At 33.8% G+C, this 50,676-nt stretch overlaps 12 protein-coding genes and 2 non-coding genes across 24 annotated transcripts; 10 read left to right on the forward strand and 4 right to left on the reverse strand.

The window, feature by feature from the left end:
- Window positions 1–411: 411 nt before the first annotated feature.
- Window positions 412–5,338, forward strand: LOC123200963 (meiotic nuclear division protein 1 homolog). The gene is made up of 12 exons (XM_044616389.1): window positions 412–649; window positions 1,369–1,449; window positions 2,851–2,967; window positions 3,123–3,161; window positions 3,264–3,371; window positions 3,475–3,537; window positions 3,613–3,664; window positions 3,751–3,795; window positions 3,877–3,956; window positions 4,057–4,132; window positions 4,826–4,878; window positions 4,982–5,338. The coding sequence occupies exons 1-12, from the start codon at window positions 647–649 to the stop codon at window positions 4,985–4,987; spliced, it is 723 nt and encodes a 240-aa protein (XP_044472324.1). The 5' UTR covers window positions 412–646; the 3' UTR covers window positions 4,988–5,338.
- Window positions 5,339–6,784: 1,446 nt separating this feature from the next.
- On the reverse strand, window positions 6,785–10,466 carry LOC123200105 (vacuolar protein sorting-associated protein 32 homolog 2-like). Of its 2 annotated transcripts, none has more exons than XM_044615225.1 (7): window positions 10,177–10,466; window positions 8,945–9,044; window positions 8,663–8,748; window positions 8,489–8,580; window positions 7,838–7,952; window positions 7,528–7,723; window positions 6,785–7,140 (listed from the first exon to the last, which is right to left on the reverse strand). In XM_044615225.1, the coding sequence occupies exons 1-6, from the start codon at window positions 10,246–10,248 to the stop codon at window positions 7,532–7,534; spliced, it is 657 nt and encodes a 218-aa protein (XP_044471160.1). In that variant the 5' UTR covers window positions 10,249–10,466; the 3' UTR covers window positions 6,785–7,140; window positions 7,528–7,531. The 2 variants fall into 2 exon arrangements, with proteins under 2 accessions (XP_044471160.1, XP_044471159.1); XM_044615224.1 differs by lacking the exon at window positions 6,785–7,140 and adding an exon at window positions 7,238–7,404.
- A 2,985-nt stretch (window positions 10,467–13,451) lies between these two features.
- LOC123200667 (IAA-amino acid hydrolase ILR1-like 4) lies at window positions 13,452–18,102 on the forward strand. 2 transcript variants are annotated; one of them, XM_044615989.1, is made up of 6 exons: window positions 13,452–13,586; window positions 13,707–13,984; window positions 14,131–14,256; window positions 16,150–16,464; window positions 17,201–17,329; window positions 17,496–18,102. In XM_044615989.1, exons 1-6 carry the CDS (start codon window positions 13,550–13,552, stop codon window positions 17,901–17,903), a joined length of 1,293 nt encoding a protein of 430 aa, XP_044471924.1. In that variant the 5' UTR covers window positions 13,452–13,549; the 3' UTR covers window positions 17,904–18,102. The 2 variants fall into 2 exon arrangements, with proteins under 2 accessions (XP_044471924.1, XP_044471923.1); XM_044615988.1 differs by having other exon boundaries at window positions 13,487–13,984.
- A 1,238-nt stretch (window positions 18,103–19,340) lies between these two features.
- LOC123200668 (40S ribosomal protein S30) lies at window positions 19,341–20,398 on the reverse strand. Its single transcript, XM_044615990.1, has 3 exons — window positions 20,242–20,398; window positions 19,975–20,112; window positions 19,341–19,539 (listed from the first exon to the last, which is right to left on the reverse strand). The coding sequence occupies exons 1-3, from the start codon at window positions 20,243–20,245 to the stop codon at window positions 19,493–19,495; spliced, it is 189 nt and encodes a 62-aa protein (XP_044471925.1). The 5' UTR covers window positions 20,246–20,398; the 3' UTR covers window positions 19,341–19,492.
- A 1,022-nt stretch (window positions 20,399–21,420) lies between these two features.
- LOC123200464 (asparagine--tRNA ligase, cytoplasmic 1-like) lies at window positions 21,421–24,924 on the forward strand. The gene is made up of 7 exons (XM_044615655.1): window positions 21,421–21,803; window positions 21,881–22,338; window positions 22,439–23,029; window positions 23,684–23,940; window positions 24,018–24,147; window positions 24,275–24,333; window positions 24,502–24,924. Exons 1-7 carry the CDS (start codon window positions 21,800–21,802, stop codon window positions 24,683–24,685), a joined length of 1,683 nt encoding a protein of 560 aa, XP_044471590.1. The 5' UTR covers window positions 21,421–21,799; the 3' UTR covers window positions 24,686–24,924.
- A 107-nt stretch (window positions 24,925–25,031) lies between these two features.
- LOC123200466 (60S ribosomal protein L31) lies at window positions 25,032–26,918 on the reverse strand. Its single transcript, XM_044615657.1, has 3 exons — window positions 26,771–26,918; window positions 26,486–26,603; window positions 25,032–25,481 (listed from the first exon to the last, which is right to left on the reverse strand). Exons 2-3 carry the CDS (start codon window positions 26,566–26,568, stop codon window positions 25,202–25,204), a joined length of 363 nt encoding a protein of 120 aa, XP_044471592.1. The 5' UTR covers window positions 26,569–26,603; window positions 26,771–26,918; the 3' UTR covers window positions 25,032–25,201.
- A 60-nt stretch (window positions 26,919–26,978) lies between these two features.
- On the forward strand, window positions 26,979–30,677 carry LOC123200465 (F-box/LRR-repeat protein At4g29420-like). Of its 3 annotated transcripts, none has more exons than XR_006498580.1 (3): window positions 26,979–27,457; window positions 28,302–29,344; window positions 29,417–30,677. XR_006498580.1 is itself a non-coding variant. In XM_044615656.1 (2 exons), the coding sequence occupies exons 1-2, from the start codon at window positions 27,001–27,003 to the stop codon at window positions 29,192–29,194; spliced, it is 1,350 nt and encodes a 449-aa protein (XP_044471591.1). In that variant the 5' UTR covers window positions 26,979–27,000; the 3' UTR covers window positions 29,195–30,677. The 3 variants fall into 3 exon arrangements, 1 of the variants encoding a protein (XP_044471591.1); XR_006498581.1 differs by having other exon boundaries at window positions 29,426–30,677; XM_044615656.1 differs by having other exon boundaries at window positions 28,302–30,677.
- A 1,659-nt stretch (window positions 30,678–32,336) lies between these two features.
- Window positions 32,337–34,226, forward strand: LOC123200096 (60S ribosomal protein L28-1-like). Its single transcript, XM_044615208.1, has 4 exons — window positions 32,337–32,468; window positions 32,605–32,765; window positions 32,852–33,015; window positions 33,909–34,226. Exons 2-4 carry the CDS (start codon window positions 32,618–32,620, stop codon window positions 34,047–34,049), a joined length of 453 nt encoding a protein of 150 aa, XP_044471143.1. The 5' UTR covers window positions 32,337–32,468; window positions 32,605–32,617; the 3' UTR covers window positions 34,050–34,226.
- LOC123201224 lies at window positions 33,306–33,397 on the forward strand. Its single transcript, XR_006498784.1, has one exon. It is a non-coding gene; the product is annotated as a small nucleolar RNA R24 (small nucleolar RNA).
- Window positions 33,450–33,542, forward strand: LOC123201225. Its single transcript, XR_006498785.1, has one exon. It is a non-coding gene; the product is annotated as a small nucleolar RNA R24 (small nucleolar RNA).
- A 2,212-nt stretch (window positions 34,227–36,438) lies between the features above and the next one.
- On the forward strand, window positions 36,439–40,227 carry LOC123200102 (histone acetyltransferase type B catalytic subunit-like). Of its 2 annotated transcripts, XM_044615217.1 has the most exons (10): window positions 36,439–36,595; window positions 36,703–36,744; window positions 37,260–37,369; window positions 37,538–37,606; window positions 37,731–37,769; window positions 37,850–37,926; window positions 38,045–38,129; window positions 38,815–38,896; window positions 39,025–39,185; window positions 39,308–40,227. In XM_044615217.1, the coding sequence occupies exons 1-10, from the start codon at window positions 36,517–36,519 to the stop codon at window positions 39,968–39,970; spliced, it is 1,407 nt and encodes a 468-aa protein (XP_044471152.1). In that variant the 5' UTR covers window positions 36,439–36,516; the 3' UTR covers window positions 39,971–40,227. The 2 variants fall into 2 exon arrangements, with proteins under 2 accessions (XP_044471152.1, XP_044471153.1); XM_044615218.1 differs by lacking the exon at window positions 37,538–37,606.
- Window positions 40,228–41,660: 1,433 nt separating this feature from the next.
- On the forward strand, window positions 41,661–44,311 carry LOC123200197 (40S ribosomal protein S15a-5). 2 transcript variants are annotated; one of them, XR_006498521.1, is made up of 4 exons: window positions 41,661–41,833; window positions 43,555–43,715; window positions 43,903–44,109; window positions 44,143–44,311. XR_006498521.1 is itself a non-coding variant. In XM_044615345.1 (3 exons), the coding sequence occupies exons 1-3, from the start codon at window positions 41,704–41,706 to the stop codon at window positions 43,999–44,001; spliced, it is 390 nt and encodes a 129-aa protein (XP_044471280.1). In that variant the 5' UTR covers window positions 41,661–41,703; the 3' UTR covers window positions 44,002–44,311. The 2 variants fall into 2 exon arrangements, 1 of the variants encoding a protein (XP_044471280.1); XM_044615345.1 differs by having other exon boundaries at window positions 43,903–44,311.
- Window positions 44,312–45,387: 1,076 nt separating this feature from the next.
- LOC123200017 (deoxyhypusine synthase-like) lies at window positions 45,388–48,660 on the forward strand. 2 transcript variants are annotated; one of them, XM_044615091.1, is made up of 7 exons: window positions 45,388–45,689; window positions 45,776–45,943; window positions 46,215–46,433; window positions 46,812–46,898; window positions 47,704–47,809; window positions 47,905–48,140; window positions 48,311–48,660. In XM_044615091.1, exons 1-7 carry the CDS (start codon window positions 45,495–45,497, stop codon window positions 48,398–48,400), a joined length of 1,101 nt encoding a protein of 366 aa, XP_044471026.1. In that variant the 5' UTR covers window positions 45,388–45,494; the 3' UTR covers window positions 48,401–48,660. The 2 variants fall into 2 exon arrangements, with proteins under 2 accessions (XP_044471026.1, XP_044471028.1); XM_044615093.1 differs by having other exon boundaries at window positions 45,552–45,689; window positions 45,780–45,943.
- Window positions 48,661–48,761: 101 nt separating this feature from the next.
- On the reverse strand, window positions 48,762–50,095 carry LOC123200018 (probable caffeoyl-CoA O-methyltransferase At4g26220). 4 transcript variants are annotated; one of them, XM_044615095.1, is made up of 5 exons: window positions 49,997–50,095; window positions 49,837–49,916; window positions 49,608–49,752; window positions 49,407–49,538; window positions 48,762–49,320 (listed from the first exon to the last, which is right to left on the reverse strand). In XM_044615095.1, the coding sequence occupies exons 1-5, from the start codon at window positions 50,063–50,065 to the stop codon at window positions 49,030–49,032; spliced, it is 717 nt and encodes a 238-aa protein (XP_044471030.1). In that variant the 5' UTR covers window positions 50,066–50,095; the 3' UTR covers window positions 48,762–49,029. The 4 variants fall into 4 exon arrangements, with proteins under 4 accessions (XP_044471030.1, XP_044471029.1, XP_044471032.1 ...); XM_044615094.1 differs by having other exon boundaries at window positions 49,407–49,752; XM_044615097.1 differs by having other exon boundaries at window positions 48,762–49,325; window positions 49,407–49,752.
- Window positions 50,096–50,676: the final 581 nt, after the last annotated feature.

Consider the following 50,676-nt stretch of genomic DNA (forward strand, 5'->3'; position numbering starts at 1 on the left):
AAAATCGTCCTGAGCTTAACAATTAGGTTAACCTTTGGTTGGGTCATAGCGGTCGAATAAAGCAGAATTTCTTAAGGTGAAACCTTGTCAAAACTCACACTATTCATTATTTACAGCCCAACGGCTTTTGACCTCCAGGCCGTTTGGACGGCTGAGGGGCAGGGAGCCGTTCCTCAAAATACCTCGCTGCCCCAAAAGCATTTTTTATAATTTTAAAAACTATAGTGGTAGAACGTGTTGGACCAATCTATGGACATAGCTTTTTTGTCCAAACGCAACTCGTCCAGCCTGTGGACGGCCCGTAATTTTACAAACTGTGCAAAATGAGGGCCTAAAGTGGGTCGCGGACTGGCCTGGTCCTCTGCGATATCTAATTACACTACAACTGATAGACTGTTTATTGTTGGGGGCTTGCATAGATAGACCGATAATTTTGCGGGCATAGCCGCATAGAATATTTGGGCATTCCATTCGCCCGTGGAAGGGAAGTCTTAGGAAATGGCATATGAGTAATTATGTATTCGAATCCAACACTCATTTCCCGCCCAAAACCGGAATATTTATTATCTGGAGCCTTCTCACAGCTTCATTTTTATTTTTTATTCCAATTTTGAGATAGAGCTTAGCTTCAAGTGGAACCGTCCCGATGGTAAATTAATCTATCTGAACTCTTATTTTTCTTTAATTAGTCTTTAATTTTTAAAATTGTAATAATGCGTAGGCTGTTTTCTTTATTTTTTTAAAATTAAAAATGTTCAATCATTGATCATTTTTATAAAATTGTGATTTCTTATGTAATTTATTGCTTACAATTTTTACGATTATCTGATTTTCTAGCACTTAGGAACCCTGGGGCTTGTTTGGCTTCTGAGAAAATATTTGGAATGAATGATAATTAGAAATTTCAATTCACTTGATTTGGTCGGTAATTGGTATGGGGAAAATTTAGTCATTTTTTTTGATTTGGAAGCAAGAAAAGAAAAAAAAAAAAGAACATATAGCTCAAGAGTAGAACACTTATGTTCGACAACATTATCTCAGTTGCCGTACAGAGGGATGGTGGAATTTTGAATGCAGTTGTTTGGTAACGTAGACCAGATGACTGAAGAAAATCTTTGAAGTTCCTATTAACATCTGCAGTTGTTTTTTCAAAAAATAAATACAAAAAAGGTGCTATTCTGTGATTAATTACCTTTCACAAGAAAATAAATTATGTTTATATGAACTTTGAATAGCTTGAATGCAGATATATTATTGTTTTTTAAGTGGCTTCTGTCTCTCTTTGTCATATATTACTTAGAATTAATAGTCTGAATAAGATGGTGTTCTTGTGGAAGCTTATTTATTCAATTTTGAAATGTGTTGCAGTCTAAGAAACGAGGTCTTTCATTAGAAGAGAAGCGTGAGAAGATTCTAGAAATATTTTATGAGTCACAAAGCTTCTTTCTGGTTAGTACATTTTATGGTTCCAATTTGAAATGATTCCCGTATTTGCTCTTTTTTTATTTTTGGCTTTGCATTATAGTATTCTTTCCATAATGTTAGTATGCAACTTCTACTCCAGTTTGTTCAAGTGACCTTACATGGATAGCATATTAGCTCAGCATTGTAGTCTGGGGGGATATAAAATAAATAACTGACGGGCCATCTGCCAATGCTGCAAAGGGATTCACAAAGAATGTTATAATACCTTCCACTGACAGATGGCAATGTGTCAATTTTGTGAAGGAATGCACGGACAGTGCATGTTGCTCCATAAGTATTTGCAGGAATTAGATTCTTGAGACTTTCATGGTTTTGAATAAGTTTGATTCTGTTGTTTGAAGTGTTTTAGATCCTTGTATCTAGGATTCAAGGAATATGGAATGGCTTGAAGGTCATAATTTGTAGCTTGGGAGAAGGTTATGCTGAGAATAGCATGTGCCCTCTTGAGAACCTTAACATGGTTTAATGTGTTATTTTTACTAGACAGCAGAACGACCTTTGTATTTTTTTAATACTATTGACCTTTGTATTTTTTTAATACTATTTTCATTCTCAACCCCTGTTTACTTTACAAGTTGAGGTGACACAAAAAATATGGTTTGTGCTATCATACATTTCTAGATTTTATTGCCAATTTACCATTCACCTGCCAATGATAAAGTTCATGCATGAAGAGTATTTGTATGCATCCAGAGTTACTGTGCAGGAATCTGAGCCATGTAGATTTTAGTAAACTTTTGGTTGCATGCTAGAGCTTTTTCTGTGTAACTTCCATTCCTTCAAGCGTTAAAGTGGGGCATATATTGGTTAGCAGAATTTCACTTCTTCCTGTTTAGATGCAACTTTGAATTATCGACTTCTTCGATTCTTGGAATGGTAGGTTAGATGTCAGATATACTCAATGTTTTATCTTCTGCTTTTATGATTAATTTTAGTCAATATACATGACATTTTTCATCATATAGAACTACAAAAATAGGTGTGCTACAATCACATTGCTTTATTCTACATTTGTGGAACTCCCTGTGTGGTTTTTTTTTATGGTTCTTCACTTAACATTATAAACATTTCTCTACTTTCCTAGAAGATTATTTGTTTACTCTTTCCTATAGTAACATTGTGATATTGTGGCTAACATTTCTCTGTCAAAAGGCCTAGCTCTATGTGAAAGACTATGAAACCAAAGAGATACTTATTTGTATTCTTTTCTCAATATTCTATCCAATTTTTTAAGTTTTGCAAATTGAACAATACTAACAGATAGTTATTCTTTATCGTTTATTGTTATACTAATTTGGAGTTTAGCTGAAGATTTAATGGCATTAATCCAAGCATTGATATTAATGCATAAGTCTTCTATTTCAGCTGAAGGAGCTTGAGAAGTTGGGTCCCAAGAAAGGTGTGATTGCCCAGTCAGTGAAAGATGTTGTCCAAAGTTTAGTAGACGATGATCTTGTTTCAAAGGACAAGATTGGGACTTCTGTAAGTATCCAAAGTTCAAGGAACACTTGCAACGTTCCCTTTTTCACTCTCTGACTCTCCTTTGAATACAAAATTACACGTAAAAATTACAATAGTGGTAAGTTGGTAATGTATTATGAGCCACCAAATAAAGCTAATAATTTGGAAATTTCCAGGTATACTTTTGGAGCCTACCTAGCTGTGCAGGTAATCAGGTAATGTTCAAATGCCTTATATTATAGCATGACTTCCATGTTGTTGTGTTTAAAAAAAAGAAGGACATGGAATCATCTCAATTTTGTGTAATTATTCAACAGTTGAGGAATGTCTATCAAAAACTTGAATCTGATCTGCAAAGCAGTAAAAAGCGATTTGAAGAACTTGTTGATCAGTGTGATGCATTAAAAAAGGGCCGGGAAGAATCTGTAAGCATGCCAAGCTTCAATTCTTGTGGCAACTTGATCAGAATTTTACTAAGCAATGATAAATTACTTAATACTTTGCTGTCTGTTCTTTGTACTTGGTCAGGATGAAAGAGAGGAAGCTGTAGAGGAGCTGAAAGATATTGAACTGAAGTACAATGAGTTGAAGGTTGGATTATACACATTGATGAGATAAACGTAGTTGTTTTTAAGGGTGTAGTAATCTACTAATTACATTTTTCAGGATGAGATGGGACAATATGCAGACAATGATCCAGCTGCCTTTGAGGCAATGAGTTAGTATTCTGTCTGAAATTTTATCTGGAAAGTAGCAGTGCTTAATATTACAGGTTTCAAAACTTAATTAATTCGGCATTTGCAGAAAGTGCAACTGAAGTCGCCCATGCAGCTGCTAACAGATGGACAGGTTTTACTTTTTACGCAATTTCACAAAACCCATCTTTGATCTAGTTCCATTTGAGCTGATTTTGAGCTAACAACTCCACAGACAACATCTTCACTCTGCAACACTGGTGTTCAAAGAACTTTCCTCAGGCTAAAGAGCAGCTTGAACACCTCTACAGAGAGGTATATTTTCGACCCGTTTCTCTCCCCATCTCTGGTCAAGTTTCCTTATCTTACAGTTTTCTTTTATTACTGAGATACTGCTCTTTAAATCTAATTGCAGGCAGGAATAACTGATGATTTTGACTATTTGGAGACATCACCGGTTGTTCAACTCAGCTCAACTGAAAAGCTGGAAGGTACTCCTTAGTATGACTTATATTGTTGACTTGTAGTTTTTTTTTAAATAGAGATTTGCTGTCTTTGTCTTTTTGGCAGAGATGAGCATAAGTTGTTTTTCCGGGTTCTTCTTTTATACATACTTAAAAAAAAAGACTTATCTTCCCTTGGCTCCATCAGTAGGCACTAAATTACTACTATGTCTAAAACCTGTAAATTCCATACTACAAAATGTGCATCAGATTTTTTTTTTTTTTTTTGGGTTTCTTAAATGTTTCTAATAGTTTGTTTTATAATCATAATAGTCATACAAAATATTCTAAAACTATGAAATCGTGTTTTAATCTGAGAATTGGTATCATTTTAAATTGCGGAGAATATATTATGTAAGATCACACAGATATTACAAATTTTAGATTCGTATTGGAAGAATAACTGAAGATGTTACACCCAGTCAGTGACTCTTCAAAATTTGAAAACCACAAACTCTTATCCAACTCAAATCATGAACGTGCATCATTATTGGTCTTCCACGTCGCATTATCAACGGCTCAAAGGTACAGTAGAGCATTCGCGGGCCCGTTTTTTAAATTAAACCCAAAAGGCCAATAAATTGTTCAATCAGGATAGGAAGATCAAAAATTTATAGGAATGGAAACGTTTAGATTGCAGCTAGTTGTAATGGGCATCCTCACCACTCTCGTATTACCTAGGGGGTGGAGTAACGCTGGCAACCTTTCACCAGCACCAACCAGCACAAGTGACGGTATGTTTTCTATCTCTTTCGTCTTTTGCAATCGGCATTTATTTATTTCGATCTTTTTTTTTTTTTAATTTTAAAGTAGAATGAATTGAAATCTGATTTACAGGGGTAGCAATTGATCAGGGAATTGCTTATGTTCTAATGCTGCTTGCTTTGGTTCTTACTTATATCATTCACTGACGGATAGAAATGGTCTGCTATATTTCTTATTTCTTCTTCCAAATTATATATTCTACGTGTCCTCTCTGTTTGTCTTCTTCAATGTCTACAAGGAATGGTATAATTTTAGGCTTATAGCTTCATCGTACCATGTGGCTGCAAGAAACAACTCACTGTTCTTCACGTTACGTGAAGCACAACTTAATTAGGTTGTCTGTAATGTTAAATTATTAACAACTATCAAATCTGGCCCCCTAAGTAACTTGATAATGATTTCAAATAAATCTATTTCTATTTGTGCTCCCATTTTCCTTACCACGGTGAAATATTTTCATACCGTTTTATCAGTCCCCAATGTGAAACGAACTGCAAGAAAGGCTGCGTGGTTGCTGAATGCCTAACCTTGACAACGACTGCACACTACCAAAAATAAGCTGAGTGTAAAATTATTTATTCCAATTATGATATTAATTCCTCACGAATTGTCTTTTTTATTACAAAAATAAATAAATAAATTATGTCAAATTAGGCATCCAGGTAACCTTTCATAATTTCCATCTGAATAGAGACTAAAACAATTTCTTTAAGCGTTTTAGATTTTAAACGATTAATCAGCCCAACAGATAATATTTAATATTGAACTTTCAAATTCCTTTGTCATAAAAGGCAAAACCTCAAAATTTACGTTTAAGTTTGTGCAGAGATAGAAATACAACAATAACTTTTAAAGATTTTATAAATAAATAAGAATATCTCATAAAAAGTTAAAATTTCCCCTAAAGTTAAATTAAAGTGGTTAAATAAAAGGATGTCCTTGCGATATGTCTAGTTAAGCGAAATAACAAAAAGACCTTTAATGCAAAATTAGAATTTAACTAGTATGATCCTCTTTTTATATAAAAAAATTTGATATCAAATATTTAAATATGATGGATAGGATTCCATGGTCATAAAAAGAAAATTATTTTATCATTAATAATAGAAATAGTGATATTTCAGTTCTTAGCAAGCATGCATTAATTTAATAGACCAATAATCCCCTGTTACACATTTTAATGAATTAATTTCAATATTAATTGGCAATTTTTTTTTTTGAGATATTAAATTTTTTATTTTTTTTTAATGTGTGTGTATATATATATATATATATATATATATATATATATATATATATATATATATATATATATATATATACACACTCATTTCAAACTATAAATAAAAATGTTATAACAATAACTAATTTTCCTAAAATACTTATGTTGATATAATTTATACAGAAAGAGAGAATACACAACAATAATCTTTCTCTTTTTACTCAACCTTCCAACAAAGGAAGAAATTTTGTAACATGAAAAAAATTCGTTAATAGAGAAGACACCTGTAATTGAATAATAAAATTGGTAAGAGAAAGTTATTATAAAAAATTCAATTTGGACCCGTAATTTCATTTAGTAAATTGTTTAATATTGTAATTTCATATTGTTGTATTGTTTATGTTGTTATAATATTGTATTAATGACTTGAATTTTCGTATTTTTTAACCATCAATAAACATTATCACAACATTAAACAATACAACAATATAAAATCACAACATTAAACAATACAACAATATGAAATCACAACATTAAATAATCTAACAACATAAAATTACAGGTTCAAATTAAATCTTTTATAATGGTTTCTCTTATCGGTTTTATTATTCAATCACATGTATTTTCTTATTAAATTTTTTTTTTTTTTCATATTGTAGAGATTTTTTCCCTTACGAGAAGGCTGAGTAAAAAGAGAGAGATTACTGTTGTGTATTCTCTTTTTCTGTATGAATTACATCAACGAAGGCATTTTAAGAAAATAAGTTACTATTATGATATTTTTGTTTAAGATTGGAGTGATATATATGTATATGCGGTAAAAAAACAAAAAAAAGGGAAAAAAATTTCAATATCACCTTTTTTTTTTTTTTTTCCCGCAAGCACATCATCTAGAGACAAGACTCCAAACTATACCCATGTTAAATGACATCACCCCAATTCTGTATACTCTGAGATAAAAGTGGCACGGTATTTCGCGCGATATAAATTTTACCAAAGCCTCTGAGACCTGAACAAAACCCCCAAAAAAAAGGCAAAAAAGACAGGGAGAGAGAGAGTGACCGCAAGACAATTAGACTCAATTTAAAAGTTAAAAAAAAGCATAATTCATATAATGAATGAGACTTCATTTAGGTGATCCAAATCTTATATACAGTCTATTCATTGAATGCACAAGAAATCCAGATGCAGAACTGGAATAGAGCATATGTCTCCATATAGAATAAATATGGCCAATGTTTAATGAATTCTCTTCATATCTAGGCAACAACACCTGCATTAGTTCAGATGATAGGTCAATGCCGGATGCTGATGATGTGTTAAGACTACTACTAGCTTTTGCAAGAACAAATAAAGTGGAAAATTTAATTAAAGAAAGTGGGAGATGTTTAGGAACCTGCTTAAAGTGCCATCTCAGCTTGTAAGGCAGCTAGTTCATCTTCCTCAGCTGTCCGCTTCTGTGGAACAGGGTGATTTTGTTGCCTGCCAGCAGGAGCTACCACTGGAGCTGCTGGAGCTGTGGTTGCAGGCTGAAGGAGCTGTTCTTCCAACTCTGCACCTTCCAGTTCTTCAAGCTCTGCTTCCAACTCATCCTGTGTTGCCAAAATGCCAACAACGTTCAGAGTTTCAGAGAACATGGCGCAAAAGAGAAAAAAATAAAATAAAATTTCTCTAAGACTTTCAATGCACATCAAGAAAATAATAACCTCATCAAAATCTGCAGCTGCACCAATAGGAGTTGACAATGCTTCCTGGATCTGTTTCATGTTCTCAGTCTGCTCATTGATCTCATCCATGGTCTTGTCCACATCATCAATATTCCTAAAATCGACCCACATTTCCACACACATTAGACATTATTATTATTATTATCATCTATAGTTTATGGTGATGTATTTTATATGATTATCCATGTCCTTCATGAAACAACACAAAATTGAAGATATATTTTGCCTTCTCCAATAGGTCTAAGCAAAATAAGGGTGAATAGTTTGCCAGATTGAACATTGGTCAAAAAGAGAAACTTGGTCACAAATTCAGAATCAAACAAGAATTTCAGTGTACACATAAACAAAGGCTTCAACTATATATAAATATTTCTGATTTCTCCAGTGGCAGGCAAACTGCAAAAGAGACCATGTTTCAAATTCAATAACTTACCAGGCAACAAAAACATGAGCAGTTGTACAATGCAAAATAATTAAAAAGGAAAAGGGGGAAAACTGAAATAAAGAAAATGCCATTTAAGTTATGCCACTACCATCCACAATGAAGATGCTAAAAACAATAGAATGCATGATGGCACTGAAAACTCTGGTAACAACAAATAAAAAAAATGAAGGTAAACAGATATATACGTTGCTTTCTGCATTGCCTTCATTGCAGCTGCTCCTGTCCTCAATGCATCTACAGTCTCAGTTGTGGCTTTAGCACCCTCTAACAAAATCATCTGTGACATTATACATAATAGCAATTCAGTATAAGCAGGTGTAACAAAAAATTAAACATTGATTACAAAGTTCCATGCTCACCTGATCATGAATGCGCAATTGAAAATTCCCAAGCTGCTCTATCTGCTGTTCATACAGCCTCTTCCTCTTCAAACATTGTATAGCAGCTGCATGCATGTAACACAGGTAAATACTAAGCCAGTAATTATACATCGACTGGAGATCTTATTTACAAAATAACCAAGCAAACAAATAAGATAACAGAATTTTCTCTCATTGAAACTACATGATCACTTTCTCACACTAATACAATTCAAAAGAAATATTTCCAAAAGAAAAATTACTTGCAGTTCTCATCTGTACCTCTTTTGTTCTTTGCTTTGGAGTATTCCTTGGCCCTTTCAACCTCAGTAGAAGCTTTTTTCAGGAGTACTTTCTCCTTTTTCTCAAGCATTTCAAGAGTCTAAATGATTCACAGAAGAAACAGTTTCACACATACTACGGACGATGGAAACAACATAGAAACAACCATACCAACAATAGCAGCACCATACTCCAAAAAGTATGAATAAATAGATACAAGTGCAAAAGAAGTATCCCCAGTGCTAAAATTTGGATAAAAACCTAGGTTCAATTTAAACACCATGACTCAATTGCATTAAAGAAATCACAATTAAACACCACTTTATTTCTAGTTTCTACCGCCAGAAAAGCTTGTCTTGGTTAGGGATGGCAATGGGGAGGGGCGGGGAGGGGATATCAATCCCCGTCCCCGCCCCGTCCCAGTTACGGGGATAAAAAATAATTCCCGTCCCCTCCCCGCGAAAGAAAATTCCCTCCCCATCCCTTCCCCGTCCCTGCGGGAAAAAATCCCCTCCCCATCCCTGCCCCGTTCCCGCGGGGAAAAATCCCCTCCCCATCCCCGCCCCGTCCCCATGGGGAAAAATTCCCTCCCAATATCCATAAATATAAATTTTAATTCTTTTATGTATTTCAATAAATAAAATAAATCATATTCTCCCAAAATATCACTTGCTACAAGAGCTACAAAATATTCATTATTATTTTAGTTCAAATACAAAATTTTCATAAAATCTAACAATATGCAATAATCAATCTCTTCATTAGTAGCTCTTCATGTATGTGATTTAGGGAAATATGTATCCCCGTCCCCGACTACGGGGATTTTTTTCATCCCCATCCCTGCCCCTTTCCCTGTTTTTATCGGGGAATCCCCTCCCCGTTAGGGTCGGGGAGGGTCGAGGCCTCTAAAATCGGGTCCAAATTGTCATCTCTAGTCTTGGTATTGACTAATCAGAAACATCATTCTTTATATAAATTGTATTTTGTTTTATTCTTAACGCCCAAAACTTCATTCAATCATAATGCAATAAGAAATAAACAAGGTTTTGATCGTCATAAACAGTTACTCTCTACTGATCAACCAACACGCTTTAATTAATTAATCTCTCAGTCAAATTATAATGAAATCGTAAACCCAGTACTAAATAAAAAAAAAAAAAATCGGAACAAGTTAAGAAAAAAATCGAAAATCATGGGAAAAATTAAAGAAAAATAAAAAAAAAAAATAATACCTCATTTAACTTCTCAAGCGTGGTTAAAGCATTGGTTTCCTGTTTAGGTTTCCCAAAAAGCCGATTAAACATGGTTGATTCTCCCGATTATTCAAAACCCTAGATCTTCCCTGTTAGAATATTATCCAAAAACCTAATACCTCCCGACGATAAAGTTCGATTTCAAACTAACGATCGGACCATAAAATTAAAATAAATAAATAAATAATTTAGCACCTGTGAAAACTAATCAATTGATTCAGGGAGGAGACCAGTTTTTGTATTGGAGTTGGAGATGGAGAGGGGAAGCTGCGTTCCCATTATTTACCAAAAAAAAAAATTGGTGCTTTCCGTGACCACGACTTGCCACGTGGCAAGCATTAGTTGGTTCATGACTCTATATAGCGTCTGCTTATTATTAGAGAATCTTAATCATATTTAACTTAATCTAAACGCAATTAATCATTTTTTTTAATGTTAAAGGAATACAATGACCACAATGATGAAAATGCCCCTGTATAAAAGAGTCATAAATTCATTTCCATGTTTCAAAAATCGCCTTCCCACCCCGGTCACGTACATAGAAATCGAAAACTTTCATTTTCTAACGACAAAAATAACATTGATGAGTATTTGGTTTAGAGAATATTTTATTATTAGAATTAAAAAATTATATTAAATATAAATTATTTTAAAAATTATTTGATATAAACTATTATTATATTTAATAAAATTTAGTAAAAATAAGTAGATATAAATTATTATTGTATTTGATTAAAGGTAATAAAAGAATACTAGTCTATTATTTTACTTAAATATTTTTTAATATAATTATTCTAAGATATTTTTTATATTATTTATTATATTAATTAAAAATAAAATTATTTTTATCGTTAAAAAATTAATAAATGAATATATAGTTATAGTAAAATTAATATTATATTTTAATATTTTCAGGTGAAGGTGATAATCGGATTACCTCTTATATTATATACTATGTCACATAAGTAATAAATTATTATTAGAGTTTTTTATTATTTGTAAACCAAATAAAGTAATGTAAGTAATAAAAGATAAATTATTAGAGTAATTTTTAATCCCGTTTAATCAAACACCCCCAAAGGTTAGCAAATCATTATTTGTCATGTTTAATACCTTATAGTGTAGAGATTTAAACATCTTCGTGTAGATATATGTTGTTTAAGATTTCAGATTTGCCAAATTTGAACTTTTGAGAAATAGCTTGAATTTGATACATTTTGGATAAAATTTGTTAATAAATTCATGTTAGAATAAATATGAAATCGATTGGTGATAAAACTGAATTTAAAAATTCAAGATTGATGGTGATTCGATCATCATGCGAATCACATATAGTGGAAAGTGTTGAAAATGGGGTGAATTTGTGATATTTCAAACCATGCAAATCACATGAATATCGCATGGTGGGGGTTTAGGGTGAGATTTCAGTATGCGGGGCCTTTTTCAAATGATCTAAGTGGGGCGTGTCTGTCAGAGACTTATGATAATTTTCTATCTATCAAGCATGGTGGTGGGTGTTTTCAGGAAATTTTCAATTATGGGTTTCTAATATTTTATATTTTGAGGTTTTTTTATATTTATAATTTTATAGGATGTATTAAAAATTTTCATTTTAAAGTATTGTTTTTACTTATATATTTCACCTTTTTTGTTTGTTTTATCAAATAAAATATGTATTATGAAAATTAATATATTTTTAATTTCTTTTTACAAAAAATGGTTTCGAGATATAAAAGAAAGAAACAGAGTTGATTGATGAGATGAGATTTTCTTCTAAACATCACTTTAAGCACAAGTGATACATACAAGCATCGAGATGTGATGTCTAATATATCATTATTGGAGGACAAACTTTGAAGTTTTATTAATATTTGATACAAAATTTGAAAAATATCAATTTACCTCTTACAGATTTTATTTATTACATTTATTATCAAGTTTTCCTATGTTTCGTAACTAATAATATATCAAATAAAAACGATACTAAATTTGACAAATGTCAATTTATCTCACAGGATAAAATATCAATTTAACCCCTATATAGTTAAATATCAACTAACATTATATTGTATTATATCTATTCAGTCTTTACATGGTCCAATATCTAATAATTCTCAATTATAAAATAAGCCAAAGGACTTACTCCCACCCACCGTATGGTGCAAACCCAAACTTATATATGCTAACATTCGAAAATCTAAATACCCACTCATCTATCAAAGTTTGTTATTGTTGGTTGAGGTAAAATTGTTATTTAATAAAATAATTTTAAAAACTATAAATTCATCATATTTTTCTCCTTTCGGATTAAAAACTAACAATTTTTTCTATTCAAAGTTTAAAAAATGATTATTTCCCCCCTAAGGTTTGCATTTTCTCCCTTCCCGCTCCTTCAGTGACTAGAGTCGATTAAACTCAATTATCAGCCCTACTTACACTCCTAGACAACGACGAATCATTGGCCAATCGAATGTGGGTCGACAATTCATCGCTTCATTGAGCAAATCTATGCAATGCACAGATCTATTCATTCCATGCACAAATCAACTAGATAAAGACTTTATTTCTTTGTCCAACTGATCTGTGCATCAACAGATATACAAATCGATCGAATAAATCTATGCGTTACACAAACTTGTGCCGATAAATCGTCGAACAACCTCTAGTTGACTGATGATTCATTCTCATTTGAGAGATGGGAGGGAGGAGGTTGGTAGGCTTCAGTCGTCCACAAAACAGGAAGGAAGAAAATACAAACCTTAGGGGGAAAATTGTCATTTTTCAAAATTTAGATTAAAAAAATTAGTTTTTAAACCTAAAAGAGGAAAATACGATGAATTTATAGTTTTTTAAAATTGTTTTATTAAATTACAATTTTATCTTTAATAGTAACAATAAAATTAAACAAAAAAATAAATATTTAAATTTTAAAAAATTAATATGTATAAGTTTAAGATTGCGCTAACCCTTTAGTCTTTTGGCCTATAAATTATCATTTCACCCCTTGTTTGGTCACACAATTAACAGATATCAATTGTAATATTTTTTTGTTGATGTAGGCTTAAGATTTATATGGAGGATATAAAGGGTAATTTTAATATCATGCTAGATATTTTGGTCATATCCATATAATACAAAAAATTGTGAGCAATTTCTTTTTAGCTAATTAAATGTGATTAATGTAATTAATTTGATTTCTCTTTTAATGTCATAATATTAATTTAAAATAGAAAAAAAATTCTAATTTTATTAAATTTTAAGATTATACAGTGAGATATCTGAAAATTACATTCCATTTCCACGAGCTGATTTCACCTTTCTTGGATCTTCTCTGTTGTTTTTTTCATGTTGAATGTGTTCCCCAAAGTTAGAATCACCATTCTGCCTCTGTAAGTCCTCATAAACTTCTTCAATCCATCAATAATTTATGGCTTTCTCCAATTTCCTATCTTTCTTTTTCACTCTTTACTTGTTTATGCCAACACCCACTTCCTCCGCTTTTTCTTTAGCCTCAGATGACATCGCTAAATTGCCTGTCAAATTCCTAGACTTTGCCAAGAAACCTGAGATTTTTGATTGGATGGTGAGCATTAGAAGGAGACTGCATGAGAATCCTGAACTTGGATTTGAGGAATTTGAGACTAGTAAACTTATAAGAGCTGAGCTTGACGAGATAGGCATCCCATATAAATACCCAGTTGCTGTAACTGGTATTGTTGGTTATATTGGGACTGGTGAACCGCCCTTCGTTGCAATCAGAGCTGATATGGATGCTCTAGCTATGGAGGTTGGTTTAGAACTTCACTTGTTGATTGCTTTTATTACTGCTTCTGTAAACTTCTATTGCTAACATGTTGACTAACATAACTTGTGTTTGAGTTGTGTGATCATTGAAATACAGATGTTTATGTTACTGTGCTAGTGTTGAAACAGGAAGCTGTAGAGTGGGAGCACAAGAGTAAAGTTCCTGGTAAGATGCATGCTTGTGGGCATGATGCTCATGTTGCTATGCTTCTTGGTGCTGCAAAGATGCTTCAAGAGCATCGCGATGAATTGAAGGTTTCTTTCTTTTCGTTTATTGCCTTTTTGCCTTCATTGAATCGGCAAATTTTCTGCACTACTTTTAATTCCTTTTATAGATCATGGTATGATTATTCATTGTCTGATTCATTATTGACAGGACTTTTGATATCTTGATGTTATGGGATTGTTTAATTGCATGAACATTATGATCACTTGTATTTATAAGTATCAAGTAGTCCCGTTAAGATTTGTTGCATGTTTGCATGACTTGTCTGAAATACAGAACTGAATGGTTTATTTTGATTATCCTAGAAGACATTAAACCACCTTCCTTTTGAGTGCATATTCTGGTATGTAGATATTAGCTCTCTATCTAACAGGAGGGAAGAAATAGGGATGAAAGGAGAAGCATAGAGGGGAAGGAAAAAAAATTAATGTATTTGGTTGATAGGATGGAAAGGAGAGTGCCTTCCCTTTTAACTTTTTGGTGATCCTTGACCAATGTCATATCCATATTTTTTAATATCTATATGCAATAAGAGTAAAATCATAAAATGATTTTCACCTACAATAGACTCTTTTCAGTCTCTCATCCATCCAACTGTGGGGTGATTGTGTTTTGTATGATTGGAGGAATTGTAAATCTATCTCATTCACTTTTGTTTAGATACCTTTTTATAACCAAACATTCAAATGGTAACATCCCCAAGCAAATCCCAGATTGCCAAAGTACAAGAGAAATGTTGAGTTTGTATAGGTATCTCTCATCGCTTGAGAATGATAAGAGAAGATAGGTTAAATAGTTTGTAAGTTCTTAAACTATTAAGACACGTTTTAGGTTGTTGAGCCTAGAAAGCAAAACTATGATGGACTATGTGTCTAAAGCAAACAATTTCTTTATAGTGGGCCAAGCTATTAGACCAAAATGTTACACAAATAGTTTGTCCTCAACCATTATTTTTTCACCTTATTGTCATTATATACTTTTTTGTTCCCTTTTTCAGTGGAGAACTTTGAATAATTTAGTATTTGGGGATCATTATTTGTGCAAATTGCTGACAATAGGGACATTACAGTATGTATCACATCATGAACTCTGCATTCATGTGATCTGTAAGTTTTGCCTCATTAATAAGTTGTTACTAACTACACTAATAGTAAATGATTACCCGTGTGCTTATAAGTTTGTTTCACTTAATAAATTGTGGGAAAGATTGGTGATGATTTGTGGACAAATATAGTCATGAACATATGTCTGTTTGTATGTGGGTATCTGAATTGCAAATTCACCTACGGGAAGTCTTCTGCTTGCTGTGGACTAGGAACCTTCTTGAATACATAAAATCTACTAGTTTCAGTATGAATATCCAGCTCTGCATTTTGTGCTTAATTCTTCGTGTGTTTGTCTAGCACGCCTATTGTAAAAGAGTGAAATGTTAAAGGTGCAATTGGCACTGGCATATATGTTACAATTGCTGCAGTAACAATATTGCTCAAATGTAACAATTCTCATTGTTAGGTAGAAAATTACTGAAGGGTTCCCCATACTTAAGAAGTTCTTGCTGTCCCTTCTTTGCCATTGTGCTATGTCATTTATAGTGGGAAACGTCCTTTTTGCTAAAAATGAAAAACATTTATTTGATCATGTACAAACTTCAATCCTTTCTTGATGTAATTTTAAAGGAATTAATATTATATGTAACATGTGCATCTAAAATCATGTCTGATTGTTATATATATCTTTTACTGTTTTCCTTTTTATTCATACCAATTACAAGCTTATTTTTCAAATGAAAGCTCATATCAAGAGAAAATATGATTTTTGCATAAATGGATGCGTATGTCACTTTATTTGTTAGCCCATAAGAGATAATGCAAGTACCCACTGTTCAGAAGAAAATACTTTGAAAATTCTTGTTGTTTTGATAGGGAACAGTTGTGCTAATTTTCCAACCAGCCGAGGAGGGATTAGGTGGAGCAAAGCAAATGTTAGATGCTGGAGTGCTGGAGAACGTTGATGCCATCTTTGGGCTTCATGTCTCTTCGAAATTCCCAATTGGCACGGTAGCCTCCAGGCCTGGCCCTATTTTGGCTGGAAGTGGTTTCTTTGAGGCAATAATCAGTGGAAAAGGAGGGCATGCTGCCATTCCTCAGCATACAATAGATCCAATCTTGGCAGCTTCTAATGTCATTGTTAGTTTACAACATCTAATTTCACGTGAAACTGATCCCTTGGATTCACAGGTAGTTAATCTTTTACCCTATATCTTATGATTTCACAGAATGTTTTAAACCTGTTTTAGTTTTGTCATCAAGTCTTTGACCCTATATTCCCTGGTTTAATATGCTTATGCTTTAATTAAAAAAGTTTGATCCCCTCAACTTTGTTTCTTCATGATTATATGATCTAGCTATTCACCTTAGAGAACAAACCTTAGGGAAAAAGCATGATATGTAAAAAGAAATACAATAATTGCCTAAGCAGGGACAGATGGAAGGGGGTCAAGGAAGGTCACTTGACCTTTCTTAAGTTGTAATATTTTCAAAAGAGAGAGGACTATATTGTTTTTATTCTACCCTCGACCCTCCTACATTTCATTGTTATTCTTTTGACCCCTTTACATTTTTTTTGTTATTCTGAACTTACCCCCTCTACATTTCATTCCTGGCTCCATCCCCATGACCAAGGGATTTTAATACCATTTGGAAGTCGTATCACTTGTTTTGTCCTCAGGACCAGTCAAAAGGTAAACAGTTATAACTTATTAATGTCTTCAATTTCTATCTTAAGATAGATATTTCCATACAGAATGTCTATTGCTTCCAATTTGGAGAATAAATTAACACTTTTCTTCTCCATTTTCTGTCAAATCATTTACTAAGGAAAATGGAAATAGAATAATAAGATGCTTCTGAGGTGGCCAGCACATGGCAGTGCTTTTCCAATTAGCAATTTCACTATAGAAGCATAATCTCGCAGGTGGTTACAGTAGCAAAGTTCCAAGGAGGTGGTGCCTTCAATGTTATTCCTGATTCTGTTACAATCGGTGGCACATTCAGGGCATTTTCAAAAGAAAGCTTTCTTCAACTTAAGGAAAGGATTGAAGAGGTATATTCATCAACTGATCCTGATTTGCTTTCTGTCTTATTTTTCATTGATGGTAAACCTGAGAAGTTTAACATCGAAAAATATTCTGCACTCTTTTCATTGTTCTTCTTTCTTTCCCTTTAATATTCTCCCATAGATGTTAATACTCTTACAATTCAAGTGACAGGTTATCATGAAACAAGCTAGTGTGCAGAGGTGCAACGCCACTGTCAACTTTAATGCAAATAATCATATCATTTACCCAGTGACCGTAAATAATGAAGACTTGCATGAGTACTTCCTAAGTGTTGCAGGGGACATGCTGGGTCTTCAGAACCTCAAAGAAATGCAACCCTTGATGGGTTCGGAAGACTTTTCATTTTTTGCAGAGGCAGTTCCAGGATACTTCTTCTACCTTGGCATGGTCGACAAGACGAAAGGGAAGTTTGAACCAGGCCATTCACGTTACTTCAGGATCAACGAAGATGCATTCACATACGGAGCTGCCCTACATGCATCATTGGCTTCAAGGTACCTCCTGGAAAATCAACCCAAGTCTCTCTCACCGAAGGGAAGCCTGCATGATGAATTGTAAGTTGTGGGTACGTTATTGATATTGAGGCAAGGATTACACTTATGCAAAGCACTACCACTATATTAAACTGCTGTCTTCTGTAAATTTGACTTAATATAAGTAATTCCAGCTAATCAACCTTGTGTTGAATTCTCATCAAATATAATATGTATGATCTTTTGAAACAGTTGCAATGAAGTTAATACGCTAGATCCAAGTAGCTCAAAGCTGTGTTCTATTCTCAGATTTGCTCAAAAGTCAGGTCCTTTTGCAAGTATCAACAATGTAGAGTAAAAAACAAAAAGCATCAAAGTTCTCTTTTTCTTCCTTTTTCCGTTGAAGTTAGATGAAGGTGCTTACTATTAAAATCAAGAGTTCAATTCTAGCAGCATTTAAGCAATTTGCCAAAATTGGACTCTCTGAACATTGTCCCTAGCCTCATAAAGTTGCAGTTGAAATCCCTAGCAAAGAAGAGAAATTTCTTCAGCAATTGATTCTTTACGTGATTGCACCCTCTTTTTCTTCTCTTACCCAAAGCCTAATATGGTTGTTTGAGGCCTTATTTGACATTCTTTAGTCGAAGAAAATATAAGTCTAAAATTACAGAGGCATCAAGAAGGAATTGTTATAGCGCCTGCATAAATGATTTGCAAGTCTGACATGAATACATGCTATAACAGTCAACCTCGCACTGGAGTGAAGGCAGAAAATCAGATAGAGAAGCTTAAAGTCTTCAACAAGCAGAGCCACAATATTTCAACAACATGTCTTCATGATACATGCTTACAGGTATCAACAATCATCAGTAGTATTTTCGCCCTTCCAAGTACCACGAAAACATTCAAACAATGACAAAATATTTGGAAATTGTATGAGATTTTAAAGTATTTTTAAGTGAAGGGTGAGATGGAAGGCCAGCAGAATCTAAACAAGACTAGAGGTCAATTACAAAGGGAGAAAGATTTGAACCACCCCGGGGTTTTGGTCCGATAGGTCTGAGTCCTCGTCTTTCAAATGCTAAAAAAATACCCTCCTTAAACTTACAACTGTGAATTAAATTCTAACTCAAACATTTTTTATGTAAAACCTGTTTGCACAAATAATTAAGAGCTAATTACCGCGAAAAATACTCATTCTACCCAAACACTCTATTAGGATAGGATTCAAGTAAAATTGTTTAAGCAATCTTGCATTAATCCCGAACCCTAAGGGAGTAATGCTTGACCTCAATCCATGGTATGTATGGAAGGCTAATTGAGCTTTCATCGTTTTATGAAAGATCAATGACAACAATTATTTGAACAGATTATAGACTCCTCTATGGATTTTTTGCTCAAAGGTGCTTTAGGCTCTCTAGTGACAAAAAAAGGAAAAAAATATTGACTGTATTACAAGCTTCTTAATTTCCACGCACACAAAAGCCATCCCATAACATTCGGAAAGTAAAATCACACAGTATTTAGTAACACCAAAATCAACATAAATTAAACCATTATATCAGTAACTAATTCACCATAACAAGTCTTAATTAATTTAGACAACAAATAAAAAAACTCATCAAAAATACCAAGCAATGCTTGGACCTATCTAGCTACTCATTCTTTCAAGCTTTACTTCTCGGATGAGTTGGGTCCCCTCTTCTTTCCAAATCCAACAACTGCAAATTCAACAAACAATAATATCAGAATATGCAACTATAACCTGCCTAGACACCAACTATATAAATCTCAATTCGGTTCCGTGCCAATAACAGTACCAATCCAAGTTTCAATTCATGTTGCTGAAAATATAAACAAGAAAAACAATATTTGCTTAATTAAAAACAGAACTGCCATCAATCAATATGTTCAGCTTGATGGAGTACATCTCTATTAATAATAATAAAAAACTAGCGTGCACACACTTACTCGATGATGTATCATCGTATGATTCCACGTTTCATTATATGATAACATATTATCCATAATTAGGTACTCAAAAGTGTATCCAAGTAGTTCTATTGATACCCAAATGGGTAAAAGTACCCACCTAATAAAGGGTCATTCCAAAATACAGAATAAAAGTGTATAAATAAAATTATGGCAAGAATAACCTGCAGTAACGAAACGGCGGTTGTATTGCATGCGCTTGTAGGCACGGCCGCGCGGCTTCTTCTTCTTATCTTGCTTTGCAACTTTTGGAGTTTGTCCTCGCACCTTACCAGCACGAGCCAGAGAACCGTGAACCTTACCTGATAAAGCGTCGAGTAAAGTACAAACAGAACTATCAGAACTACGAATTTTTGATTCAAAAGAAAAACACCATTGAAATAGTAAACAATAGATCTGAAAGTTATAGTACTCTAGTGTTTTGAATTTACCCATTGCTGATTATTGAAAACGAACTGCTGCTACAAGTTACCGTCGTTCTCTTTTGTTTCTCTCAAGGGATTAAGAAGCTTAGCATTAGGGTTTCGGCTGAGTATTTATAGTGTTGAATGCTCAAAGGCCGGGCCGGGTTGCAGCCCAATGTGCGATTTCTCAAACAAAGTCGATCGGATTTGGACCTGGGCTCTTGGCTACTCTTCAAAGACAAATTTTTATGAATAATTATATAATTAAATATTATTTTATTTTTAAATTAAAATCATCTAATTATATAATAATATATATAAAATATGTTTTCAGTTATATATTTAAAATAAATATATAATTTTATTAATTGTTTTTTATTTTAACATAACAAAAAATTTTGATATATTAATTAAAAGAACCAAATTTAACAACTCCTTAAAAAAATAAATACACCTCTAATTTGTATATCCATGTAGCTATTAGTCTCAAGTTTGACCAAACTATCTCATTCATAAATTGAATGTTCAATTATTCCCTACTTTATTTAAAAAATTATTATCAACCTTTGTGATACATTTTTCAACCCAAAATTCGACTATATCCTATAAATCAACCTTCAAAATTCAAGTTTTACCTCATATTTTGAAGATGTGTTCGTTGTTATTTGTTGCCATTCATAATTTGTTGTCATTTTTCTTTGTTACGTATGTATTTGCATGTTTGAAGTGTTTTTCACTTTGCAAAATGAGAAAGAAAGTAAGATGTGACTGTGTTTCTTGTTATATTGCAAAAATTTTATGATCATATATTGCTTTGAAAATGATTTTTTTTAAGGTTTTAAGTTTTATTATTTTAGGGTTTGAGGTTTGAATGTTGAATTTCTAAGATTTTATAATTGTTTTGGTGATTGTGTTATAAATGTTATTATGATTGAAGAGAATATACGTGTTTTTGGTTATGTAGGTCACAAATACTTTAAATGATGTATTTTTTATGTGATCTAAGTAAAACGTAAATTGACAGTTGATTTCAATAATTTACATATTTACCCTAATTGGTGTAGCGGGAACGTGCATAATTTTTATAAGAAACTATTTAAAATTTTATTATATCTCATTTCACTGAAAAAAAAAAAAAACACTCTACAAACCATGTTATGTAGGACTGGATTCGAGACTTTGAGTTTGAGTTTGAGTTTGAAGCATCATCCAGAGGATTTGCAGCTTTGCTATCGAATCTCGGTGCTTTGTTATGAAGCTACAAGCCTTGGGGCCGTGGTACTTGAAATAGTTATGGTAACAGTTGGATTGCTTGCGTGGGAAGAAATACATTTCACTGTGGTAATGCCGTCTGACTGTCCAGCTCTAGCACGAGAAATGAATAAGATTCGATTCGGCCTAAGAACAACGCTCCCAGTCTGATAATGGAATCTGATGATATCGTATGTGTTTGTCTCTGTCAGCACAAACTAAATCAAACACCTTTGATTTTTCAGATCACTCCGTTCTTAAACGCCGCTATTAAAAACCAAAACCTCAACCACCTCCTTCCTCCAAACCGCCAAAAAGCTTTCTTTCATTTGCTATGGGTACCCTCTAACCTTAATTTCTTCATTATCTTGTTTAGCACTTTTTTAAAAAATTAATTTACATCATTTTTTTGCAGCGACAACTTTGGACGGTGCCAAAATAGTCTCCACAGTTGAAAAACACCCTTTCTCTGACCGAGTAGTGATCTCTTCCATCGTCGGCCGACCCGACGGAGGCGCTTGCCTGGCGGGGCAGCGAGTGCGGGTCGGAGGTTGGGTGAAAACTGGCCGGGAACAGGGCAAAGGCTTGTTCGCTTTCCTGGAGGTGAGTGACGGCTCCTGTTCGGCTAACTTACAAGTTATTGTGGACGCCGCTGTAGCCGATCTAGGCCAGCTAGTGCCAACTGGCACATCCGTGTCCGTTGAGGGGCTGCTTCAAATTCCACCTGAAGGGACTAAGCAGAAGATTGAGCTTCGAGTTGAGAAAGTCCTTGATGTGGGAACAGTTGACCCAGCTAAGTATCCAATTCCCAAAACTAAACTGACGCTGGAGTTTTTGAGGGATAGAATCCATTTTCGTCCCAGGACAAACGCGGTTTGTGTTGCTTCCCTATTTTTATGTTATTTTAGAATCAATGTCTTGAATTTTTGTTTTTCTTTCAGTATTTTTAGCACTGCAATTTGTATGTTTTTAGATAGCTGCAGTTGCGAGAATCCGAAATGCACTTGCTTATGCAACTCATACGTTCTTTCACGATCATGGGTTTCTTTATATACATACTCCAATTATCACCACCAGTGATTGTGAGGGAGCTGGTGAAATGTTTCAAGTTACAACTTTGATCAGCGGAGCTGAGAAAATAGAGAAGGAGCTCATCAAGAATCCTCCTCCCTCAGAAGCTGATGTTGAGGCTGCCAAGGCGGTTGTCAAGGAGAAAGGAGAGGCTCTTACAATATTAAAATTCGATAAAGCCAACGAGGAGGCAATAACCACTTCTGTTGGTGAGCTTACAAAAGCAAAGGAGAATCTTGCCAAGTTGGAGGAAAGATCAAAGCTTAAGCCGGAAATTCCTCAAAAGGATGGAAAGATTGATTATGCACAAGATTTTTTTGCCCGTCAAGCATTTTTGACCGTTTCCGGTCAACTCCAAGTCGAAACTTATGCATGTGCTGTTAGCAATGTCTATACGTTTGGACCAACTTTTCGGGCTGAACACTCCCATACCTCCAGGCATTTGGCAGAATTCTGGATGGTGGAACCTGAAATAGCATTTGCAGATATTAAGGTATGTTAGGCTTGCAAATGCTCACTTCATCTTAGGTTCTTTAGAAACTTTAAGTTTGATAGAAGTTTATATGTTACATGAGCCCTCAAATGTCTGTGTCTTTTTTGTTTTTTTTGACAATCTTAGTCCTAATCTAATTAGTAAATGTCTTAAAGCTGTTTCATAATCAAATACCTAATTTATGTATTTGTGGCTGTAATGCATAATCAGGTTTATTCACATCAACTTCAAATCAGTAGCACGTACATTTTTGGTTGAAAACAAGATTTATGAGTTGGGACAGCTAAAATGATGAGTTCTTGATTTCAGTGGCTGCTTTAGCCAGTTGGGATAATTGATGCTCAAACAAAAGTACTGAGAAAAATGTAATAACTTCTAATACAACATGGATTATTTGTTCTTGACATCTTTTTCTTGTATAAACCAGATGTAGAAAAATTCTCTGTGACTTGAATAGGATTTTAAATTAGTATTGTATTTCTTTTACATGTAAGCTAGCAAATTTGTTTCTATATTTTTTTAACTCTATGTGATCTATGCTGAGATTCGTCTCATTGATTTTCTTGAATTGCTAATGCTTAATGCTATGAACTGGTAGCAATCTATTTTTGCAGCTTAAGCTAATGATCTGAAACTGCTATCTTATATTTGTAGGATGATATGAACTGTGCAGAGGCATATGTGAAATTCATGTGTCAGTGGTTACTTGACAAATGCCTTGATGATATGGAATTTATGGCTAAAAATTATGATAAAAGTTGCATTGACCGTCTAAGAATGGCTTGTTCAACTCCCTTTCAACGCATATCATACACAGAAGCGGTGGAACTACTAGAAGAAGCTGTGAAAGAGGGGAAAAATTTTGAGAATAAGGTGGAGTGGGGAATTGATTTAGCATCTGAGCACGAAAGGTATGCAAGTCACAGTTTATTTGTTTGTTCAGCACTAAGCATGGGAATTTATGCCTTTTTTCTGCCTACTATTGCAGATTCTTAACAGAGGTCAAGTTTCAGAAGCCTGTTATAGTGTATAACTACCCAAAAGGAATCAAAGCATTTTACATGAGGGTGAATGATGACTTGAAGACTGTGGCTGCTATGGATGTTCTTGTACCAAAGGTGATCTGTTTCTTCTAAAATTTGTGTACTTTACTTGACCGCTTCTGTCTTCTTATCATTAACTGTAACTGATCCGCCGACATATTGTTTGGTTGCATATATGTTACCTGGTTCATTTATATTGTAGGTGGGAGAGTTGATTGGGGGAAGCCAAAGGGAAGAGCGTTATGATATTATTAGGAGCAGGTATGAGAAATGATGTGATTTGTTGGTCTGTATTATAATCATTCCGAATACATATGCTGCTTGCGGTTACTCTTGTGTTTTGTTTTTTAATTACCAAGCCATACAAGTTCCTGGTCTGCAATACAGTTTATTAACAAGCATCTGTTTTTGGGTGGGGATGCATTACAGAATAGAGGGGATGGGTCTGCCTCTTGAGCCATACGAGTGGTACCTTGACCTGCGACGCTTTGGCACAGTGAAACACAGTGGATTCGGTTTAGGCTTTGAACGAATGATTCTCTTTGCCACGGGAATGGACAACATTAGAGATGTCATTCCCTTCCCCAGATATCCTGGAAGAGCAGATCTCTAATCTTTAGTTTTGTCATTCAAACGTATGCTTTCTGAAGCATTCAGCCGAACAATCAACGTGTATACTTATTCTGTGCTCTGAAATTCCTGTGCTTGGTTATATTGCGGTTTGTGCTATAAATATTTGCTAGATTTGTATTTTCAGATGCTAAATGTACCAGTTTGTTCTATCAGGCTGCCATCATGGCTGCTCATGCTTCTAACCGATTGGAATGAGAAGAAATTACTGATTATGATTTATGAGGGTGGATTATTTGGCATGAAATGATAATTTCTGGGGAAGTATACCTATCTTAGACGGTAACACTTATTATTTTAAAAGTCTTATTTTAAGTGTGCATGAATGATAAGCTAAAACTCAGAAGTTACTGTATTCGGTAAAACCCAAAGTGCTCAAGTCAAAATAATCTAAACAACAATAGAACAGATAATGAAAAACACTAGTCTTTGTCATGACTTAAAAACAATTGCCAAAATCTCATGTAAAGATATCCTGTCAAAAACAAAGATTGATGATTCATTCATCATCTTCAATGACCTTGGTGCCAAGGCCCTTCAATCCTTCTGCTGGGATCTCTGCAACAGTCACAAGAGAATAAAGCTCTTCCTTGGCATCTTCATCATCATTCCTCTTGCGAGCAATGCGAACCCTAATCCTCCTTGGGACACTTCGGATGCCCCTGCTCCAGATATGCTTGTTTAGTTTCACATCAACCCTCACATCCTTGGTCCCCATGGCTTTCTCTGCAAATTTCCTGATCTCCTTAATGGCCTTTGGTGCCTTCTTCTTAAATGTGCTGTTTCCAGAATTAAAGAATAAGAATTACTCAACTATTGAATTCAAATGGAACAACAAATTATCAAGCCAACTAGAAAAATGAAACAATACACAAGTTAACATGCTCACATTAGTCTGTCAATAGCATCAAACAGAAGGCTATGAAAATAAAAAACCTTCTTATCATAAAGAATGAAAAGGTAAGAGAATAAAAGTCAGCAAAACAGCTTTTCTATGAAAACAGTACTGATGAACTTGCTGAATTATCATCCCACTACATCCTCCAGCTCCAACAACTTTGAATTGCAGTTGTTTATTCAAAGATAATGCATGATAGGGAGATTAAATCTTATTGATTTTCCCTTTCATTCTAGCAATTTTACTTTTCTCTAAAAATAAAGATTATATAGTAAATAAATAGACAGATAACGAAAAGAATAATAGAGTAAAAATATCTACTTTTTATCAAAAGAAATCTTTCACATCCAAATTTGAAAGAAAACTGAACACCATGGTCTGCCCAATTTATTAAACACTGGAATTTGATGCTCCACTCAAACCTCAGTAGTCAGAAAGACATCCTATGCTACCACATCCCTCTTTCCCTCTGAAAGTGTACCCTAAAGCTCCACATAAACCACCGCATTGACAATCTTCTAACCAAATATCAAAACCTAAATCAGCCAAGCTTAACATAATAATCCATAATTTAACAACCAATACCACAGTAGGCCTGCAAATCACAAATATACCAATAGCAAATTGACCATTATGAATCACCCAAAAATCATTACATCCAGCATGATACAAAATTTTTGAACCACACCACTATGTCCCTCCAATTTTCTCTGGTCAATCACAACCCCGACTCATCAACTTGTCGATCAAAGTAACGCATTTATAACTGTATCACAAGCCAATAATATATCTAAAGAAGGCCATAATAAAGAGAAAAACAAACATGAAGCTAACTAGCATATCAAATGTAACAGACAGACTGAATAAAAAGTAGAATTCACTGACCAGCCATGTAAGCGCTTGTGAAGATTGATGGTGTACTCTCTGGTCACCACCTCCTCTTTTCTTCCCTTGACCTTCTCCACCATTTTCACTCTCCTGCTCTCTCTTCAACTGCACGTACCTGCATTCATTCATTCAACTGTCACATCAAAATCACCACAAAACCTCACTAAATACAAAATCAGAATAACATATTTTAGTAGTTAAAAATGCTTTATGAGAGGTCTCATGCGAAGAAACAGATGATTAAGCTTTTAAGTGCTGAAAAATAAAGGCGTTGACAGAAACCTTGGAGTTGGAGTTGAAGGAACGCAGAAACTGAGAAGAGAGGCAAATGAAGGGGCGAAAGCTGAACTAAAAAAGAAAGAGACGAAACCCTAGTTTGCATATCGTAATAAAGCTCTATAATCGTCTTTCAGTTGGGCTGGGCTAACTTTGGGCCTGGACATTTTAGGTATTTCAGAAAACAAAAAGAAGATTTAAGAAGAGGTACACGTGAGATCACGTGCTAGATCAAAATGGCGGAGTATCTTCCAGATCCTTTGATTCTCGATATCCTGAGTCGACTCACCGATTCCTCCGACATAGCTCGGTGTCAAGTCGCCTCCAAAACCTTAAACTCTATCGCTCAAAATGTTCAACACATTAATCTGGTATGTACGTTGTCTCGCTACCTAAAATCTCGGTCACCGGAGGGCAGACACCGAGTCACACCGTTCAAGACGATCTTTAGCAAACTCGTCCAGAAGTCGCGGCGGCTCGAGTCCATATCCATCGGCGTGGACAAGGCGTTGGCGGGAATCGCGTTCGACGACTTTGAGGACGAGTCTGATGATCTTTTCTTGACCGATATCGAATTTGTGAAGGATTGGTTGCCTAGGGTTTGTGAAGACTTGAGGTTTTTGTCTATTTCTGACTTTTGGGTTCAATCTTGTTGGAGAAAGACGGAGGTTTTGGCTTTGATTTCTTCCTGCTGTAAGTAATTGGAATATTGCTTTCGATCTTTTGTAAATCTTTTTAATGTTGTTTTTTGCGGCCATAGCTCAACCTGCCTTTCACTTGTGAAATTAAATTTTTTTTTACTAGTCTGAACATGCTAAAACTACGAGAATGATGCGTAGCTTTGTTTCTCTTGATTGTTACAAAGTAGATTTACTAACTGGTTAAAGTTATTGTGCCTGTTGGAGCAGTTTCTATGGGTTTTTTCACTCTTTGTTGTTGAGAATAGGGCAAAATTATTTAAGATGGTGGGAGGATGATTTTTTATGAGCATTCACTGGATCATTGATGCCAAGTAGTATTATTTGATTTATAATTGATGTGAAAGTACCCTGATGTGTTCAAATTAAATGCTTTTTTATGTAATATTTGTTGAAAAGCATTTACTTTCCATGTAAATTCTGCAATTACATTAAAATCTTTTTGATGAGTTGGCTAGAGTTCCTGTGTAAACATATGTATAGTTTGAAGAATTTCTTGTTTTTAATTGTGTAGAAATCTAAAATTAGTGGTCTGTAGAAATGCAGCTGAGATTTTAGTTTATGGGCTTGTGTAATTCATTGCATAGAGAAGATGATGTGTGATAATCACTAAATCAAAATGAAAAGAAAGGAAAGAGTAAGAGGAAATAAATTGTTTGGTTTTGGGTATTCCTCATGGAAGCTTAGGGCATTGATCATTATGAACTAGGGACATACCATCAAATATCCAACTAGGCTTCTTTATGATTGTTTATTTCTTTGAACTATTTCTTTTTGATAATTTGATTGATATTTTATCTTATATTAGTAATATTGCTTTTTAATTTATGCATGTTCAGGCCATAAGCTTCTTGAACTTGAGGTGAGAAATGCTTGGCTCTCAGTGGATGGCGTAAATCCAATGCTCAGGCTAACTAGTTTAACATTGGAATTTATAAGACTTGAAGATGAGGACCTAAACAAGGTTAATGAATGTTTCCCTTGTCTACAAGATCTCAATTTGGTTGGAGTTGGAGGACTTAAAGACCCAAAGATTCATATGTTGCACCTTAAAACATGTCTATGGACGGTATCAAATGCCCCCCTTTCTCTGTCTATAGTTGCACCCAACCTAATTGAACTGAAACTTAAATGTATAAAACCAAAACTCCTTGTTCTTGAAACTCCTTTGTTGTCTGATTTCTATCTATCACTTGAAAAAGCGAGTAATGTTAGAGTTAAAGAGTTTCAGAATTTGCAGAACCTTCAGCTGGAATCTTCGAGCTTCTGTTACATCATCGATGCATTTCCTTTGGGTAATACAATTAAGAAGTTAAAGGTGGACTTGTTGAAATCGACTGAGCCTGAGACAATCAGAAAGTTTGACCTGGGGGCATTGTTCAATGTCTTTCCAAATGTGAAATCTCTTACTTTGGGCCCTAGGGCTTGGTCACAAGTGGAGACCTGCTTTTGCAAAGAAGGTTTAGAAAATCAGACTGGAATGAAGGAGCTGACAGAAATTATGGCACACTTGGTTATAGATGATATTGATGTAACATTGTCTATCATATTCTGCATTTTGGATAAATGCACCAATTTGTCTTCCGTGGCTTTGTTAATCTACCGGGAAGTAGATTCCAGCATCGCTAATAAGCTCATATCTAGATGTACAGTTGATCATCCAAAAATTAGATGGAGATGGGGCATGTGGAAGGAAGGAACAGAAGACACCTGGCTTTCTGATGACATCTGATTTTGCAACTCAATTCTCTGAGAAGAAAATGAATGGGGCTTCTTCTGTTAGAGCTGCATTATAGGAGTTTGGGAAGAATTGAATGGTGTAGTGTTCTGCAAGCCTGAATATTTGTTGTGCATTACAATTGGTTGAATTACAGTTTACCCGGTTAGTGCGTTCTGCCTCTAAAAGAGCCGTGTGAATGAATCAACTGTATGCCTCATTTTCATTTGTTTGCAGTTTTTGCAGGGGGGAGGGAAAGAAGATCGTGCTGGATTTGAGCTGAGTCGAGTTTAAGTTTGAGTTTGCTCGAATTTAGCTCGGCTCTAAAGAGTTAAAACTCAAGCTCAATACGAAGAGTCAAGCTCTTGTTCGATTCATTACTTTAGTAAAATTAAATTTAAACTAAGTTATGTTTTCTAATAACATGGAAAGGAGTTGATATTTGATAAGAAATGAATTGAGAAAGACTATTTATAATAGGTTTGTTGAGTAGTACATATTACTTTCATCTGTGTGGGACAGTAGAATTGGGTTTAGTGTATATTTATAGGGGTTGGAGTGAATAATTGAATATGTGCCTTTTCAATGTGGGCAACAGAGATTTGAAAAAGTCTCATATTGGAAAGACATATTCAAATGCATACTCTACCCATTATAAGTACAGGCTCAAAATATTCTATTGTTCCACCTGTGATATGAAGTAATGAACCCATTCATTATAGTCTTCTTCATTTCATTTTTCTTAGCAAATAAACTTTTATACATGTTTTTTATTAGAAAACATAAATTAAAAACAATTTCTTATAATTAAAAAATGGAAACTTTTCTCAAACTCATGAGAAGCTTGAATATTTTTAAAACCATAGATTGAGCTGGGGTTTGAGCTAAAGCCATAGCAACTCATTCTAGGCTTGATCTGTTGAGCTTGCCCGAATCCAGCCCTAAGGGTAAAAAGGAATCAAAGGTTGAGATATTAATTTTTTTGGTCACATTTTTAGTCGTCAATAAATATCTAGTCACCATTTTCTTCAACATATATTTTTAGTCATATTTATGTTTGATTTCTTTTTAAATATGAAAGTTATTTGGTTGGATGTTTGATCGGCTAGTCAATGACTTTTTGCCAAAAAAAAAAAGCAAAAAATGTGATTGGTTGGCTGACTAAGGATCTGGCCAACAACTTTCTTAGCAAAAAATGGTTGATTGGTTGGCTAAGTATTCAATCAAACAACTTTCATTTTTAAAGGGAAGTCAAACATAAATGTGGGTATAAATATATATTAAATAAAATAATTACTGGATATATATAAACGGTTGAAAATGTGGTTAAAATAACAAATGACCCTCTAAAAGGGTCTTGAATTTCTGAACTTGTATATTGTTATGGATTCTTAGTTGTTACCTTTCATGTATGTAGTCTCACAGCTTTTTTTTTTAACTTAAAAAAGAGAACAATAATTTTTACACATCAAGTAATTATATTGCTTACATTTGCCGAGGACTGCGTTTCTTTTTATTCAATTATGTGAATACAAATTCATAATTTTCTCTAATTCTGATTTATCAATAATTATATATTGTTGACTATTAAACCTTCATTTGATGAAGGGATTATCTGTAAAACCCGTATTTTGGTATCCACATAAAACACTTTATTTTCTAACTGAAAATACTGTTTATTTAATTGAATTTTTCATTCATTTTCCTTTTTGTCCCTAATCAACCCAGATTGGAGAAATACAGTTGAATTTTGGAACAACAAATGAAAAAAAAAAAAATAGAAAACCATAGGAGAGAAAGAAAAAGGTTGGCTTAGACCAGATCAATTGTGCGTTCTCAAACTTAACCTGAACCTAATAATAATTATATCAAAATCTTTTAATTTTAATCGGATTTGAACTATATTCAAGTCAATCAAATCAATTTAATATAATCTGATTTAGTCCATGTCTGTCAATTGTTTCTACTCTTCAGAGTGTTTTAATTTCTTTATTGTTTACCAATCAAGGAATCTGTTGCAAAAAAATTGAGGAATTCGAAATATTTTTTTTATTGAGAGTGTTGTCTCATTTTGTCGAGGAGACAAAGAAGAAGAGATGTGCGACAAGATGTATATTGGAGAAGAAGAACCAAGTGGAAGAAATGTGCAGTGAGATGTACATTGGAAAAGAAAGAAATAAAAATTGTGACGGTGACCAAATTAGGGGATAATTAATTAAAATAAATAAATTTTTAAGCGTTCATATGTTTTTAGGCGATCTTAGAAAAGTTTTATCAAAATAAACAAATCGTATTTTTTTTACCTTTTTTACCCTCATGTTGAAAAACCAAGTAAAAATATTTTTTCTGAGAATGTGCGTCGGTTTATGATGGTTATGATAGTAGCTAGGGATTTTACAGTGAAATCCTAAATATGTCGAATTATGTATTTGAATATTTTGAGCGCTTAAAATGATGTAGTTTCGATGTTAATGGATGTCTGGAAGTATAGCCGTTGAGAGACAAAAACGCAAAAAGTGAACAGTGTCACACAAACTGCGCAAATCGCATAAACACTGTTCACACCGCGCAAATACTGTTCACTACACAAACCGCTTGCAAAATCGTGCAAAAAAAAATACTGTTCACAGACTATAATATCACTTTTGCGTGATGAGAACAGTATTTTGCGGTGCAAACAGTGTTTGCGCGATTTGCGTGGCATTGTAAATTTGCGCAGTTTGCATGACACTGTAAATTTGTGCGCTTTTGTCTCTCAACGGCTATACTTTCAGACATCTATTAATATCGAAACTACATCATTTTAAATGTTCGAAACATTCAAAAACATTCATATACATAATTTGACATATTTAGGGTTTCAGTGTAGAATCCCTAGTCACCATCGTAACCACCATAAACCGACGTACATTCTCAGAAAAAATATTTTTACTTAGTTTTTTAACATAAAGGTAAAAAGGGTAAAAAAAATACGGTTTGCGTATTTTAGTAAAACTTTTATAGGGTGGCCTAAAAATGTATAAACGCTTAAAATTTTGTTTATTTTAATTAATTTCCCACAAATTAGAAAGAGGAATATTAAGATTTTTTTTTTAAAAAAATTGTAGTAAAAATTTAAAATTAGATCATTAAAATTACTTAAATACCATTACGAGGGAAAAGTGTCGGACGCTTTCATTTGGGCTTCATACCTTCACGTTTAATTAGGGTTTTGGATGAGTATATAACTACCATTTGAGCTCATTTCTCTGCCTTGGCAGCCTTAGATCCTTTCACTCTCTCAGCCGCCGTATGTCTTCATTTCCCTCTTTGTGCTGCTTCTAACACGATTATAATTCCCATTTCATGATTTTCCATTTAACGATATGATATTTTTCCAGTTTTATTCTATCATGTAACATCTCTGATCTTTCATTTGTGCTCAGGTGATACAGAGGAATGGCGACAGTTCCAGGTCAGTTGATTTGGGAGATCGTGAAGAAGAACAACTGTTTCTTGGTGAAACAGTTCGGCAATGGCACTGCTGGCGTTCGGTTCAGCAAGGAATCCAATAACCTTTATAATCTCAACTCATACAAGCACTCAGGTCCGCCCGTAACTACCTACTTAAACGCTTATTTGGTTTTTGTTAGATTTTAGTGCTGATTTGTTTGACTTACATGACGAAATTAGGGTTGGCGAACCGCAAAACCGTGTCTATTCAGCCAGGTGACAAAGATCTGTCTGTCGTTCTGGCTACCACTAAGACCAAGAAGCCGAACAAACCTGCTCTTTTACTTCAAAAGTCCGTCATGAGAAAGGAGTTCCCCAGGATGGCCAAGGCTGTTGTCAATCAGGTACTTTTCCTTTTTAATTTGGACTGTTTAATATCTCTATTTTTTCATATCTTCAAGCATTTGAGTGTTATTTTTCCATGTAAAGTATGTTGTGCATGGTTGGTTTAATTGTTTAAAAAGGTTTTTACTTTTCATTGCCAATCCTCTTTTATTAAGGAACGCCTGTGTTTTAAACTTATATGAACTAAATGCCCTGGCTTCCATGTAATGTTTCTTTGGATTTAATTCGCTTGAATTTAACTTTGGAGCTGTAATGTTTTTTTGGATTGAGATTACTCGAATTTAACTTTTGGGCTGTGATGAGAAGCTAACATGTAAGAAGACCTCTCTTGCAGTGGATCTTCTATGAAATATATTTTGTTACGCTTGGCTTCTGAGCTTTATTTGGCTTGTTTGAATTCTTTGGTCTTTGGGGTTCTAAAATTCTTAACTTGTGAGCTACAATGAGAAATTAACATGAAAGAAAACCTACTCTTGTTGTGGATCTTCAATGAAATATAATTTGTTAAGTTTTGCTTCTAAGCTTTACTTGGAATATTGCAATTCATTGGCTTTGATGACTACTGGAATTTAACTTTCAAGCTATTTTTAGAAGTTAACATGTTAGAAGACCCCTCTTGTCATGGATTGAAATATAATTTGTTATATAATGTGATTTTGTGATTTTGAATTAAAGATAAAGTAATTTGTGACACTAAAAATTTTTAACTTTCAAACTATGATGGGAAATTAACAGGTAAGAGGATACCTCTTGTTATGGATCTTCAAGGAAATATACTTAATTATACTTGGCTTCGTGAGAAGCACTTGACCATTGTGTGCTTGTAATTAGTTTGCCTAGTGTCTGTTTTATGCTGCCTTTATTAATAATTTCTTGCATGCCAATATTTCAGGTTGCTGATAACTACTACAGGCCTGATTTGAAGAAGGCAGCCCTTGCAAGGCTCAGTGCTGTTAACAGGAGCCTTAAGGTTGCCAAATCTGGTGTCAAAAAGAGGAACAGACAGGCTGTGAAGATCAGCTGCAGGAAGTGAATGTAGTTTGAATATGTCATGCCTTGTTTGCAAAATGGTTTTTATTTAGTTTTTAGAGCTAAGAATTTTCATTTTTTTTACATTTATCAATACTGGAGAGATTATCCCCTTCTAGGCTTCTACCATGCTGGTAAGGGTAAAATCTAGATTTTGAATTACATTTGTGGTTTTTAAGCATCTTCTCATTGTGCAATTTCAAGTTTGGAGAATTATTTAACTATAAATTCTGAAAAATAAACATGCAAAAGACGATAAGCAAGGCAACTTTTTCATATGCCTAATTCATAGATATATAGGTTCCATACTCATCAGATATCCATACTTTAATTACTATTATACATTCAATCATTGATTCATTGTTTATAAAACTAGAATCAACCATCAACAAGAAGAACAAGAGGTACCAAACGACTGTAAAGGTGTCCTGTTGCCATATTGCCACCACCATGCGGACAACCTGACCCAGATTAAGGCAAATCAATGGATGGTACTCATTTACGAACACAATCCTTGCAAGTGATTATGCTCTGAGGGCAGAAGAAAGGGACACCATTTGTATCATGAACCATATTCATGTTCTGAAACGAAGCTTACTTAACCCTTGCAAGGCATCGTTGCAGAAAGCACGTTCTAAATCCACCCAATAGGTAAATTGTGCGTCTATCGGTTCATTTAGTTCATAAATTTATCCATATCCTTCGTGTAACTCTTCATCAAGTCATATATGGTAGTCAACCACTTTATCAAATCAATTTCTTCACAAACTTAATGTTCAGTGTGTCAAAATTGATCGAAATGTATACCTTCAAACAATTAGACAATGTCATGTAATTTTATTTATTATACTTTCCTATAAATAAATATAAAACCACACAAGAATAAGTTATCAATATATATACCCAATTATTAGATATTTACAAGTTAACATCGATATTTCATGTATCAATTATTTAATAGATATAATCACAATTCATATTGCAATGCAATAACATTATCAATATATATCCCCAAACTATATGTAATGAATATATACATACACAATATATAATACATATATGATAAATCAAGATGGTTAAAAAAAAAAATTGACCATCATAATTGGATGACATCATTATAGAAAAACATTTATATTTGAAATATTTCTTTTAATGGTTGTTAAGGTTCAGACAAATCATCTTTGTTGCATTTAAATAGTTTTTTGTTTGAGTGTAGAGTTTGATTATATCTAAAGAACATTTCCACAAGGTTAACTAAAGTCATCATGCGGCATACCCTTGCAATTGAAGTGCAAGGGGACAAAGTCTCTTTGTGTGGGTCTCATTGCTTGATTAGTGGGTTGGGGAGAGGGGGTCGCTCCTTGTAGGGGTGTGGGATAGAGCCCTCTAATGAAAATTTAATGAGAAATTTACATGTAATTATGTTGTCCAAAATTCTTATATGAATATGTGGTTATATCTCTTTTATCCTACAATAAAGTATCAAATAATTTGATTAATTCTTATAATATTTTTATATAATCAAATATGTTCGCAACAAAAAAGATAAATTTTGAAAAAGAAAAACTTGAATATATATTCATTTTAACAAATCTTTCACACATTTCATGCACATACCATGCAAGTCATGCTCACATACTAGATGCAAATAAAGCAAGGTACAAAAATTGAGAAAAACATAGATTTATATGTTTGATTTCACTATTACTTATTTGTAACCCTAACCCAAAAAAAATCCCAATCAATTATATTTTATGAAGACTATAATTAAAAAGTTGTAATATCATATCAATGGCATCTCTATTTTCAATGAAATACTAAGTAAATCTCCCTAACTTAAGCAATACAAGATGAAGATAAACAATTTACTAATATTTTTTTCTTTTTTGCATGAAAAATGAACAAAATGCTTAAAATCGATGATAAAAAGATAGTATTTGCAACAATTACGTGCGGGTTTATGGGTTTTGAGATAGTTAAACTAAGTAAAAGACAATTTTATGAAGGGGTGATTACATCTAATCTTAGTATGTTAATCACAAATGTATAACAATTAGTAGAAGATTATTTTTGTATAAACCCTTTGAAAAATAGTTATTTTAATTAATTAAATAATACTATATGTATATAATTAGATACACACATGATATACTATTATACGATTAGATATTATTTTATCTTTAATTTAAAATTACACACATTTATTAAATTATATATTCAAAACTATACCCAAGTATATATATATTTTAATTAATTACTTTTTAAATTTACAAAGTAAAGAGAGAGCTTTACATAACTGGGTCGGGTCAAGGTCGGACCGGAAAAGCGGCCCATAATGGTGCTCCAGACAGAGTAACTTCCACAACTCCAGTCTGTATATATAGTCTGAAAGTAATCTCCGTTTGTACACTACAATTTCCCGCCTCAATTTTTCTCATTTCCCGCTCTACCAAACCCTAATTCTTCCAGAAATGGCCCAAAAGAAACAACCGTCCGCCGATCCCGTCACCGAACCCAAGAAGAGGAGGCGTGTTAGCGTCGCTGACGTTGGTCAGCATACTCGCCTCCGATTTCACATCTATTTTTTTTATTATTTGACAGAAAATACTGTTTTGGTGTTTAGCTTAGCTAAATTTCTACTGCCTTTTCTGTGTCAGATGCTGGAGTTGAGGCTAAAGACTGCATCAAAATTTATCTGGGTACGGCTTTAATTTAATTAAGCTTATATGATAAATATGTTTTTACATTTCAAGGTAAATTTATTTTCGTTTGATTCAAAACCTATCACTTTCGTTTTTTATGATTAGTCTGTTTCCATCTTGATGCTGCTAAATGCGCGGAGTTAAATTTTTTTATTTTGTTGTTTGCATTATTGCCGAAAAGTTTTGGTTTTATCTATTTATTTCTGGATTTGTTTCTTCCTTAATCTAATATGCCATATATAAGATAGGAACGGCCGAGTTTGAATTGATTTCTATTTTCATATTTACAAATTATTTAATCAGAATAATTAGTCCCAATGAGTAAGCTCATATTTCTTAACTAGCGAAGCTCTTTAGCTTGCTAAGTCGGCCTTTTTTTAAATTTGCAGCATATGATGAAGAGTTAATTTCCCTTTTTCCTTGCATTTTTGTAAATATTCTGATGTTGGTCCTTTTTTTTGGTCAAAGTTTTGATTTGGCACACATTTTTATTTTGATTGCTCAAATTCTAGTGTCTAGCAAAGAAGAAGTGGGTGTTTCAGACAGTTTCTGCATTAATCCAGTTGACTTGAATAGCTTTTTTGATGAAGATGGGAAAATATACGGTTACCAAGAGTTGAAGGTAATCTATAGATGTCTTCCCCTGAAGCTTACGGGTATTTTTCAAGCTACATTCAATGATAAAAGCGTTCATAATTTTAATATTAATTATCACTTTGTATCAATTGTCAATGAGTTCATGAATTCTGTCATAATTTTTTTTTTTGTAACGTGATATGTTTTTTTGTAGATAACTGTATGGGTTAGCATGATATCATTTCATTCATATGCTGATATAACCTTTAAGAGCACATCTGATGTAAGTACTGAAATTTATTTATGGCCAACTAGAATCAAAGTGGTGTTAAATCTGCTTCATTTTCTTTTTTTTTTTTTGAATATTTTTCGTATTGTTTTATTTTAAATTTATTTGGTGTTGCTAGAGGGGCAAAGGGATTACAGATTTGAAATCTGCCCTTCAGGTATGTGCTGATTTTTCATATAAACCTTTCATTTGATTGTTTATATCCTTGGGACTTTATAAACTAGTGATTTTCTACAGAGTATTTTTGCTGAGACTCTTGTCGAGAGTAAAGATGACTTCCTTCAAACTTTTTCTACAGAAACTCATTTTATTAGGTACTGTGCCTTGGGACATTTGCTTACTAGGTTCTAAGGATCAATTAACTCTCTGTCCATTTGGTGTTGGCTTCTGGTTTATTTGTGAGTTGAGACTACCTCTTATTACTATTCTCAGATCTGCTGTCTCAACCGGGGAAGTGATACAACACAAGGCTTCCAATGAACATAGCCATGTAGAACAGGCTGTTTCTGATCTGGAGGTAATTTATATTTATATATTTTCAAGTTTATAATACTGAGAAAAGAAGCTCTAGTATGAATTTTTGTTCACTGCCAGCTATGTGTGCTTTGTAAGCGGTTCATAGTTTCTCTACACATTCAAAGACATTAGTGATTAATAAGTGAACTCGATCCATTGTGAAAGCAAAAGTTCCTCCATGTGGAAATTCGGTGGCCCTAGTTCATTATGTCAAGCTTCAAAAGAAGCATTGGAACTGATCGCACAGGGGAAGGGGGGAGGGGTGCTAAGCTGCCACAATATATAGATCACAATTGTCAGTTTCTGTCCAGTTTCAGTCCCATCTGGCAGCATCACCACAAAGTGAGCTTTTGGGGAAAAAAATTGTCTTTGGATTTACTTTTTTCTCCTTATTTGTGTTGCTTTTTGTAGGTGGGATACTGGGGTTGAGATGCTGTAGTTGATCAATTCCCCGTGATATAAATGTTGGGGAAGGATCTTGGAGACTTTTGAAAAATAATTTTAATGGAAGTAATCAGCATATTATCTTTTGGATCCTTTTTAAGGATTAGATATGCTTTGTTTTAGAACATGATTATAGTTCATGATACGAATAGTTTCTCTTTCTTCTGTCCTCAGTATATTCACTTGCAAGGATTGTGTTTGTAAATGAGTACCATCCATTGAAATGCCTTAATCTGGGTCAGGTTGTTCGCATGGTGGTGGGCAATATGGCAACAGGACACCTTTACAGTTGTTTGGTACCTCTTGTTCTTCTTCTTGTTGATGGTAAATTTCTCATCTGTAAGGCCTAGGAAAGCAATGCTTATTGCATTATTCTATATTGTATTCTTATTCTTCTTAGTTGCTGTCTGAATTTAACTCTGATTTCTAATCGTCCTTTTTATCTCAATTAGGAAGCAATCCTATTGATGTTACTGATCCAAGATGGGAATTATATCTCTTGATCCAGAAAAAAGAGGATCAGCAAGGAGACATTCAAAATAGACTGCTTGGTTTTACTGCACTATATCGGTTTTATCATTATCCTGATAGTACACGCATTCGACTCAGTCAGGTTCACTTCTCTTATTGCTAGACTTCAGTCAGTTTGGACGAATAAGGAGTCCAATTGGTCTTTTCTTCTAAGCAGTCAGATATTTGATTAAGCAAGATAATGAAATACCTCCTTGATTGCAGATTTTGATATTGCCTCCTTACCAACGCAAGGGTTATGGCAGTTACCTTGTAGAGGTGCTCAGCAATGTTGCAATAGCTGAAAATGTTTATGACTTTACAGTTGAAGAGCCATTAGATTCCTTTCAGCATGTGCGCACTTGTGTTGATATAAAACACCTGCTTGCTTTTGAACCAATCCGACTAGCAATTAATTCAGCTGTTCTGAGTCTGAAGGAAGGAAAGCTTTCCAAGAAAATCCATGCCCCTCAATTTGTGCCACCTCTCAGTGCAGTAGACGATGTCCGGAAAACACTGAAAATCAACAAGAAACAGTTTCTCCAGTGTTGGGAGATTTTGATATATCTTAGCCTTGGACCTGCCGACAAGTGTATTGAGGATTACTTTACAATCATTTCAAATCGTGTGAGAGCTGATATCCTAGGAAAAGATTCTGGGACTGCTGGGAAACGCTTGATTGATGTCCCTACCACTTACGATCAGGAGACGTCGTTTGTCATGTTCAGGTCAAAGGATAGTGAACCTAGTAGCGTCCAGATGGATACAACTGAGACAAATCAGGAACAGCAGCTGCAACAGTTGGTTGACTTACGGATCAAGGAGATCAAGTTAATTGCACAAAAGGTGTCTCTGGGCTGTGCTTTAAGTGTCACTGCTAAAGAATAGTCTTTTGAGGTCCTTTTGTAGGTTAACATGAACCATGATTAGTCTGTAAGTAAATGATGACCTACCCGACATTCACATTACACTCTTTCTCTGCCTCTTGTCTAGGTCCATCAGTACCCTCTTCTAGATATATTGTTGTTGTGAAGTTTCAAGATTAATTAGAAATAGCGAACAATATTATCTTTTTAAATTTAATGTAAGGTTCACCAATTTGTTGTGCTTCGAAACATTCTGAAATGATGCTTTTCTTGCCTCAAGTGTAATTGTCACATAAAGAGGGATTATTTGTCGTACCACATCCCATTGATGGAACTTTCAAGCTTTTATGGTTCTGTGAATATACTTTTGCTTTAGGTTTATAAGCGGACTGGAGCTCAGTAACTTCACCAAAGCCTTGCACCTTGTGTATACTAAATAAATATATGCAAAATCTCCATGAATAATATCATTTTACCCATTCTTGCATAATATCATAGAACCCCTTTTATAAAATATAATTTTACTTTTTTATGGGTATAAATTAGCTTATTAGAGTATACTATGACTACCTCTTTTATACGGCTGATTAATATGTTTTCAACCGCAATCTACTTTAAAACCTTATTAATTATTAATAAAAATAATAACTAAGCCAAATATATAATTAATTACTTAGATTAAGAGAAGTTTCACGCTTGATTTTATGTCTTTTGAGTAAGAATTTGATAATAAATTTGTTGGAAGTGAAATTTGGATAATGAAGAGTGTTAGGGTTTTTATGAGGGTGGGAAGATAAGAATGAGGGTAGACTTGTCATTATGTCAGATGTTAGATTATTTCAACCTCAGAAATATTTGACTAAAATCGTATATATACCTCATCAAATAAGATGAATTTAATTAATTAACCCATAATCAATAAACATTAAAAAAAAAAAATTCAAATGACTTTCACACTCAAGGTTTGATGCATACCTAACTTTTCATTAGCTAATTATCAAAAATTTAAATACTTATTTATCTATTAAATTTTACTGTTCCTATCAATAGTAAAATTATCATTTAACAAAAATATTTAAAAAATTAAAAATTTATCACATTTTCACCCTTAAGTTTAAAAATTAATAAATTCTCCTTATTTAAAGTTTGAAAAACTTACATTTTCCTTTAAGGTTTTTTCAACATGTTGTTGGCACCCGAACACAGTGGCATTCTCCATCTCTCCTAGGTTTTCTTTCAGTTGTGCTTCATTTTTAACCATTATTGATCGATAAAACTGATCGATAAAGACGAATAATTCATCTCTAGAAGAGGACACGTCTTTATCGAGGATGGGCAAAAATAGAACAAGAGGAAGAGAGAACACGATCGTTGTGGCCACCAACCACAGACAACGATGGTTGGAAAAATCTAGGAAGAATATTTATTTTTCAAATTTTAGGTAGAGTGTATTTGTTATGTTTTTAAACTTATAGAAAAATATGATAAAATTTTAGTTTTTTTAAATATTTTTATTAAATAATAATTTTATCTTTGATAAGAACAATAAAATTTAATAGATTGGTAGGTATTTAAATTTTTAATGGTTTATGCTGGGAATTTGGGGAAAAAAATAAATTGACAGGGAGCAACAATCTGTCAGGGTTGACAATTCCCCTTCGGGTTTGCTAAAATTAACTAAAATGCCACTTCATGATAAAATTAAACCCCTTCTTGTCAGGCGAGGCAGCCTTCGCGGTTTTGCAGTGAGGAGAGATGGGGAGGAGGATATTAAACGACGCGTTGCGAGCTATAGTGAATGCAGAGAGGAGAGGCAAATCTGATGTTGAGCTGAAACCAATCTCTACTGTGATGTCCTCTTTTCTTAATATCATGAAATATCGAGGTAAATATAATCTTCTATTCCTTTTCACCCTTTTTAATTGCGTATTTTGATTGTTCAGATTAAATTTATATACCTTGTGGATGAAAATAGTGGCACTAATGACGCACAGCAATAATTTTCTCTGTGTCGAACAACTAATATTTTCCGTTGAATATGGAATCGAGAAGGACACTTTCATGATTTGAAATTCTGTGAGGTGGCTGAGGAAAAAGTATAGACTTAAAGCAGGTTTAGGGTTGTGCAATATATAATGTTCAATCTGTTGGACTATTTACTCATTTGTTATTTTCTGTTGGGTTTTAATGGGTGCTCGAAATTTTGAAATGCAGTCTTTGAGTATATTGTCTGCCTCTGATCCATGGGCGCTACATTTCTTTTCATTGAAGCAAAATTTTTTGCAGAATATACTAATTTTAATTTAGAATTTTTTTTTTTACCTCGATTATGTAAATGTTGACGCTATCATCCATCAGATGCGTGATGTAAATTTACTAAATTTATTTTTCTGATTTTCTGTTAGAGAAAATGCCAAACCCCTTGTTGATGGAATATAACTTTATCAAACATGTATGTAGGGGGAAGAGGGGTGCTACATGAATTCTTGATGAAACCAAAACCAAGTTACTAATTTGCTGCATTTTTCCAGAAACTGTGTGTATCTAGAAGTTTTAACTTATTCAATTGGAGGGTTAATGCTCATTCCTTAGGTTTAACTTTTACATTTTGAGATATGGAGTCTAACAGTAGAAACAGTAGGATTTATCATGTATCTGGCTATGGCTCATGGGCTTATCCATTATAGGGCTAACCTGAGCCCAGCCCTCGCAAAAAATTACAATTTTATAGATGTTGGTTATTTTTACGACAAAATAAAAATCCTAAATAAATTAAAAAACGTAATCCTCTCTTTTCATCACATCCTCTCTAATCTTTTAAAAAATCTTCAAATGAAATAAATTTTCATATAAAATTTATTTTGTTCTGATTCATAGGGCCTCAGCTTTTTAATTTTTTATTATTATTATCATCATGAGAAACTGTTACCAGCTTATCATTTCTAAATACTATAAATTGTAAATGAAATAATGGATATATGAATATCTTCTGGAATCTCTCAATTTAAAGGCTTTGACAGAGGAAAGTCTTAAGTATTGTTTGTCAACTAGAGAAGACGTGGGTTTATCATGGAAATCTCAGGAATTCCCTGTAATAATTAGATTATGTGATAATGGAAATTTATATGATTATAAAGTTGCTATCTCTTAATATTTTATTGTGGAACATTGATTTATCTCTTTCTTGAAGGGTTGGGCTTGATTAGGCTTTGATACTAATGTCTATTTCCTGCGAGAACCATATCGGGCTGCTTTTAAGTGGGTGGTGACATTGTACCTTTATTTCATGGGGAGACGGGAGTTAAACATGATTCAACGCATAGTTTTGGTCACATATGAATGTTTCCATTTGGTATACTGTCTGCATCTTGGCTTTTCTTTAGCTTGCATTCCTACCAAGCCCTTGAATGGATTTTGAACATTATTCGATGAAGTTGCCTTAATGATATTTTCTTGATAATAAAGTGGCTGTGTTAGCTTCTAGCATGTTCTGTAAACTACTCATTACAATTCTCCAGTGTTGTCTGTGGACTGCACACTTTGAAGTTGTGAGGCTATTGATCAATTTGTTGTAACTTGTTAACTTGGCCCTTTTGCTCCTTACAGGATACATCAAGGATTTCCAAGTTTATGATCCGCATAGGGTGGGGAGGATAACTGTTCAACTACTAGGCAGGGTTAAAGATTGCCGGGCACTCACTTACAGACAGGATATCAAAGCAAAGGATATTGAAAAGTACACCACTCGTACACTTCCTACTCGTCAGGTTTGTTCAAATGTCTCCCTTTTTAGTTCTTTCATGTGTTTACCCTTTTTAGGTATGAATGGTTTGCTGCTAAGAAATGCTGTGTACTGGAAATGTCTGTGGGATCTAACATATTTCCAAAAGAAAAGACATTTTATTGTGGTCTTTTTGTGTGCTCTTTTTCTTTATCTGATTTCTTGCAATGCAGTGGGGTTACGTTGTGATAACAACTCCGGATGGCATTTTGGATCATGAAGAGGCTCAAAGACGAAATGTAGGTGGTCAGGTTCTTGGTTATTTTCATTAGATATCCTTTTTGTCTATCTCAAAACTTTTGGGTGGAGAAGAGTTTGGAAGTGTGGTGCAGCCTGCCCTCACCAGCAAGAATATGTTAAATTATCGGTTCAAATCTTCTGGATCCTGTATCAGTTGCATAATTGAACTGGTCGGATTGTTGCAGAAAGCAATGTTTTCCATACCGTTTACGCTAGATGATTGATTCATGTTGTTCATTTCTTTATGGAATTTTTAAGCGTGCAAAACACTGGTCTAATTTTAGTCAAGCTTAGTTCTGCTGCTATGGATAAAGAAATAAAATCTCAAAACCAGTTGCGTCCGTTGCTCTGGGCCGATTCCATCCTATGATGGGATCTCCACACACAATGATAAACTGAAATATTTATGTGATTCAAAATAAATGATAATTATTATTCAAATATTTTTATATTTTTAATTTTATTTCTTAAAATGTGAAAGATTTGTTTTTTAAATAAAATGTGCATATTAAAGAAATGTGATTATTGAGTTGAATGTATAATATATAGGCCAAATAGCTATTCCCACCCAAGGTTTGATCAAATGACATAATCTCACCTTTAGATTTGTTGAAGTTAATTTTGCGCCCATCTATTAAATTTGTTTAAAAAATCTGTTAAATTTTTATAAAAATATTGAAAAGGCAGTAAATTCTTTGGCTAAATAACATTGTGTTTTCAAAAATTTATTAAATAATTTTTATATCTTTAATTTACATTAATTATAATTTTAAATAAAATTAACAAATATAAATATGTATAATGGTACAATCACATATAATCACATGTTTAAAATAAATTGTACTTTTTTAAAAATTTTAGAGGTGATAATAAAAAATTTTAAGGGGTTTTAAAAAAATTCTAAAAAGGTTTTAAAATGTTTTTGAAAATTTTAAATTTAAATATGTCTTTTAATAGTTTAAAAATTATAATTACACTTTAAAGAAATAAATATATTGCAATCAAATAGAGATATAAATGTCATATTAAAAAAAAAATATTATTAAAATATGTGGGTGAATAGCACTTTTATCACTATTAAAAATATTAAAATATGTCTTTTAAAAATGTTAATTTGTCTCCTATTAAATTTAAAACAATAAGATTTATACTCTTACTTATACTTCATATCATAATATTTAGATAAAATAACATAAATATCTTTTAATAGTAAAATTAATTATTAATTTTAACAGAAAGACAAAAAATAAATTTTTAAAAGCTTAAAGGTAAAAATTCATCGTTTTATTATACCTTGGATGAAAAATAATTATTTGGCCTAACATGCGCATGCGCGCGCGCGCACACACACACACACATATATATATATATATATATATATATTTATTTATTTATTAATCACTAACTTACGAAAACATTTAAGCTCCAAAAAGTTACACGTCTAAAACCCCCAGGTCTGGAACAGCATATAAGCCCTTTTGGGATGGCAAGTGGTTCCTTGTAAATTATTTGGAAAAAGAAAGCGATGGAGGAGCATCTTTTAGCGTTAGTTCACTCTACGGTCTTCAAAGAGTCTGAATCCCTGGAAGGCAGATGCACTAAAATTCAGGGTTATGATTTTAATCAAGGCGTTAATTACTCCCTGCTTCTCAAATCTATGCTCTCCACTGGTTTTCAAGCTTCTAATCTCGGTGACGCCATTGAAGTTGTTAATCAAATGGTAAGTTTCTCCTCCAACAAACCCTTTTTCTTCTTTTATTTTTCCCAAATGCAAAATAACACTATTATATTTTTATTCGGCTGAAGCTAGACTGGCGGCTTTCTGATGAGGCTATATCCGAAGATTGTGACGAGGAGGAAAAGGACCCGGCTTATAGAGCCTCCCTTGGATGCAAAGTGTTTCTGGGTTTTACTTCCAATCTTATTTCTTCTGGTGTCAGAGATACGGTTCGCTATCTTGTTCAGCATCGTATGGTGAGTCGCACTGCGGCTTATTTAAAATTCTTCTTATATTGTCTTGTGTGTCCTGAAATTAAATAAAGGAAGCCAAAGACTTTGATATTGCTTTCACATTGTGCTGATCATGCCAATAGTTTTGAGCTAATGTGTGATTTAAGTCTTCTATTAAGATGTATTGATGTTTGCAAATCAACATTTCGTTTCATTTAATTATTTATTTATTTTCTGCACGATCGTGTTTTTGTGGTTTGGATTTTGATTATATTCTTAAAAATTATTACTTTAGGTACATGTAGTGGTCACAACTGCGGGAGGAATCGAAGAAGATCTCATAAAATGCCTTGCACCCACTTATAAAGGTGATTTTTCTCTACCTGGAGCTCTGTTGAGGTCAAAAGGATTGAATCGCATTGGTAATCTGTTGGTTCCAAATGAGAACTATTGCAAATTTGAGGATTGGATCATTCCAATCTTTGATCAAATGTTGAAAGAGCAAATTGAAGAGGTAATCCTTGCTATCTTTCTTCTAGTTATGCACAGACTTCTGTTTTCATTATTTTCTCTTATCTGTGTTTATTTCTCCATATCATCTTTTTGCTCCTTGATATTTCTTGTCTTAATGGTTATTAAATCTTCCATATTTGGATATGAGCACTTCAGTTTCAACTTTGCCTTTCTTCCAAAAGGAAAGGGAAAAAAAATGTTTAATAACATATCATGTATAGGTTTTAGTTTAGCATGCAGCAAAAACAAAGAAAAAAATGCATTGGTTGTCCAAAAAGAGAATAATTTCAGTTTTTCTCTAAGTAATCATCTCTTTTCCTCCTTTCACCAAATTAGTTCCTTTTACACCCAATTAACTTTTTTCCTCTCTGTTTTGCAGAAAAGATCCTGGACACCATCTAAGGTCATTGCTCGGCTGGGGAAAGAGATTAATGATGAGAATTCGTACCTTTACTGGGCATACAAGGCAAGTATCTCATCTAATTTAGCTTAATATTTTGGCCACTGTCCTCATTTTTTTTCACGGCACATTGATAAACTTCCTATCGTCATTATCAACCACATTTACTATTGCTCTTATTCCTATTTTATGAACATCTTTTAGTTATCCACATTTGTTCTATACTTCGAGTTTTAGTTTTATGCATTTTTCATAATTGGTGTTATGCTTCGGAACCTTGGATTTCTTCCTTGCTTATGATTCCCTTTCGACATACATCTTGTATCTCTAAGAATCTAAAACCTATAGGTCAGGAATTTGACTTCGCTAGCAATTCAAATTGTTATCAATGAAAGAGAAACCTTTCACTCTATGATGTGAAAAGAGAGTCGTTGAATTTTGTTAATACATAGACTTGCTTATCCATAAATAAATTTGTTCTTCCAAAGTTTGGGTCTATGTGGTAGAATACGCATAGCGAGTTTTAGTTTACTGAACATTTTGTGGCAAACATGTCTGGTGGTATTCCATAACCCCTTGCATGTTACATAACTTTCTTTTGAAGATGAAGCTTGCAATCAAATGGGGAAAATTAAATTCATAAATTCTTTTTGGAGACCAAATGTATTAGATGGTTCCATTTACCATTGGTATCATGACTAGTATCAACACCTCTGCTTGTGGGACATTTAGGTTGCTGTGCTAAGATGTGGTAAATAAAACTGAAATCTTATATATTGCTACTTAATCTGCACAGCATGTAATGCCAAAAAAATTGTGTTTTGCTATACATTACCAAAATAATTCTGTATGATTGTCGGATATTTTCCAGAACAACATTCCAGTCTTCTGTCCAGGTTTAACTGATGGCTCACTGGGGGATATGTTGTACTTCCATTCGTTCCAAAGTCCGGGCTTGATTATTGATGTTGTGCAAGGTACGTGCTTTCTGCTTCTGTGTTGCAATGTCATTCCATGCTGATAGTTAACAGTTTGAGTTTTTAATCTAAAAACAACTAACTATTTCAATCAGATATAAGGGCCATGAACGGTGAAGCTGTCCATGCAAGTCCTAGGAAAACAGGGATGATAATTTTAGGAGGTGGGCTACCTAAGCATCATATTTGCAATGCCAATATGATGCGAAATGGTGCAGATTATGCTGTCTTCATCAATACAGCCCAAGAGTTTGATGGTAGTGATTCTGGAGCTTGTCCTGATGAGGCTGTGTCATGGGGGAAAATTCGGGGCTCCGCTAAGACAGTGAAGGTATTAATTTAAATGGATGGCTTGCAGCATCCCATATACATGCTTCCAGTCCATAGTTACATGTTATTTTTCCTTGCAAATAAAGTTTGTGCTACTAGTGTTTAATAGAATGTCCAGCAAAACCAAATATATGATGCTGATTTTTTGCCACTCTTACTAAATTTGATCAGGTGCATTGTGATGCAACTATTGCTTTTCCTTTACTGGTTGCTGAAACGTTTGCCTCAAGGACAATGAAGGGTGGTGAGAGTGAGCGATAATTTGAAGTTTTGACTGATACTACTAATCCTCATGAAGCTATTATTTGGCAAATTGCTTAAGTTCCATAATAAAGTTTGTAAGGGGCTAAATATATGGATTTGATGGGATGTGCTTCAGCTGTAGAGAAGTTGTCTCTCTTGTAAAAGGAAAATTGATATTCTTGCATTGCATACCACTAATTGAATTGCCTTACAGATGTTGTAACTTATGAAAACTCTTAGCTTCTTATGAATGACGGTAAGCATTTTCTTTTCAACAATTATCTTTCCATTACTCTCTTGTGTTTTAGATTTACGGGCAAATTTATTGGTGGATGCATGAGCTTTGAGCCATTGATGTTTTATCAAAATACAAAATGAGTTGAGAGATGTGCAACACTTGTGATATTTGCTATATCGTAATGCTTACAATCAGATTTGAAACTTACAGTTTCTTACATATATTTATCTACTATGTTAACGAGGAACTGGATTTATAGCTTCCAAATAAGGTCTCCTCCAATGCATTAGGCTATGGGTTGTTTTAACATAACAAAGCTCTCAACAGACCTGTCAACCTTATTATCACTAGTATTATTTATATATTTTGTTTCTAATTTCCGATCTCAGTTCTTAAGATTCTGGGAATTTCAATAAATACGCCTGCAGATTGAGATGCCGTCACCCAATGGAGCCTGAGAAAGTTGAACTCGAGGGTCAGCAGCAAGTGCTTTGTTGAATTCCAGAATTGCTTTTCTTTCAGCTTTCATTGGCTCTGGAGTCTGCTCCTCAGACATGGCTACCGTTCCGGCCCACAGTGTGTTGTCGTATACACAGACTCCACCTACTTTCAAGAGCTTCATCAGCCTCTCATGGTAATTCCGGTAATTTCCTTTGTCTGCATCCACGTATGCATAATCAAATTGCCCTTCATTTTCACCCTGCACTTCATTCATTACAACTACATGAGTCTTGCCTTTGGCAAACATTGATAAGATAGACATCCTCCTGAGTCTTGTGTTGTTACATTTTCTAGTATTGTATCAAGAACTGCCAGAGCCTCGGATTCTATGAACTTTATCTTGTGATCAACTCTAGCTTTTTGAATCACTGGTAAACCTATCTCATATGCTTCACGATCTGGATCAATGGCGATAATCTGCAAATCTTTATGGGTTGAATTTGACAGTTCTATTTCATTTTCATACAGAGTAGGCAGATTACTTACCTGGCCATCACCAGGAATGTTGACGGCAGTGAGGAGAAGAGAATATCCAGTATAAACCCCAATTTCGATTGTTTTCTTGGGATTAAGTAGCTTCAAGAGGATGGCTATGAGCTGACCTGCATCCGGTGCAGTACTCATTCTAGCCCTGCAAATTAATTAACCATGAACATTAAAAAAAAAGAGTATCCATTAATTGCTAATTCTAAGGTACTTTTACAGTAAAAATTACTGTGGATGGCCAAAAGTAACATCTCTTATCTCCTTGAGGGGCTCTGCTTCTCGGGGATACACACTGGTTTCCAAAATATACTGCCACAATAGCAGGAAATGAGAGTAAGAAGAAAAAACTGCAGAAAAAAGAAAAATGTAAGAGAGTTGGATGATAATACTGTGTACAAGTCTTCAGTTCGAAGTAATCCTTTAGAAAGAGGTAGTGGGTGATTTTTTTGGTTCTCCATCTCTAACTTTAACACAATTTCCTGAGACACATAGGCTTTTCTATATCATACTCTCTCTGCCACATTTATCACGTGATTTAAAGTTGAAATGTAAACAACTGTTACCTTAAAAGAAACAATTAATATCAACCGCATATTATATATCATCCTGAATGATGCTTTTCTAGCCACAAGTGTAATTGTCGCCTAAAGAGGAATTATTTGTCGTAATGCATCCCATTGATGGAACTTTCAAGCTTTTATGGTTCTGTGAATACACTTTTGCTTTAGGTTTTTCAGTTGACGAAAGCTCAATAACTTTACCAAAGCCTCGTATACTATATACTAAATAAATATATGCAAAATCTCTACGGATAATAACATCTGACCCATTCTAGCATAATATCATATAACCCCTCTTATAAAATATCACTTACATTTTTATGGGTATAAATTAGCCTATTAGAGCATACTATGATTACCTCTCTTATATGGCTGATTAATTGTTTTCAATCGTAATCTACTTTAAAACTTTATTAATCATTACTAAAAATAATAAATAAACCAAATATATTAATTAATTACTTAGATTAAGAGAAGTTTCACGCTTGATTTTATGTTTTCTGAGTAGG

The sequence above is a fragment of the Mangifera indica genome, chromosome 17 (assembly GCF_011075055.1).
Source record: "Mangifera indica cultivar Alphonso chromosome 17, CATAS_Mindica_2.1, whole genome shotgun sequence".
NCBI lineage: Eukaryota > Viridiplantae > Streptophyta > Magnoliopsida > Sapindales > Anacardiaceae > Mangifera > Mangifera indica.

What these genes read in the sequence shown, in the direction of transcription:
- LOC123200466 (XM_044615657.1), bottom strand. Translation starts at nt 26,568, where the DNA reads ATGGTGGAGAAGGTCAAGGGAAGAAAAGAGGAGGTGGTGACCAGAGAG. An exon ending in CACAAGCGCTTACATGGCTG is followed by an intron (nt 25,482 to 26,485) that starts GTCAGTGAATTC and finishes TTCTGGAAACAG; the next exon opens with CACATTTAAGAAGAAGGCAC.
- LOC123200667 (XM_044615988.1), top strand. Translation starts at nt 13,625, where the DNA reads ATGGCTTTCTCCAATTTCCTATCTTTCTTTTTCACTCTTTACTTGTTT. An exon ending in TGGATGCTCTAGCTATGGAG is followed by an intron (nt 13,985 to 14,130) that starts GTTGGTTTAGAA and finishes GTGTTGAAACAG; the next exon opens with GAAGCTGTAGAGTGGGAGCA. An exon ending in CTGATCCCTTGGATTCACAG is followed by an intron (nt 16,465 to 17,200) that starts GTAGTTAATCTT and finishes ATAATCTCGCAG; the next exon opens with GTGGTTACAGTAGCAAAGTT.
- LOC123200096 (XM_044615208.1), top strand. Translation starts at nt 32,618, where the DNA reads ATGGCGACAGTTCCAGGTCAGTTGATTTGGGAGATCGTGAAGAAGAAC. An exon ending in CAACTCATACAAGCACTCAG is followed by an intron (nt 32,766 to 32,851) that starts GTCCGCCCGTAA and finishes TGACGAAATTAG; the next exon opens with GGTTGGCGAACCGCAAAACC. An exon ending in CCAAGGCTGTTGTCAATCAG is followed by an intron (nt 33,016 to 33,908) that starts GTACTTTTCCTT and finishes CCAATATTTCAG; the next exon opens with GTTGCTGATAACTACTACAG.
- LOC123200464 (XM_044615655.1), top strand. An exon ending in TTAGCATCTGAGCACGAAAG is followed by an intron (nt 23,941 to 24,017) that starts GTATGCAAGTCA and finishes CTACTATTGCAG; the next exon opens with ATTCTTAACAGAGGTCAAGT. An exon ending in TGGATGTTCTTGTACCAAAG is followed by an intron (nt 24,148 to 24,274) that starts GTGATCTGTTTC and finishes TTTATATTGTAG; the next exon opens with GTGGGAGAGTTGATTGGGGG.
- LOC123200668 (XM_044615990.1), bottom strand. An exon ending in CCGCCGTTTCGTTACTGCAG is followed by an intron (nt 19,540 to 19,974) that starts GTTATTCTTGCC and finishes TTGAATTTGCAG; the next exon opens with TTGTTGGATTTGGAAAGAAG.
- LOC123200017 (XM_044615091.1), top strand. Translation starts at nt 45,495, where the DNA reads ATGGAGGAGCATCTTTTAGCGTTAGTTCACTCTACGGTCTTCAAAGAG. An exon ending in TTGAAGTTGTTAATCAAATG is followed by an intron (nt 45,690 to 45,775) that starts GTAAGTTTCTCC and finishes ATTCGGCTGAAG; the next exon opens with CTAGACTGGCGGCTTTCTGA. An exon ending in TGAAAGAGCAAATTGAAGAG is followed by an intron (nt 46,434 to 46,811) that starts GTAATCCTTGCT and finishes TCTGTTTTGCAG; the next exon opens with AAAAGATCCTGGACACCATC.
- LOC123200963 (XM_044616389.1), top strand. An exon ending in AGTCACAAAGCTTCTTTCTG is followed by an intron (nt 1,450 to 2,850) that starts GTTAGTACATTT and finishes CTTCTATTTCAG; the next exon opens with CTGAAGGAGCTTGAGAAGTT. An exon ending in CTCAACTGAAAAGCTGGAAG is followed by an intron (nt 4,133 to 4,825) that starts GTACTCCTTAGT and finishes CGTATTACCTAG; the next exon opens with GGGGTGGAGTAACGCTGGCA.
- LOC123200102 (XM_044615217.1), top strand. Translation starts at nt 36,517, where the DNA reads ATGGCCCAAAAGAAACAACCGTCCGCCGATCCCGTCACCGAACCCAAG. An exon ending in CTGCATCAAAATTTATCTGG is followed by an intron (nt 36,745 to 37,259) that starts GTACGGCTTTAA and finishes CTCAAATTCTAG; the next exon opens with TGTCTAGCAAAGAAGAAGTG. An exon ending in CCTTTAAGAGCACATCTGAT is followed by an intron (nt 37,607 to 37,730) that starts GTAAGTACTGAA and finishes TGGTGTTGCTAG; the next exon opens with AGGGGCAAAGGGATTACAGA.
- LOC123200465 (XM_044615656.1), top strand. Translation starts at nt 27,001, where the DNA reads ATGGCGGAGTATCTTCCAGATCCTTTGATTCTCGATATCCTGAGTCGA. An exon ending in GGCTTTGATTTCTTCCTGCT is followed by an intron (nt 27,458 to 28,301) that starts GTAAGTAATTGG and finishes ATGCATGTTCAG; the next exon opens with GCCATAAGCTTCTTGAACTT.
- LOC123200197 (XM_044615345.1), top strand. Translation starts at nt 41,704, where the DNA reads ATGGGGAGGAGGATATTAAACGACGCGTTGCGAGCTATAGTGAATGCA. An exon ending in TAATATCATGAAATATCGAG is followed by an intron (nt 41,834 to 43,554) that starts GTAAATATAATC and finishes TGCTCCTTACAG; the next exon opens with GATACATCAAGGATTTCCAA. An exon ending in GTACACTTCCTACTCGTCAG is followed by an intron (nt 43,716 to 43,902) that starts GTTTGTTCAAAT and finishes CTTGCAATGCAG; the next exon opens with TGGGGTTACGTTGTGATAAC.
- LOC123200018 (XM_044615094.1), bottom strand. Translation starts at nt 50,065, where the DNA reads ATGGAGAACCAAAAAAATCACCCACTACCTCTTTCTAAAGGATTACTT. An exon ending in GAACTGAAGACTTGTACACA is followed by an intron (nt 49,917 to 49,996) that starts GTATTATCATCC and finishes CTATTGTGGCAG; the next exon opens with TATATTTTGGAAACCAGTGT. An exon ending in TTGATACAATACTAGAAAAT is followed by an intron (nt 49,321 to 49,406) that starts GTAACAACACAA and finishes AATGAAGTGCAG; the next exon opens with GGTGAAAATGAAGGGCAATT.
- LOC123200105 (XM_044615225.1), bottom strand. Translation starts at nt 10,248, where the DNA reads ATGTTTAATCGGCTTTTTGGGAAACCTAAACAGGAAACCAATGCTTTA. An exon ending in CGCTTGAGAAGTTAAATGAG is followed by an intron (nt 9,045 to 10,176) that starts GTATTATTTTTT and finishes TGAATCATTTAG; the next exon opens with ACTCTTGAAATGCTTGAGAA. An exon ending in CAGCTGCAGATTTTGATGAG is followed by an intron (nt 7,724 to 7,837) that starts GTTATTATTTTC and finishes TTGGCAACACAG; the next exon opens with GATGAGTTGGAAGCAGAGCT.